Source organism: Mustelus asterias, chromosome 13, assembly GCF_964213995.1.
Source record: "Mustelus asterias chromosome 13, sMusAst1.hap1.1, whole genome shotgun sequence".
Taxonomy (NCBI): Eukaryota; Metazoa; Chordata; class Chondrichthyes; order Carcharhiniformes; family Triakidae; genus Mustelus; species Mustelus asterias.
In genome coordinates, this window is record NC_135813.1 from 96,230,746 (window position 1) to 96,283,113 (window position 52,368).

General features: G+C 42.7%; 1 protein-coding gene across 1 annotated transcript; it reads left to right on the top strand.

Annotated features, from left to right (window-relative positions):
- The first annotated feature begins 4,641 nt into the window (after positions 1–4,641).
- Positions 4,642–42,757, top strand: LOC144502915 (aldehyde dehydrogenase, mitochondrial-like). Its single transcript, XM_078227332.1, has 13 exons — positions 4,642–5,312; positions 10,984–11,088; positions 16,360–16,500; positions 21,172–21,251; positions 30,982–31,093; positions 32,616–32,744; positions 33,299–33,412; positions 34,031–34,133; positions 34,831–35,015; positions 36,579–36,743; positions 38,436–38,593; positions 41,249–41,363; positions 42,087–42,757. Exons 1-13 carry the CDS (start codon positions 5,187–5,189, stop codon positions 42,117–42,119), a joined length of 1,566 nt encoding a protein of 521 aa, XP_078083458.1. The 5' UTR covers positions 4,642–5,186; the 3' UTR covers positions 42,120–42,757.
- Positions 42,758–52,368: the final 9,611 nt, after the last annotated feature.

The window sequence follows — 52,368 nt, forward strand, 5'->3', positions numbered from 1 at the left end:
TCAACGAGGTAGCCTCCACCACTTCAGTGGGCAGAGAATTCCAGAGATTCACCACCCTCTGAGAGAAGAAGTTCCTCCTCAACTCTGTCCTAAACTGACCCCCCTTTATTTTGAGGCTGTGCCCTCTAGTTCTGGTTTCCTTTCTAAGTGGAAAGAATCTCTCCACTTCTACCCTATCCAGCCCCTTCATTATCTTATATGCCTCTATAAGATCCCCCCTCAGCCTTCTAAACTCCAACGAGTACAAACCTAATCTGCTCAATCTCTCCTCATAATCTACACTCCTCATCTCCGGTATCAACCTGGTGAACCTTCTCTGCACTCCCTCCAAGGCCAATATATCCTTTCGCAAGGGGACCAAAACTGCACACAGTATTCCAGCTGTGGCCTCACCAATGCCTTGTACAGATGCAGCAAGGCTTCTCTGCTTTTATATTCTATCCCCCTCGCGATAAATGCCAACATCCCATTTGCCTGTTCATACTCTGTTCATCCACGTTTTCTAAAAAAAATGCTACAGCCTTTTGAGCCATAGTTCCATTCTCGGACCTACCCGTCCAGTTGTAATATCAACTGGGTTTGTAACACCTTCCTAATAGCTTGCTGCACCTGCATGTTAGCCTTTAGTTACTTATGGACATTAACATCTAGATCCCTTTGTGCATTTACACTTTGTAATTTCTTACCATTTACTCTGTGCATCTGTTCCTTTTATCGAAGTGGATTACCTCACATTTTTCCACATTATATTCCATGTGCCATGTTCTTGCCCAAGTCTGTCCAAATCCTCCTGCAGCCACTTTACATCTTCTCACACATTCCCACCTAGCATTGTATCATCTGTGAACTTGGAAATTAAAAAAAAATACTTTTCCAATTCAATCAAATTAAGTCCAATTCAGAGTCTCAACAAGTTGAGACATTTCCGATCCAAGCTGACAAGACAGGGCCTTCACACCTGTCTTGGGCCTGATCTACATGAGCCAAGCTGATTGGAGGAGGGGGAGGTTTCCTCCTCCAAGGCTTGATCTCATTTGCATCTTAGCCAAAAGGCCGAGACGCCGCTTTTAAAAATTGCTTCATATGAATATGAAGCTTAAATGCAACCCAATGACCTCGACCAAGCGCAGCATCCAATCCATACTACACTTGATCTTAGCCAAAAGGCCGAGAACTTTGAATTGGAAAAGTACAAAAAAAAATTCCATCAAATCAAGTCCAGTTCAGAGTCTCAACAAGTTGAGACATTTCCGATCCAGGCTGACAAGACAGGGCATGCAATCCTCTACCCTGTCTTGGGCCTGATCTACATGAACCAAGCTGATTGGAGTAGGCGGAGGTTTCCTCCTCCAAGGCTTGATTTCATTTGCATCTTAGCCAAAAAGCCGAGATGCCGCTTTTAAAAATTGCTTCAAATGAAAATGAAGCTTAATTGCAACCCAATGACCTCAATCAAGTGCAGCATCCACATAGCTACACTTGATCTTAGCCAAAAGGCCGAGAACTTGGAAAAATTTTTTCAAAAATATACTTTATTAAAAAAAAAACTCTCAAATAAAACATTGCAAAACTACAGATCCAAAAGTTATAAACAGTGCAAAAAAAGAATCATTTTTACAGTAGAATACAGTACTTATTTACAAAACATTACATTCATTACATTTCATTACTTTAAAACTATATACATACATCAGAGTTTACTGTGTGCCGTTATTTTTCAGATTGGCACACAGTTACGCAGGCCGAGGGTATTCTGCAGTTACCCGGCCCTTGGTCTGCCTCGGTTAAGACGCTTTACACGGTGGCCTTTCCCCATTGTGCCTTTGCGGCGGCTGCCCCAAGCTTGAGCGCGTCCCTGAGCACGTAGTCCTGGACCTTTGAATGTGCCAGTCTACAACACTCGGTCGAGGACAATTCTTTCAGCTGGAAGATCAGCAAGTTTCGGGCGGACCAAAGCGCGTCCTTCACCGAGTTGATGACCCTCCAGCAGCAGTTGATGTTTGTCTCGGTGTGCGTCCCCGGAAACAGCCCGTAGAGCACAGAGTCCTGCGTCACCGAGCTGCTCGGGACGAACCGCGACAAATACCACTGCATCTCACTCCAGACCTTCTTTGCAAAGGCACATTCCACATGGAGGTGTGCGACCATCTCATCACCCCCGCAGCCGCTTCGAGGGCAGCGTGCGGTGAGGTTGAGCCCTCGGGCGTGCATAAAGGATCTGACGGGGAGTGCCCTTCTCACCACCAGCCAAGCCAGGTCTTGGTGCTTGTTTGTGAGTTCTGGTGATGAGGCATTCTGCCAAATGACATTGACAGTCCGCTCAGGGAACCATCCGACAGGATCCGCCGTCTCCTTTTCTCTCAGGGCCTCAAGGACATTACGTGCTGACCACTGCTTGAGAACTTGGAAATATTACATTTGGTCCCCACATCCAAATCATTGAGATATATTGTGAACAGCTGGGGCCCAAGTACTGATCCTTGCAGTAACTCACTAGCCTCAGCCTGCCCCGGAGAGAATGACCCATTTATTCCTACTATTTTCTGTCCGTTAGCCAATCCCTAATCCATGCCAGTATATTGTCTCCTATCCCCTTGTGCTTTTATTTTGTGAATCAACCTCCTGTGGCAAATTTTATCAAACCTTTTCTGAAAATCCAAATATACTACATCCATCAATTCTACTTTATCAATTTTGTTAGTAACATCCTCAAAAAGCTCCAACACGTTCGTCAAACATGATTTCCCATTGGTAAATCCATGCCCAATCAGATCATGTGTCCATTTATCACATAGATTCAAACTTTTTCCATACTACTGATGTAAGGCTGACAAGTCATTTGCTACCTTCCAATCTTCGGGAATCATTCCAGAATCCATAGAATTTTGGAAGATGTTCACCAATGCATCCACTATCTTTATAGCAATCTTTTTCAACACACTGGGATGCACAATATCAGGTACTGGGGATGACTCATTCTCCTCAGGTCCAGGGGACGACTCATTCTCCCCGATCCCTTGAGCATCTAAATCTGGGAGATTTCCTGTATTTTCCTTCGTGAAAACAGATACAAAGTAATAATTTAGCTTCTCTGCCATTTCTCTATTCCTCACTATGAATTCTCTTGATTCTGCCTGTAATAGACTCATATTTGTCTTAGCCCAATGTTTCTTTTTTACTCAAACATAAAAGCAAAATACTGTAGATGCTGGAATCTGAAAAAAAAAAGACAATACTGAAAAATCTCAGCAGGTCAGACAGCATCTGTGGAGGGAGAATAGGGCTAACGTTTTGAGTCTTGATGACCTTTGACAGAGCTGAAGACAAACAAAATAGAACGTGATTTATACTGTAAGGGTGAGGGGAGGGATGTAAATGGCAAAGATGTCATGGACAAAAATTCAAAGTGGTGATAAAGGCTAGAAATGGTGCAAATAGCGATCATTAAGAGATCAGATGTGTAAATAGTAGAACAAAGATGCAGAATGTCAAATGACATCCTGAGGCATGTGTCAGATGGTCCTAGTGAGGTGGAGGAGGGGGGAAAACAAGATGAAAAGTGAGATTTTAGAAGTGGATAAATGAAACGATGGAAGAAATGAAAATTTAAAAAAATTATATAAGGTAATAAAAATGAATTAATAACATTCATGCTGGTTCACACCAGCAGGATTCCCTGGTCCCGCTGCAGTGAATGGAGCTTTGGCTGAGTGCCAATTCTCCTTTCTCACTTGCAATGACGGCAGAGTGTGAATGGCTGGAAAATTCCAGCCAACATCTCCAACAGTGCTTCACGCCCTCAGTACTGCACTGATTTTTGTGTTCAATTCCTAGATTGGGACTGGAACCAGCAACCATGCCACTCAGAAGCACTAACTAAGCCACATCTAACTTAGAATCATAGAATCCTTACAGTGCAGAAGGAAGCCATTCAGCCTATCAAGATTGAACCAACTCTCCAACAACAATCCCACCCAGGCCCTATCCCCCTAACCCTGCTAATCCCCTCACACTAAAGGGGCAATTTAGCATGGCCAATCAGCCTAACCCACACATCTTTGGACTGTGGGAGGAAACCAGAGTACCCAGAGGAAACCCACGCAGACACAGGGAGAACATGCAAACTCCACAGTCACCCAAAGCCAGAATTGAACCCAGGTTCTGTGAGGCAACAGTGCTCACCACTATGCCACCATGCCATAACTTGTTGGGGTATTCTGCATTTTATGTTTTAATTTCAGATTCCCAGCATTTACACTTCCTCTGGACTCACTTTGTTTCTCTGCTGATCTCTTAACCACTCCCTTTGGCTTTGCAGCGCCAACTATTTTATCTCTCTCTCTAGTCTCCCGCCTTCTCACAGACCTTCTTTCCCTCCGGTTAAAATCGTTTTAAAACATCTCTGACCTTTCCCAGTTCCACCTAAAACGTTAACTCTGTTTCCCTCTCCACCGATTGACCTGCTGGGAAAACGTTTGCTGTTTCTTCTTTAAAAAATTCTCCAGTGTTGTGCTTAGTTTTGATGTTCTGGTTTTGTTGATTCTACGTGTTTGAAGCCAAGGGGAACTATAAACTCCGCGTTCCCCTCCCAGCTTCCTGCTATTAATGACAGCCATAAATAGTTACCCTAAACTGACCTTTGCTTTGGCTCCTAAAGAGATTTGTTGAAGATCAATGTACCAATCTTTCTTGGCAGAAGATCAATGTACCATGGGCATGGCAGCCAAATAGGAGAGTCTAACACCATCGGCTGATAAAGTGCTGTCCGAAGAGACTTCCCTTCACAATTGATTGGTGGACTATGAAAGGAGTTGAACCGAAATCAGTATTTTTCTTCTCTCTGCGAGGAGCTAATGTCATTTCTTTAATCACCCGAAGTTCCTCGTGATCTTCCGATAAACAAAACGCGGGATTTGTAGGGGGGGGAAAGGGGGTAACAGACACTGTCACGTGATGCGTCGGGCGCCATCTTGTGGAGTGCGCTTCGACGGTTGATTTGGGCCGTTAACGGCCAGAACTGACAGAGGGGGCGGGGCCGGGGCCGCTAGCCGTGATTGGCGTTCGATGGACTGGTTTGGGGGCGGCTGGGCAACGATTAATTAGCTGTTTGTTTGAGACCGAGGAGGAAGCGTTCGTGGTAGCTTTATTTTAAGCGCAAGTGAAGCGTGTGCCACCACCCCTAGAAAATGTTGTGGTCAGTTGTCCGCCGGTTGCCCAGGGTTTCCCTAGTCAATGTCCCTGGAGTCAGGAGATATACTGAGGCTGCGACACTTCCAGCCCCAACGACCCAGCCGGACGTTCACTATGATAAGGTAACATGAAGGGAGTGCTGTACGTAATAATAATCCATGGCTACAAATCAAATAATGATTTGGCTTTCAAAAGTAGAATCATTTGATAGTTCAAATGTTTCTGGAACATCAAAAAATTCACAACCAGGAGAGAATTTCACAGCCAAAAGTAAAATGCAAATTGACTGATTTAATAATAGTGATCTGAAGGTTCTTGAAGAAAATCGCAAGAGTAATTTGTTCAAGGCTTTTTTAACAATGAAGGGACCAGATTGTTCAACCGAATAGATTTAAGGATAAGTGAGAGTAGAACTAGTTTGAAAGTTATGTTGATCTTTTCTAAGAACTTATGTGTACCTGTGGAACAAGATGGATTATGTCCAGAGGGTTGATTTGCAAACTACTTAAAGACTTGTGTTCCAGAATTAGTCATGCCTTTTAACAGGCGGTTCCACACACTGGAGTCGATCTAATAAAAGTGTAAAATGAGTTTGTTTTGTTCACAAAAGCAGAATCAGCCTAATCTAGCCATTTCACAAAATCTCAGAATTGTTATAGTGCAGGAGGCCATTTGGCTCTTCGTATCTGCACCAGCTTACTAAAACAGCATTACAGCTTAGTGCCAATCCCTTGCCTTTTCCTTGTACCCCTGCATATTGTTTCTAGTCAGGTAATGATCTAATGCCCTCTTGAGTATCTCAATTGAACCTGCTTCCACCACTTCAAGACAGTGCATTCCAGACCCAACATACTCATTGCAAATCATCTCAAATCTGTCCCCTCTTATTCTTGATCCATTTACGAACAGGAACTATTTCTCCCTATCTACTGTGTTGAACCCTTACATGATTTTGAACATCTCTATCAAATTTCCTCTCGTGCTGCATTGAACTTCACCTGCCACCTATCTGCCTACTCCACCAACCTCTCTATGTCCTTTCGAAGTTCAACACGTTGTCTTAACAGTTTTCAACACTTCCAAGTTTTGTATCATCTGCAAACTTTGAAACTGTCCCCTGCACACCAAGATCTAGATTATTAACATATATCAGGAAGAGCAAAGATCCCTAGGGAAACACCACTACATACCTTCCTCCAGCCTGTAAAATATCCATTGATCATTACTCTCTGCTTCCTATTATTGAGCTAATTTTGTATCTACGTTGCTACTATCCTTTTTATTCATCTCGGCCTCCACCGGAGGTCCGCAGCCTCGCATATATCAGTCTCCAGTTAATTCGATTCACTCCTTGTGATAACAAGAAACCTCTGAAGGTACTGGATACTGCTAAGGGTATAGGCCTTGACAATATTCCAGCAATAGTACTGAAGACGTGTGCTCCAGAACTTGCCATACCCCCTAGCCAAGCTGTTCCAGTACAGCTAAAACACTGGCATCTACCCAGCAATATGAAAAATTGCCCAGTTATGTCAAGAAAAAGGACAAATCCAACCTTACCAATTACCTGTTAGTCTACTCTTGATCATCAGTAAAATGATGGAAGGGGGTCATCAACGCTGCTATCAAGTGGCACTTACTCAGCAATAACCTGCTCATGGATGCTGAGTTTGTGTTCCGCTCCTGACCTCATTACAGCCTAGGTTCAAACATGGACAAATAAGCTGAACTCCAGTTGTGAGGTGAGAGTGCCTACCTTTGTCACCAAGGCCGTATTTAACCAGGTATGGCATCAAGAAGCCCTAGAAAAATGGAGTCAATGGGAGGGGGAGGTTGATCATTGTTGAAGTTGTACCTGGCACAAAGAAAGCAGGTTGTGGTGGTTGGTGATCAATCATCTCAGCTCCAGGACATCACTGCAGGAATTCTGCACGGTAGTGTCTTTGGCCCAACCATCTTCCTTCTCTCATAAGCTCAGAAGTGGGAATGTTCAATGATGACTGCATAATGTTCAGTATCATTGTATCATTTGCCTCACCTCAGGTACTGAAGCAGCCTATGTCCAAATGCATCAAGACCTGGACAATATCCAGGCTTGGCCTGACAAGTGGCAAGCAACATTTATGCCACAAGAGCCAGAATTGACCATCTCCAACAAGATCTAACTATCCCCCTTGGCCTTCAATGTCATTACCATTGCTGTATTCCCCACTGTCAACATCCTGGGGATTGCCATTGACAAAAAACTGAACTGGACTATCCACCATGTGGCTACCAGAGCAGGTCAAAGGCTAGGAATCCTATGGCAAGTAACTTGCCTCCTGATTCCCCAAAGCCTGTCCACCATCTACAAGGCACATGTCAGGTGCATAATGGAATACTCTCCACTTGCCTGGATGGGTGCAGCTCCAACAGCACTCGAGGAGTTTGACACCATCCAGGACAGAGCAACCCTGGACTGCTACCCCTTCCACAAACATTCAATCCCTCTACCACTGACAAACAGTTGCAGCCATGTGTACCATCTAAAAAGATGTACTGCAGGAACTCACCAAGGTTCCTTAAGCAACACTTTCCAAACCCTTGACCACTACCATCCAGAAGGACAAGAGCAACAGATACCCGGGAATGACAACACCTGGAGGTTCCCCTCCAAGTCACTAAACATCCTTACTTGCGTGTGTCGTTGGGTCAGAATCCTGGAACTCCCTCCCTAACAGCACTGTGGGTTTACCTACGCCTCCAGGACTGCTACGGTTCAAGAAGGTAGCTTACCATCACCACCTCGACGGCAACTAGGGATGAGTAATAAATGCTGGTCGAGCCAATGGTGCCCACATCCCATCAATCTCATCTAGTCCCAGTGCCTTTTCAAATTTTGGTACCGATCATCCATTCAACACTTCCTCCTTATCAATTTTGAACCCTCTATGGACAGGATTTCCTTGACTGTCACCATGTCCTGAGTGGCATCTATCTCTTTGGTAAAAATTGATGCAAAGTATTAATTTAATGCCCCAGCCTGCTTCCTGCCTCCATGTATCAACCCCCTTCTATGTCCCTAATCAGCTCTACTTTTAAAACCCTTTTACTATTTATGTGCCAATAGAAGACTTTGGGATTCACCTTTTATGTTGGCTGCCAGTCTTTTCTCATTAATCCCTCTTGGCTTCTCTAACCTGTTTTGTCACCTCCTGTCTGAACCATATTCCTCTTGGTTCTCAACTGTATTTTCTATCTGACATCTGTCAAACATACTTTTACTTTCTTATCTTAATTTCTATCTCCCTTTTCATCCAGGGAGCTTTGGATTTGTTTACCATACTTTTCCCTTTTAAGGGAATATACCTTGACTTTGGTAGTCCATTGTTCAGCTACAGTTTTTCCCATCAATCTTTTGTTCCAATCTCACTGGCCAAGCTCTGTTCTTGCCCCATTGAAGGCTGCTCTCCCTAATGAATTATTTTACACTGGATTGCCTCCTTTCTTTTTCTATCATCATCTTAAACCGTACAATACAATGGACGCTGTCATCTCTTAAATGTTCCCCCACTGATACTTGATTTACTTGGCCGCCCTCATTTCCAAGAGCCAGTCCAAAAGTGTATCCTTTCTTGTTGGACTGGACACATACTGCTGTAGAAAGTTTTCCTGGACACAATCTAGGAACATTTGTCCCTCTCCATGCATTTATAATACATGCACAGTTGTCCTGATATAGACGTCATTACTTTCTCCCTTACTCCGACTTCACTTATTAACTTAATTTTTTCTGTAAGGGGATCAGGGGTTATGGGGAAAAGGCAGGAGAATGGGGATGAGAAAAAAATCAGCCATGACTGAATGGCAGAGCAGACTCGATGGGCCGAGTGGCCTAATTCTGCTCTTATGTCTTATGGTCTTATGCTTTCTGTCCCACCCAATATTTTGTGCATCCTCTCTAATATTTCCTCTTGGTTTCCACACCCCTGCCCAGTTAGTTTAAAGCCTTCCCAACAGCATTAGCAAAACGCCTCGTAAGGAACTCAGTCCCAGCTCTGTTCAGATGCAACCTGCCTGGCTTGTACAGGTGCCATCTCCCCAGAGCCTGTTCCAAGAACCTAAAACCCTTCCTCCTGCACCATCTTTTCAACCACACATTCATCTGCCTTATCCTCCGATTTCTGTACTCACTTACACTTGGCATCCCATCAAATAGTTGAAGGTAGACTTGGTTCTGGCTGTTGGAGACCAGTCATCTCAGCCTGGCAACATCGCTACGCAAGTTCAGTGGCAGTTTCCTAGGCCCAACCATCTTCAATTGCTTGATTAATAACCGTCCTTCCATAAGGTCAAAGGTGGAAATGGTCTATCCACAGTTTTTGTTCCACTCTCAACTTCTCAGATGATGAAGCAATTTGTGTCCGCATGCAGCAAGACCTGGACAATATTCGGGCGTAGGCTGATATGTGGCAAGTAATATTCACACCTCCACAAGTGCCAGGTATTGATCATCTTCAACAAAAGAGAGACCACAATTTCCCCTCAACCTCCACGAGATTACCATTGGCATCAAAATCACTATTGACCAGAAACTTAATTGACCAAGCACACAAATACTGTGACTTCAAGAGCAGGCCAAAGGCTGAGTATTCTGCAGGGAACATAATAAATAAGAGCAGGAGTTGGCCCTATGGCCTTCGAGCAGTTCAACTATATCAAGCAGAATGACCACAACCCCATTATCTCACACTTAACATCTTTAATATCTAGAACCCTATCAATCTCTGAGTAACTCACCTCCTTGCCAAAGGTGCAAGTAAGGAGTGTGATAGAATATTCACCTGGATGAATGCAGCTCCAGCTACACTCTAAGCATCCCAGTTGATTATCACTCCATCTACCACTTTAAACAATCACACTCTGTACCACTGGTGTGTCATGCCTACACTGTGTACCTCCTCCAGGATATTAAAGCATTTTCCACTACCCCTTCTGCCTCGAAGAACGAAGGCACCAAGCACATGGGAACAGTGCCACATGCAAGTCACTTACAAATCTTACACCATTTTGACTTAAAAATAAATCGCTGTTCCTTTGTCATCGCTGGGTCAAAATCCTGGAACTCTCTATCTAACAATGTCCAGGGTATACCTATATCACTATCTGCTGAAGGACAATTAGCAATCAGCAATAAATGCTAGCCTTACCAGTTCCACCATTGCTGAAACTAATTAAATAAAAACCTGCAGTAACTTGTACTGTGATCCATTGAGCAAGGTTTTTTGAGTCATTAATGAAGTAAAGTATTTGAATTAGTAACTAACTACATGATATGGTTTCATTCCAAATTGAACCTTGGTATGACTATTTTCCCCCAGTTTTGTTTAGATGTATGTGGGATAGTTTAGTTACAAGGATGTGAAGAAGATTCAAAGCCCACAGCTAGCTGATAATGCAATTAACTGGTCACTAATATATCCTTTTGGTTGCCTGAACTTTGTTAACTTAACTCGATGTTAAACTTCTTGTAACATTAGGCCTGAATTTTCTGAGGATTAGCAGTCACCGTCAGAAAGACACTCTGCCCCGTTTACATTCACGATGAGCTAGTATTCCACATTGCATGCTTGCTTATATTTATGTGCATCATAATAGTGGCGCTGCTACAATTCCAGTTATATATTTTCATGCTACTCTTTGAGCACGTACCCAGTGTCAATTGGATACTGTAGTGATGGCGATTTGGCTGTTTTCTCAATCACCATTGAAATGAAATGGCGAATGTATCTATCATTTTTTTTCCTTTTTCAGATCTTCATCAACAATGAATGGCATGACGCAGTCAGTAAGAAAACATTCCCAACCATCAATCCCTCCACAGGGGAAATCATTTGCCAAGTTGCCAAAGGAGATAAGGTAATCTGTGCTATTTTCCCTTTATCTGCTGCTCATAAATCACAATCCTTACATTTGAGCCAACTGTTTCATATGTATCCCTAGTTTGTGTGTTGTGACGAATTTCTAGTTCATGTTACTATTTCAAGAAGTAACATTTAGTGCTGGGCAGATTGTTGTTGTGAAGGTAAGGTAACTAAAATGTTGAGCTTTTGAGATTGTCAGGACATCTAAAACAAAAGGGCAGCTCAGAAGGTTACCCATATTTGTTCACTAGAGTCAGAATAGAAGAGATGGAGCCATTAAACAGCGGGTGGGCTTACTTGGTTGGAGAATTGGAGACGTGATGTCTACAGTAATCGCACAGAAGTGCAGTCCAGAGATCTATTTTGTTTTGGGGGTTAGAGCTAACTTAGTTTAAAAGCATTCAATTAACCCAGAAAGACTGTTGTCATGGTGGAGCTTAGAAGGTTATCTGAGTTCAAATTATGTGTGTGTTTGCTGAGAGAGAGGGGATTGGTTGCAAATTGGATCTCCTGTCGTTTGCAGCTCACAGAAAAGCCATAGGAGCTGTTAGCAGGCTTAGGGCAGTTAGGAGCCAGAGAAGTCCTGGGGAGAGGAGAAAGGTGACAGTCCACTAGTTTCTACCACTTAAAGCACAGGGCAGCCAGGAGATGGGAGGTCAGAGAAGCCCAGAGCAGTACCATTATAGTGAAGCTAAAAGTCTGCGAAAGAGTTGGAATTATACCAGTAGTCAGAAGTGGGAGTGCAGCTTTAGGAATCCCATGGGATGTAGTCTCAGGAGAATCGATTGAACCATCGGGGAATGAGCAGTTATTGAGGCTGTTGGGGTGGCTTTTGAGGAAATTGAGGCTAGATTTTGAAAGTGATGATTTGAAATCCCTTTTGAGGAAGACAGTTTTAACAAGGTTTTGTGACTCAGTGTCACCAATGCCTGGATAGGTGCTGAGAAATCAGTGGGATCTTTCTTATTCATGTCTGCCATTTAATGTGCGGTGTGGTGTGCCCAACCACAGTTTGCCTGTTAATTTATATTTACCTCATGTTAATTCTGAATGTTAGAATATTAGATCAATATTGTAAATTGTTTACTTTTCTGACTTATCTTGTAAAGTTTATTTTGGTTGCTTAAAACTGTGGAATAATGTGGCTTTATTCTTAGTGGATAATTGGGATTTCAAACTTTGTCTACTTTTAACAAAAGTAGCTCTTCCCTAGACAGATCAAACAGTGTTGGAATTCCATTAAGCAGGTACAAATTTATGGAAAATTGGTTCTTCATTAATCAGGCATTCATAGTAAATACTGGTAAGATTGTGAAAACAGAAAAATCTCTCTGGTGCCCCGAATTGTAATGGAAGTTAATTTGTTTGAAACCAGAAGTAAGCCCTCCTGGTAGATACAAGTACCAAGTCACGTTGCAGAAGTCATCTGTTGGAGTCCTCCTCTGGGTTGAGTTCAAAGGATCGCAGAATTGTTGCAGTGTAGCAGTAGGCCATTTGATCCATAGTGTACAATTTAACAACTAATGGGAGGACAGGGTGGTTCGTGCAGTCATCCTCTGATGGTGCAGCCCAGCATGAGTGCAAAAAACCAGGCTGAAGAGTTTTTAGCCAGAAATGCTGAATGGGGGTGATTTATCTTAGCCTCTTTTACCATCACAGATCCCAGTCTTCAGCCAATTCAATTCATTCCATGTGATGTCAAGCACACTGGATACAGCAAAAATGATGGATTCTGACCAAACAGGCGGTTCCACACACTGGAATCTACCTGACAAAAGTGTAAAATTGGCTTGTCCTGTTCACAAAAAAGGAACCAGACAAATCTAGCCAATTCACAGAATCGTTATGGCACAGAAGGATGCCATTTGCCCATTATATCTGCACCGACACTAAAAACCAGCATTACAGATTAGTGCCAATCCCCTGCTTATTCCTCATACCCCTTCATATTGTTTCTATTCAAGTAATGATCCAATGGCCTCTTGAATATCTCAATTAAATCTGCCTCTACCACACTTCCAGCCAGTGCACTCCAGACCCGAACCACTCACTTGTGTGAAAAATATTTTTCTCACATCACATTTGTTTCTTTTGTAAGTCATCTTAAATCTGTATCCTCTTGTACTTGATCCATTTACAAGCAGGAATAATTTATTCCTATCTACTCTGTCAAGCTCCTACATGATTTTGAACATCTATATCAAATCTCCTCTTGTGCCGCATTGAACTTTATCTGCCCACTCCACCAACCTCTCTATGCCCTTTTGAAGTTCAACACTGTTCTCTTCACAGTTTTCAATAGAAATCAAGTTTTGTATCAACTGCAAACTTTGAAACTGTCCCCTGCACACCAAGATTTAGATTATTAACATATACCAGGAAAAGCAAAGGTCCCTGGGGAACCCCACTACAAACCTTCCTCCAACCTGAAAAATATCCACTGACCATTACTCTCTGCTTCCTATTATTCAACTAATTTTGTATCCATGTTGCTACTGTCCCTTTTATTCCATGAGCTATCACTTTTCTCTCAAGTGTGTTGTGTGGCACTGTATCAGATGCCTTCTGAAAGTACCCCACATTAAAAGTATTACCCTCATCAACTGTTTCAGTTAACTCCTCAAAAAACTTCAAAGTTATTTAAATACAATTTTCTCTTTAGAAACCCATGCTGGCTCTTCCTAATCATCCTACGTATTTCCATGTGATTACTGGTTTTATCCTAAATAATTGTTTCTAGAAACTTGCCCACTACTGATTATAAACCTGGCTGTAATTGCTGGGACTATCCTTACAACCTTTTTTGAACAAGGGCATGACATTTGTAATTCTCCAGTTCTCAGGTATCTTCCCTGAGTCTAAAGACTGGAAATTGATGGCTGGTGCCCCCCAAATTTTATACTCACTTCCTTCAATATCCTTGTCATCCATCTCATCCTGTCCCAGTGCCTTGTCAGCTTTCAGTACCAACAGTCTAGTCAACACTTCCTCATTCTTAATTTTGAACCCTCTGGGGACTGAATTTCGACTGTCACTATGTCCTGGGTATCATCTACCTCCTTGAATAAGATGTAAAGTATTTATTCAGTACTCAGCCATGCCCCCTGCCTCCATGTGTAAATCCCTATTGGGTCCCTAATCACCCTAGTCCTTCTTTTACTACACTTTTGCTATTTATTTGCCTATGGAAGACTTTGGGTTTCCTCTTTATATTGGCTGCCAGCCTTTTCTTATAAATTCCTCTTTGATTGTCTGATGTGCTTTTTCACCCCTCTTCTGAACCTTCTGCATTCCTCTTGGGTCTCGACTGTATTTTCTTCCTTATCTTGATTTCTATCTCCTTTTTCATTGAGAACTCTGGATTTGTTTGACATACTTTTCCCTTTTAAGGGAATATCTCTCAACTTTGGCTACAGCTTTGCCCAGCAACCTTTTGTTCCAGTCTAACTGGTCCAGCTCTGTTCTTGCCCCATTGAAGTCAGTTCTACCCCATCTTTACTCTGAACTGTCTGTTTTCCTTCTCAGTCATCATTCTAAACCCTACAGTATAATGGACACTGTCTCTCAAATGTTCCCCCGCTGACATTTGATCTACTTGGACCACCTAATTTCTACCTTGCGCTGCCTTCACTTATTAACTTAATATTTTCTAAGCTCTAGCTCTGTTCACATACTACCCATTTGGCTTGTACAGATCCAGAGGGGAGTGGCATTAGGTCAGTTGTTCTTGCAGAGTCAACATTGTGACTCATTGTGCTGCTAGACTGCCTTGAGTGCTGCAACCAATGATTCTATGACTGTTTATTCAGTGTCAACACTGGAAATACCTAAAGGGTGAATACTCAAGTCTTTGAATGTAGCTAGTCAAGTTGAAAAAGCTTGAAAAGACATAAAGGATCCTTAGCTTTGTTTATAAAGGCATAGAATACAAAAGCAAATACGTTAGGCTAAATAAAAGACTGATTTTAGCTGGACTAGATCCCAGCTGGAGTATTTTGGCCAAATCTGGACACCACACTTAAGGAAGGAAGTGAAGGCATTTGAGAGTGCAGAGGAGATTACTGGAATGATACCATAATGAAAGCCTCAGTAATCGTAGAACCCCTACAGTGCATTTAGCCCATTGAGTCTGCACCGACCACAATCCCATCCAGGCCCTATCCCCGTAACCCCAAATACTTGCCCTGCTAATCCCCTGACGCTAGGGTCAATTAAATCAACCTAACCTGCACATCTTTGGACTGTGGGAGGAAACTGGAGCACCCGGAGAAAACCCATGCAGACATGGGGATAACGTGCAAACTCCACACGGACTGTGATCTGAGGCCGGAATTGAACCCAGGTCCCTGGCACTGTGAGGCAGCAGTGCTAACCACTGTGCCACCCAGTTATGTGGAGAGATTGGAGAAAGTATACTGGTTCTCCTTTGGAAGAGAGAAGGTTAAAGGCATGTTTGATAAAAATATTCAAAATCATGAAGGGCTTTGATAGAGTAAATAAGGAGAACCTTTGTTTAAATTCTTTCATGTGAGCATCACTGGCTGGGTCAGTATTTATTACCCACCCCAAATTGCCCTTGAACTGGGTGACTGGCTGTGCCATTTCATGGCGTAGTTAAGGTTCAACCACATTGTGGGTCTGGAGTTACATATAGGCCAGACCAGATAAGGATAATCATTTAATTCTAGATTTTTATTGAATTCAAATTTCACCATCTGCCATGGTGGGATTCAAACCCAGGCCCCAGTGCATTTTTCTGGGTCTTTGGATTATTAGTCCAGTGACAATGCTACTATACCACCTGCCACTGAAAACAGGTTGGGGAGGTGAAGGGTTGATAACTAGGGGACACCAATTTAAGGCAATTAGCAAAAGAACCAGAGGTGAGACAAGGGAAAATATTATGCACCTCGTTGTGGTCTGGAATGCACTGCCTGACAGGGTGTTTACCAATTCAGTCTTGGATAAATAATTGAAGTGGAAAGATTTGCATGGGAAAAAGCTGGGGAACAGAGACTATTTGGATAGCCTTTCAAAGAGATGCACAATGGACCAAATGGTTTCCTCCTACACTATGAAGTGTGTTCAGTTAGAACACAAGTGGTTAAAATGTGTCAGTAAATGTACTTGAACATTGTTTTGGATATTAGTTTTTGGTAACTGGCATAGTCACTTAAATGAATATATTTCCTTGAATATTGTAAGATGTTCTTTTGTTCTATCAGTGCTGCGTGTGGCTCATGTGCTGTGTTTAATCTGTTCACAGGATGACGTGAATAAAGCGGTAAAGGCAGCAAAAGAAGCATTTAGATTTGGATCGCCATGGCGCACAATGGATGCATCAGAACGAGGGGTCCTTCTAAACCGTCTAGCCAATCTCATTGAGCGTGATAGAGCATATTTGGCAGTAAGTTCTCTGTGTAAGAAATTAGTTTTGTTGAACTCGGGAGTCCTCTTTACTTTGTCTCTGCTGTAATGTTTTGCAGAAGCTTTGTCAAAACTCATATCAGGGTGTTCCCAAATTCTGTCCTAAAGTTCCTTTGGTATATTGACCTCTTTTTTTTAAATGTCAGAGTGGGTTTTCTGCACCCCACACTCAAAGGATAGACAGGGAACCTGTCCTACTGATGTCAGCTGCCCAGCAGCCGTTTAACGGTCGACGGGGCATGTACTGGCTAATGGCAAGATTTCCTGCCAGCCAAACTGATTAGGGCAGCAGCACTAATTCAGCAGTGACCGGTTTAAGCAGTGGCCACTGCTGGGACTGCAGGTAGTTCCCGAAGAAGAGGAGCTAATAGAGGCCGGACTTAAGGTAAGTCCAGAGTATTGGTGGGCCAAGCTGACAGGCCCCACTGATGCACTATCAATCAAGCAAAGACTAGTTTGTATGCTAGAACAAATAGGCTTTTATTAGCAAAAGACTTTGAGCACACCCATGCCGATGAACTGGTCCAGAGACTGAGGCAGGGAGTGGGGAGCAGTCACCTTTATACCTGGACCAGGGGGGAGGAGTCCCAGGCCGAGCTGGCAGGGGCATGTCCAGGCATGTCACACACACACACAGGCAATAAGCTAACAGTGGTTTACCACATTCACCCCCTGCTTTTTAAAAAAGAGTCCGGCGGGGGTGAGGTGGGTGGAACGATATTTACAGAATTACAAATTTACAAATTTAGTGTCTCTGGGAGCTTGATCTGCCGCTGTGACCGCCGTAGTGCCGGTTGTGGTGTCGGTTCCGGTGGCCGCGGTGTTGGTTCAGGCGCCAGGCCGTAGTCGCGCGAGTCGTCTGTAGTTCCTTCTGATAGTTGGGTGCGTGGTGGCGGCTCCTGGGGCTCAGGCGTGCTGTATACGGGGGGTGGGGGTGTGGGGTTGTGGGTCGTCGTGGTCCCTGGGGCACCTGCGGGTGCCAGGTCTCGAATGGAGACCGTGTCCTCCCGCCCGTCGGGGTACGCCACATAGGCGTATTGGGGGTTGGCGTGGAGGAGTTGGACCCTTTCGACCAGGGGGTCCGACTTATGGGTCCTCACGTGCTTCCGGAGCAGGACAGGGCCTGGGGACATCAGCCACGACGGTAGTGAGGTCCCCGAAGAGGACTTTCTAGGGAAAACAAACATTCTTTCGTGAGGGGTAGCATTGGTAGCTGTGCAAAGGAGTGATCTAATTGAGTGTAGTGCATCAGGGAGGACGTCTTGCCAGCGGGTGACTGGAAGACCTTTAGACCTCATAGCTAGTAAAACGGCCTTCCAGACTGTCGCGTTCTCCCTCTCTACCTGTCCGTTCCCCCTGGGGTTGTAGCTGGTGGTCCTACTTGAGGCTATGCCTTTGGAGAGCAGGTACTGTCGCAGTGCATCACTCATAAAGGAGGATCCCCAGTTGCTATGGATATAGCTAGGGAAACCGAACAGGGTGAAGAGGCTGTGAAGAGGCTGTGCAGGGCCCTGACGACCGTGGCCGAGGTCATATCCAGGCAGGGAATAGCGAAGGGGAAACGTGAATATTCATCAATGACGTTGAGGAAGTATATGTTGCGGTCAGAAGAGGGGAGGGGGCCTTTGAAGTCGACGCTTAGGCGTTCGAAAGGGCGGGTGGCCTTTATGAGGTGTGCTCTGTCTGGCCAATAGAAGTGCGGCTTGCACTCTGCGCAGACCTGGCAGTGTCTGGTTATAGACCTGACTTCCTCAATGGAGTAGGGCAGGTTACGGGCTTTAATGAAGTGAAAAAACCTGGTGACCTTTGGGTGGCAGAGGTCATTGTGGAGAGTTTGCAATTGGCCTATTTGTGCGCTGGCACATATTCCCCGGGACAGGGCGTCTGGGGGCTCATTGAGCTTCCCGGGCCGGTATAAGATGTCGTAATTGTAGGTGGAAAGCTCGATTCTCCACCTCAATATTTTATCATTTTTGATCTTGCCCCGCTGCGTGTCATTAAACATGAATGCAACTGACCGTTGGTCCGTGAGTAGGGTGAATCATTTACCAGCTAAGTAGTGGCGCCAGTGCCGTACAGCTTCCACTATGGCTTGGGCCTCCTTTTCAACAGAGGAGTGTCGAATTTCAGGGTCTTGGAGGGTTTGTGAGAAGAAGGCCACGGGTCTGCCCGCCTGGTTAAGCGTGGCGGCTAGGGTGAAGTCAGACGCATCGCTCTCCACCTGGAACGGGATGGATTCGTCTACAGCATGCATCGTGGCCTTCGCGATGTCTGCTTTGATGCGGTCGAAGGCCAGGCGGGCCTCTGCAGTCAGGGGAAAAGAGGTGGATTTGATGAGCGGACGGGCTTTATCCGCATAATTGGGGACCCACTGGGCGTAATACGAGAAGGAGCCCAGGCATCTCCTCAGTGCTTTGAGGCTGGTGGGGAGGGGGAGTTCCAGGAGGGGACGCATGCAGTCGGGATCAGGACCGATGACCCCGTTTTCCACAACACAACCAAGGATGGCAAGGCAGCGTGTGCGGAATACGCACTTCTCCTTATTATAGGTGAGATTTAGGAATTTGTGGAGGTTGGCGTCGTGGTCCTGCTGATCATGGCTGCAGATGGTGATGTTATCCAGGTACGGGAAGGTGGCCCGCAGCCCGTTCTGGTCTACCATTCGGTCCATCTCACGCTGGAAAACCGAGACTCCGTTGGTGACGCCGAAGGGGACCCTAAGGAAGTGATAGAGGTGGCCATCCGCCTCGAAGGCAGTATATTGGCGGTCTTCTGGGTTGATAGGGAGCTGGTGGTATGCAGATTTTAAGTCGACAGTGGAGAACACCCGATATTGCGCAATCTGATTAACCATGTCAGATATGCGGGGAAGGGGGTACGCGTCCAGCTGCGTGTAGCGGTTAATGGTCTGACTGTAGTCAATGACCATGCGATGTTTCTCCCCAGTCTTAACAACTACTACTTGGGCTCTCCAGGGGCTGGTACTGGCTCTATGATCCCCTCCCCCAGGAGCCGTTGTACTTCGGATCTGATAAAAGCTCTGTCTCCAGCACTGTACCGTCTGCTCTTGGTGGCGATGAGCTTGCAGTCGGGGGTGCGATTTTCAAACAGTGAGGGAGGGGCGACTTTAAGGGTCGAGAGACTACAGGTGGTGCGCGATGGGCGATCTAAGAACTGCTGATTGCAAACAGAGAGCGGGGAAAAAGGCCCATTATACTCCATGGTGATGCTCTTAAGGTGACACAGGAAATCTAGCCCCAGGAGTACGGCAGCGCAGAGTTGTGGCAGCACGAGGAGCCTGAAATTTTTGTACACTGTGTCCCGTACAGTCAGGGTCGCCACGCAGTACCCGAGGACATCCACCGAGTGGGACTTTGAAGCCATGGAGATTGTTTGCTTCAATGGCAGTACTGAAAGGGCGTAGCGGCTCACTGTGTTCAGGTGAATAAAGCTCTCCGCAGCGGTCGGGTCATTGGTGGGACGTGGCATGGCGTAGGCCTGCGGCCCTCCCAAGTACAGAGGTGGCGGCGACTGCGATGTCCACGATGCACCCCTGTGGTCGGGGGTGTAGGCCTCGAGATTACGGAAGGCCACCTCTAACGAGTCGGCAAGCACCACAGTCTTTTGTAGGTCCAGCCCACCCTGTTCCAGCAGTCGTTGTCGGATATAGTTTGACCTGATACCCGTGACATAGGCATCTCTGATTAAGTCCTCAGTGTTTTGGGCGGCTGTTACGGCCTTGCAGTTGCAGGCCCTGCCAAGTGCTCGCAACGCACGCAGGAATTGATCACCTGATGCTCCTGGCTGTTGTCTGCGAGTAGCCAGAAGATGTCTGGCGTAGATTTCATTAGACTGTTTGTTGTACGGGCCTTTTACAAGTTCGATCGTGTCCTTGTAAGTTTCAGCGTCTCTAATCATCGAGAATACTTGATCGCTTACCCGGGTGTGGAGCACATGTAGCTTGTCGGTTTCGGTCCGGACGATGGAGGCGGTGAGGAAAGTTTCTAAACATCGCAGCCAGTGATCGAAGCTGTTAGAGGCTCCTACAGCTTGAGGATCCAATTCCAGTCTATCAGGTTTTAGTATCTGCTCCATCCCAAAACTTTTGCTAATAAAATTGATGCACTATCAATCAAGCAAAGACTAGTTTGTATGCTAGAACAAATAGGCTTTTATTCGCAAAAGACTTGGAGCATACCCATGCTGATGAACTGGTCCAGAGACTGAGGCAGGGGGTGGGGAGCAGTCACCTTTATACCTGGACCAGGGGGGAGGAGTCCCAGGCCGGGCCGGCAGGGGCATGTCCAGGCATGTCACACACACACACACACACACAGGCAATAAGCTAACAGTGGTTTACCACGCCCACCGAGGATGGGTGAAGAGGTTGAGGTATAGGGATAGATGGGTTAAAGGAGAGAGGTATGTGTGGTGGGGGGAGGTGCCTCTGATAGGCCCAGGGGACCCCCAAAGCAGGTTCCAGCTCACCTAGTAAAAGTTGCTGGGTGATTTGTATGTTAATTGAAAACATGCTGGGGTGTAGCCCTTGGGGTCAGACAGGAGGCTAATTTTAGGAGGGACTGATGTGTTTGCCAGCAACTATGATCTGATGATAGCCACTTCTTAATTGTAATTCCATTCTGTTTTTCAGTCACTGGAGACATTGGACAATGGAAAACCATACCACGTAGCTTACATGGCAGACCTAAATTTGGTTATCAAATGTCTCAGGTACATGTATCACCACGTTGTTCCTTTTTGTTAAGTTTAAAGCGCTCCCTTTTGCCTCATAAGTACTGGACTGTCTTACTAAGTGATTCATCCCTGATCTGTTTTTTTAAAAAAAGGTCCTGTTTACGCTAAGCTTTCTTTGGATTTTTTAAAAATCAGTTTCTGAGTTACTTTTCAAAATATTGGACAGCATCTTCTCAGCTTAAAAGATGCTTGGATATCAGGACTATAAGCAGGCCCCGACCCTGATGATTTCTGAGTCCTGCCTACTTGTATAATTTTCTTGAGGTAGCCAGTTAAGCTGCCTCCAGGAATCCTGTCCAGTTAGGGATGACGGACAGGCTATGCAGGTGAGAGGGGCAACCAGAGTGCTCGAAGCTGTGGGTGGCCGGCAACTCCTCTGGGAGAGGTTGGCACTACCAATTTAGGTGGAAGGTTGTAACGGCGCCTTAAGATGGATATCTGACCCCACCTACAGCAAGATTGCTGGGAGGTGGGAACTCGTTAGATAGATCTAATAAACAACTTGCCAAACCTTTCCCACTTCAAAGCTGCCTCCAAGCAGATTTCACCAAAAGTGCCTAAAAACATTGAAGAACGGTTCTAAGAAATTTCATAATTGTATTTGTGACCTTTTGGGGATAAATGGATACTTGGGAAATATATATAAAATGGTTCTGTTGCTGTATCACAAATCACTGATTATTACTGTGTGTTTTTGAAGGTCATAGCTTTTCTAGTATCAGAGTTTGACCAGGGAAAGATGACTGTTTCAAATTTGAACTGCAATTTTTTTTTGACACGTTGAGGTCTGAGTTAATTGTGTCCAGTTCCATATTTGCTATGTGTAGGCTTACATTGATGTAGGTACTTTCTGGATTTGAATGCAGTCAGAAACTGTTACAGGAGGTGATGATGCTGAACTAGTGACTCTTTTAACATATTGTTACTTAGAGGGTAGCTGGGCACCACACTTTATAAGAGATGTCAAGACCGAGAGGTTGCAGAAGAGATTTACTACAATGGTATTAGTGATGAACAACTTCAGGTTATGTGGCGAGATGACACAATCTAGGATTGTTCACTTTGTAAACAGAGAAAGCTAAGAGATTTGGTAGATTTGTTCAAAATCATAGAGTTTCAATTTAATAAATAAGAAACTGTTTCCAGTGGCAGAAAGGTCAGTAATCAGGACCACAGATATATATGGTGATTGAGAAAATTCCAGAGGCAAAATGAAGAAACATCTATTTTACTCAGCAAATTATGGTGATCTGCAATGCACTGCATAAAAGAGTGATGGAAGCAGATTCGAAAGGGAATTGGGTAAACAGATGAATGGAAGAAATTTGCATGGGTATGGTTTCCCACGCCAGATGGACTGCAGCAGTTCAAGAAGGGAACTCATCACCCTCTTCTCGAAGATTATTAGGGCAAACAAATGCTAGCCTTGCCAGCAGTGCTCACACATCTCTTCTTTTTTTTCACAGGCAGGGGCATGAGATTAATTGGATAGCTATACCAAAGAGCTGGCAAAAACAGGATAGGCCAAAGGGCCTCATTCTGTATTCTATCATTCATTCAATGATTTTATATACAGTAAAGTCCTGCCATTCACAACTTTGTCTTTCGCGAATTAGTTTATTGATGCAAAAGTCTTTGTACACCAGATTGGTCATTGGAGGCCTAAAGGGTTAGTTTATCTGCGATTTTAAAAATAACACATACTGTAGAATCCAATTTTAGAAAATACAGTTACAAAAAAGCCGCAACAGCAAGCGCATACTATATCTGCATCATCTGTCTGTTTGCACACGAGTATTTCTCGTTGCTGTGAATTAATGCCTGATCACAGCACAGTATCTGGGCAGTCTTTAAGCCCGTACAGTACTATATTTGAAAATAAGTAAGTCAGAATATCCTAGAAAAATGATGACACTTGCCCATAAAGTGACAATAGTAAACTGGAAAACAATGCAAGTGCTACCAAGCTGGCCAGGGAATATAGTGTCAATATTTGTATGACAAATTTTACATTGTTCTTGTTTTATTGCTTTGTTTAACAATTTTTCCAGTAAATTGATGTTTAATTTATTTAAAAATTTGTTTTGCCTTCAACCCTTGTGTGTCAAATTTTAGGATACTGAAACCTATCTAATTGACTCCAATACAAAATATGTTCGTCATTTGCCAAGCTGTTCCAATACAACTACAACACTGGCATCTACTCAGCAATATGGAAAATTGTCCAGGTATGTCCTGCACACAAGAATCAGGACAAATCCAACCCAACCAATTACTGCTGCTTCAATCTATTCTTGATCATCAATAAAGTGATGGAAGGGGGTCATCATCAGTACTATCAAGTAGCACTTAGTCAGCACCTGTTTGCTGATGCTCAGTTTTTATTCTGCCGAAATTGCTCAGCTCCTGACCTCATTATAACCTTGGTTCAGACATGGACAAATGAGCTGAACTCCAAGGGTGAGATGAGAGTGACTGCACTTGATATCAAGGCAGCATTTGACCAGGTATGGCATCAAGGACCCCAAGCAAAACTGGAGTCCGTGGGAATCGGGAATACCTTCCATTGGTTGAAGTTGTGTTGGCACATGGGTAGATGACTGGAGGTCAACTCAACTCATGGATACACTGCAGGAGTTCCTCAGGGTAATGTCCTAAGCCCAAACATCTTCAGCTGCTTCATCAATGACTTTCCTTCCATCATAAGGTCAGAAGTGAGGATCTTTGCTGATAACTGCAGTGTTCAGTACCATTCCCAATCCTCGTTACTGAAGCAGTCCATGTCCAAATGTCGCAAGACCTGAACAATATCGAGGCTTGGGCTGACTAGTGGAAAGAAACATTTGTGCCTCAAGTGCCAGGCAATAACCATCACCTACAAAAGAGGATCTAACCAACGCCCTTTTATATTCATTGGCATTACCATCACTGAATCCCCAACTATCAACATCCTGAGAGGTGTACAAGATTAAGAAGGGGATAGATAGGGTGAACGGTGGGAAGCTTTTTCCCAGATCAGAAGTGACGTTCACGAGGGGTCACGGGCTCAAGGTGAGAGGGGCGAAGTATAACTCCGATATTAGAGGGATGTTTTTTACACAGAGGGTGGTGGGGGCCTGGAATGCGCTGCCAAATAGGGTGGTGGAGGCAGGCACGCGGACATCATTTAAGACTTACCTGGATAGTCACATGAGCAGCCTGGGAATGGAGGGATACAAACGATTGGTCTAGTTGGACCAAGGAGCGGCACAGGCTTGGAGGGCCGAAGGGCCTGTTTCCTGTGCTGTACTGTTCTTTGTTCTTACCATTGACCAGAAGCTGAATTGGACTAACCATGCAAATACTGTGGCTACCAGAGCATGTCAGAGCCTAGGAGTCTTGCAGTAAGTGACACACCTCCTGCCTCCGCAAAGCCAGTCTACCATCTACAAGGCACAAGTCAGGAGTGTGATGGAATATTCTCCACTTGGATGAGCGCAGCGCCAACAACGATTAAAAAAACTTGACACCATCCAAGACAAAGCAGCCTGCTGTGATTGCTACCCCTCCCACAAACATTCAATTCCTCCACCACCAACACACAGTGGCAGCAGTATATACCATCTACAAGGTGCACTACAGGAACCCACCAATGCTCCTTAGAAGCATCACCCAAACCCACAATCTCTACCATCTAGAAGGACAAGGACAGCAGATACTGAGAACACCGTCATCTGGAGGTTCATTCACCATCCTGACTTGGAAATGTATTGCCTCTCCTTCACTGTTGCTGGATCAAAATCCTAGAATTACCTCCCTAACAGCACTGGGATTACCCAGTGGAGGCAATGGCCTAGTGGTATTAATGCTAGATTATTAATCCAAAAACTCAGCTAATGTTCTGGGGACAGGGTTCGAATCCCGCCACGGCAGATGGTGGAATTTGAATTCAATAAAAATATCTGGAATTAAGAATCTATTGATGACCATGAGAAACCATTGTCAGGAAAACCCCATCTGGTTCACTAATGTCCTTTTAGGGAAGGAAATCTGCTGGTCTGGCCTACATGCTGTGGCTCTGGAGTCACAATGTGGTTGGTTCTCAACTGCCCTCGGGCAACTGGGGATGGGCAATAAATGCTGGCCAGCCAGTGACACCCATGTCCCATGAATGAATAATTTTTTAAAAAATACGCCTCCAGGGACTGTAGCCGTTTAAGAAAGGAACTCACCACCACCTTCTCAGACAACCAGAGGTGGGCAATAAATGCAATGCCCACATCCTGTATGAATTTTAAAATGTACTTCCCCGGAGCGGAGAAGCTACGGCATCTCCTCCGGAGCCTTCAACAAGTCATTGATGAAGATGAACATCTCACCAAGGCCATCCCCACACCCCCACTTCTTGCCTTCAAACAACAGATGGAGCCAGATCACTCCATCTGATGACGGAGCAGCGCTCCGAAAGCTAGTGGCGTTTGCTACCAGATAAACCTGTTGGACTTTAACCAGTTACCCAAACCTGTTGTTAGATTCCTTACTGTATTTACCCCAGTCCAACGCCGGCATTTCCACATCGAAACAAGGAAATGGCAGAGACCTTGATCAAGTATTTTTTATTAGTCTTTACAACAGAAGACACAAAAAACATCCTGTGCAAAGCAGGGGCGAAAATGAAAGGAGGAATTAAAAACAGTCAGTCACTTGAGGAAAAAGTACTGAGAAAACTAATGGGACTAAAGGCTGAAAAGTCCCCTGGAGCTGATGGCCTGTATCCTAGGATCTTAATTTAAAAAAAATATTGGATGGTTGTAATCTTCCAAAATTCTCTAGATTCTGGAACGGTCTCACCTGATAGGCAAATGTTAATACCTCTGTTCAAGAAAGTTGGAAGACAGGAAACTATAAACCAGTTAGTGTAATCTGTAATTGGGGAAAATGCTATAATCCATTATTAAGGAAGTAGTTGCAGCATTTGGTATCTAGAATATAATAATACCATAGGGCTGAGTCAGCATGGTTTTGTAAAAGTGAAATAGTGTTTGGTAATGTTTCAGCATACATTCACCATTTCCAACTCCTCAGATACTGAAGCAGTCCACGTCCAAATGCAGCAAGCCCTGGATTGAACCCAGGCTTGGGTAACTGACAAGTAACATTTGTACCATGCAAGCACCAACCAATGACCATATTGAACAAGAGAGAATCTAACCATCAGACCTTTACTATTTAATGGCGTTACTATCACTGAATTCCCCACTATCCATATTCTGGGGGATTACCATTGACCAGAAACTGAACTGGACTAGCCATATAAATACTGTGGCTGCAGTAGCAGATCAGAGGTTGGGAATTCTTTGGAGAGTAAATTACCACCTGACTCCCTAAAGGCTGTCCACCATCTACCAGGCACAAGTCAGGAGTGTGATAGAATACTTTCCTGCATGAATGCTGTTCCAACAGCAATCGAGTACCATCCAGGACAAAATCTGCTTGATTGGCACCCCATCTACAAACATGCACTTGGCAACAGTTTGTACCATCTACAAGATGCACGGCAGGAACTGACAAAGGCTCCTTAAACAGCCCCTTCCAAACTGTTGCCATCTGGAAGAACAAGGGCAGCAGATGCATGGCAACAGCCCCACCACCTAAAAGTTCCCACACCATCCTGACGTCAAACTATCATCGTCATTCCTTCACTGTCACTGGATCAATATCCTAGAACTCCCTCCTAACGGCACTGTGGGTGTACCTACACCATGTGGACTACAGTGATTCAGGAAGACAGCTCACCAACACCTTGAGGGCAAGAAATGCTGGCCTAGCCAGCAAAGCCCATATCCTACGAGTGGAATACAAATTAATAAACTTATTATAACTTCTTGAGGATGTAACGAGCAGGGTGACTAAAGGAGAACAAATGGGAAGGGGGATTTGCATTCCCTTGTTTTTTGGCGGGGGGGAAAAGGGGAGAATCTGGAGTCCCAAAACTGTGCACCAGTGGAATTTTACTGCTCAATTGTCCCCAATTGAGTGAAATAACGGTGGGAACCCAATTTGAATACATTTTAATATATTAAGTGGGCCTCCCCATTGTCTCACACGCACACCTCCCCACGTCCTACTGGGGGCTCACAGGTAAATACAGCCCCCAGGGGAGTGCTGTGGGGGATGTGCCTAGGGTCCCGTGTCTGTGGGGTGAGGTTCCTCCTTTCTATTTTTATCTTTTTTATATCAGGGTGCCCTGATATAATCAGGAGCCAAGATTGCTGGCCCCTTCACTTTTTTTTGTCCATGTTTTAAAATATGGCGGGAATAGCTGGCAGTGCAGCCACCAGTATATACTCTGCTTTTTCTGCCCGAGTTGACACTTAGACAAAAAAGTGAGAAAATTCTGCCCAGTGTTTTTGGATTTCTTAAGGCATTTGATAAGATGCCACCTAACAGGTTACTGTGCAAGATATGAACTCATGGTGTTGGGGGTGATATACTAGCGTAGAGAGACGAGGAAAATCAGCTAACTAACAGGATTTAGAGTCAAAATAAATGGCACATTTTCATCTTAGCAAAACTGTAACTTGTGTGGAGTACACGGATCAGTCCTGGGGCCTCAGCTATTTATGATTCATATTAATGATTTGTATGATGGGGGCAATTGTTGCAGGGTTTTCCAAACTTTTGAGTTGGGACCCCTCCATGTGTATCATGGAACTTCAAACATTCTCTTAACGTTAATATCCTTTATTTTTGCAAAATAGGTGCGAACACAGAAATCAAATGCAAGCTGGGCTTTTCTAGCTACATCTGTGCATATATTAGGAATTGGGAAGAGGCACACAGTCACAAATACATTCACCAGCTAAATGGCTCCCTAACACTAACCACTGGCCAAGCCATCCTCCAGTGGCCCCTTAACATTAATCCCTAGAAGTAGTACTTTAGAACTAGGTAAACTAAAAGGTTATCTTTTTTTTAAAAAGTCTTACCTTTTTTGTTCTCGTGCTCACTCACCATACTCTCCCTTCTTTCTTGAGGTCTGCTTAGGCCCACCCACCATGAGGCCTGCACTCTATGCCCTGACCCCGCAACCCTCTGGTGCTCACTCGAGTTCCATTCTGAGGCCCCTCTTCCTATAACTTTGCTGTCCAAACTCATCCAATCACACTGGCTTTTCCAGAAGCTCGGACAAGCAGCTCTCTGCAGCATTTTTCAAATGTGCCAGTCTTGCCATGCACCCCTGGTGGGAAGCTCCCATGGAGTTTAGGATTATTCTATTCAGTGATTACACAGATACAAAGGGTAGGTAAGAAATCAAGTTATGTGTAGGATGCAAAGGCAAACAGATAGTTGGAAAGGATGGGCTCCAAGCTCTGTGCAAAACCTGTGCTAAATTATAAGACCATAAGACATAGCAGAATTAGGCCACTCGGCCCATCGAGTCTGCTCCGCCATTCAATCATAGCTGATATTTTTCTCATCCCCAATCGCCTGCCTTTTCCCTATAACCCCTGACCCCCTTATTGATTAAGAACCTATCTATTTCTGTCTTAAAGACACTCAATAACCTGACCTCCACAGCCTTCTGCGGCAAAGAGTTCCACAGATTCACCACTCTCTGGCTGAAGAAATTCCTCCTCATCTCTGTTTTAAAGTATCATCCCTTTAGCCTGAGATTGTGCCCTCTGGTTCTAGTTTTCCCTACCAGTGGAAACATCCTCTCCACACCCAATCTATCCAGGCCTCGCAATATCCTGTAAGTTTCAGTAAGATCTCCCCTCATCCTTCTAAACTCCAATGAGTACAGACCCAGAGTCCTCAACCGTTCCTCATATGAAAAGCTCTTCATTCCAGGGATCATTCTTGTGAACCTTCTCTGGACCCTTTTCAAGGCCAGCACATCCTTCCTTCGATACAGGGCCCAAAATTGCTCACAGTACTCCAAATGGGGTTTGACCTGAGCCTTCTACGGCCTCAAAAGTACATTCCCTGCTCTTTTTCTTGTATTCTAACCCTCTGGACATGAATGCTAACATTGCATTTGCCTTCCTAACTGCCGACTGAACCTGCACGTTAAGAGAATCTTGAGCAAGGACTCCCTTTGTGTTTCTGATTTCCTAAGCATTTTCCCATTTAGAAAATAGTCTATGTCTCCATTCCTCCTTCCAAAGTGCATAACCTCACACTTTTTCCACATTGTATTCCATCTGCCATTTCTTTGCCCACTCTCCCAACCTGTCCAAGTACTTCTGCAGCCCCCTGCTTCCTCAATACTACCTGTCCCTCTACATATCTTTGTATCATCTGCAAACTTAGCACCAACTGAAGGCACTGTTGCTAAACTCTATTCTCCTTGATATTAACCATTCTGGAAGCCTTTCCCATTCAAGCATTTCTTGTGCTTGCCCCCCTGTGTTCTTGCAGGTTGCTTCATCAAAATCCTTAGCTGAGGCCCCTACAGCAGAACCTATGTGCAACCTTCCCCTTTGGCATCTGCCCTTCCCATGTTCCCTGAACTGGCTGCAGCTCACCTGTGTCCAGTGTCTCACCATGTGCAGATTCTGCCTCTAAGTGTTAGCATTTGAGTTGGTAGCTGTAAATGTGGAACAATTGAAGGTACTGTTTCTTCTTCACAATCTTCTTGATGTTCCATCACTCCCTGGGTATCTGAAACATAAAGGCATAAGGGTAAGCTTGTGATGCATGAAGGACAGAAAGTAAGAGAGTATGAGATGAGGGGGAAGCGACATGGGAGAAGGATGATTAGGTTTGAGGATACTGTCATCTTTAATATTTTCAGTCCCGTTGCTGGTCACTGCCTCAGCAGTGGATGTCCCAGTAATGGCCAGCACCATTACATTTATTGGGGGTTAGGATATATGTGTGCCTGTCCCACTTCGGTTAGCCCCTGTTGCTCCTACTTCTATGCCACCTTTTCCTCAGAGTTGGGAGTCTGTCATTGACTTGCAATCTTTTTAGCTGATATGGCTGTCATGATGTGCACAAGCTGAGATGTAGGTCTGAGACTTGTAGCAGTGCTAAATGTGAGGGTGAGGTGAATGTTAGGTACAAGGTCTGATTGATTGATTGAAGTTGATGGTATTGAACACCTTCTCCTTTCCATTTGCTCCAACAAGACCTCCAGCGTACATTCTGAAAACCTTGCAGCCTACAATCTCCCATTGTGCCATTCTTCATTCTTTTTCCTGGGTCAAATTCTCTTCAGCCACAATTTTGAGCAACGGCTGCAACCAGGAAGCACCTCCCATTTTATAGGGTGTGGTCTAGCTTTGAGTGGTGCTAGCCAGTCATGATATTGGCCCCTTGCGAATGTGTTTAGCCAATGGTTACTTGTGCTGCACAATCATCGTGGCTGTTTTTGGCACCTGTCCAATTTGGGGCCCCTTTTTTCTTTAGGAGAACGCCATCGCACAAAATAGGGGAAAATTTGTTCACAGAAGTAGTGTTAGGCACATTTATGTCAATTTCCTGGGGACAGATAGTGTCATAGGATGTGATCTGCATAACCCTCTTAGTGCTCCTCATTGATACCATTGAAGGACACATTGGAGACTGTGCTGTGTCGGTATCACCTTGCAGCGATGTCAGCCCAATGGCGATTGTCATAGTCTGTGTTTTGCTATGCAATGTGAACACATTTTTCCCACGACTTATTTAATTACATGAGTTGAAAATATCTCTTAACCCTTTGCTGAATTTTTCATAGATACTATGCTGGCTGGGCTGATAAATGTCATGGTAAGACCATTCCCATAGATGGAAACTACTTCTGCTGTACACGTCATGAGCCAGTTGGTGTGTGTGGGCAAATCATCCCGGTGAGTGAAAAGTGAAGAAAATCAATGGAGGAGGTTGAGGGACTGATGTAAAGGAAAGATTGACTTCAATTAGGTTCTCAAAATTATTTGGTTGAAGAATACCCTTTCAAATGGATTAGTTATCATCAAACACCGCACCCCCTCACCTATCTAAATTGTGTACAATAGCTTTATTGTGCATTTACATTCTGAAAGTAAACTTCATTAAGTGTTGTGCTAGAAATTTTTATTGGGCTGTCCAATTTAATGTGATTGGTGATGGTGAAAACTTTATCTTCCCTTCATCTGAAATGCATCCTCACTGGTTTAGCTACATGTCTATTGGATACTTCACTGCATGACAGCTCCTTGCACTATCTAGAGTGGATTAAGGCTCAATGCTCTTGTTGAGTACACTGAACTGTTTTGGGTGTAATCCTTTACTGTTGTATTATTCACTGCATAGCTACTTATTGACCTCTTGGCACTCAAATATCATTTGCATGCTTTCCATTATGCGGCATTCCTACTATTGAGATACCACCAGTAATTGCAACAGCTAACTGCAGGAGCCCAGCCCACGCCATTGTAGCAACGGACCCGTTTACATTATTACATGAACCTACTGGACAGGCTCAACAGACCACAGTTTTGAGAACCACTATGAGAGGATAGTTTACTAACAATGTGCCATAAACTGCCTTGCCGTTGTGTAACTTTAAACTTTTTAAACCACTAGCCACTCATTTTAATTGTTTAAACGGAAATGTAGAAGTGGCGGCACACTTGGTAATTAATTAGAAGCTACAATTTGTGCTCACCCAGTTTTCAAATTGCCGAGTGTCATTTTTCTCATTCTTAGAACATTAAATGTCAGATTTTAAACATAATTGTGAATATTTGGGAAGGAGGACACAACAATTATCAAATTAAGGCAAAGGAAATGCACCTGCCAAGAACCTTGTTGAGTTGGCAATAGTTTCTCTGAGCAACTAACACAGCATGTCAGTGCAATTTAGCAAATGGAAATAAGAATGTGGTAAACCTTGGAGGTTGGATGGAGGAATAAGTTGGGGCAGTTGCAGATTTACTATCTGTTGGCCAATCCTTTGTTTAAATTAATTGGAAAAAAGTCAAATTTATTTCAAACCAGACAACTGTAAATGTAATTATTCAAAATTACTTTTTGCTTTTTAAAGCTTTGTACGTTAACTGGTTCATCTATCATTTAATATTAAAGATATTACTGCCATAAACACATCTGTACCTTGTACTCAGATTTTAACCTAACAGCCAGGGTAATTACCTTGTCTGAAACTTGAGAAGCATGTCAACTAGTACAAGGTCTGATTTAATCCCAAACCTGCACGATTGCTGGTTTTTCTCCAGTGAGGCAACAATTAGTTCTTGAAACTAACATCAGTAATTTAGTTGCAAATGGCCACCAAAAATTGTAATGTAAATCCATGCATGTGTGTTTGAATTATTAATGTAAAAACTGTTTGTGTATTTTAAAAGTAACATACCATTTTCTCTCTTTCAGTGGAACTTTCCACTATTAATGCAGGCCTGGAAGCTTGGACCAGCACTAGCAACTGGAAATGTGGTGGTGATGAAGGTGGCAGAGCAGACCCCACTAACAGCGCTCTATGTAGCAAATTTAATCAAGGAGGTTGGACTAAGCTTTGAGTATTAAAGTTAAAAATGTGATATTGTGCCAAAAAATTGCAATTCCCTGTATCATTCATTGGGCTTGTGTCTTTACAATCTGGTTCATTCATATTATTCAGGGTAGGAAATCTGCCATCCTTAATCGGACAGATTACACCTGACTCCAGATCCACTGCAGTGAGATTGACTACTAACTTCCCTCAAATGGCATAGCCAGCCACTTGAGTTGTATCAAACTGCTATCGAAAAAGCTTTGTGGATGTACCAACACCACATGGACCACAGTGGAAGGTGGCTCACCACCAATTTGTCAGGGCAGTTGGGGATAGGCAATAAATGCTGGCCTTGCCTACAATGCTCTGATCCTAATAATTTTAAAATTATTTTGATTTTGCTGACAATGGAAAGGTGGTGTGACCGCACCTTGATTACTGGTGAAGGATAGAAAATTATAAGCTACTCATCAATGTATGTATGTTGTTATTAGACCTGGGTGGAAAGGTTTTCTGTTAATTTCTTTTAATATTAGTGCCACATTTCTCTTTTGTTTAACAGGCAGGATTCCCACCAGGGGTTGTGAATATTGTTCCTGGTTTTGGAGAAACAGCAGGAGCAGCCATTGCCTCACATATGGATATTGACAAAGTTGCTTTCACAGGATCCACAGAGGTCAGTTTGGAAACTGAAACCCAAACTCTGGGATTTTCTTGCAGATTAATAGCTCATTTGTGAATAGATGCATCACAAAGTATAAATACTGGAAGTGTAATCCACAATTGAACTAGATAAATTAGTGCAATAGGTTTAAAGGCTATCAAGTAGCAGCTTTTAGTTGAAATGTTTGAGTGCATACACCATGCAGTCAGCCCTGTTACAAAGTAGTTTATCACTTCAGTTTCTGACCAACCCAAATACTTCTAACATTTTCCTGAATTATTATGAAAGATTGCTTCAAGCAATGCACGTTATGTGCAGACAGTTATGCAATTGATACTCTCTTGTTGATACTTCTGAGCTCTGAAATTAGGTTATGCATGGTGAAGATCTTCTGTGGCTTAATAACCAAGTTTGAGTTTTATAACTTTGACTTGACATGTTAGAGGAATAAAGTCTGACTTTGGAGATTACTTAGCTAATGATTTTTGAAAAATTTTATTTTGAGTTCTTAAATTATGTCTCCTTACCACATCCTGATTATTTATTCTATTTTACTGCTGCTTGTTGACAGTTCTGCTTTTACATGATGCTTGTTTTTTGCAAAAGCATATTCTTGCCTTACATTCACAGGTTGGTCACCTGATCCAGCAGGCTGCAGGGCAAAGTAATTTGAAGAAGGTGACACTGGAACTGGGAGGGAAGAGCCCAAACATCATCCTTTCTGATGCTGATTGTAAGAAATGCTGTTATACTTGTATCTTCAATAGTTAACTTCTCTAAGTGGGGAGGAGAGGACATAAAACTCAATCTTTTATGATTGTTGGGCTGCTGGTGAACATGCATGCATTTAATATACTAAATATATAATGTAATATATAATATGAAAATGTGTGAATATAACATTGGTGTATGAATATAATATTGTGTTTTAAAGTGAGAAATTAAGATAATTCTATTTCACACCAAGATGCTTACCCCCCCCTAAAACTTATGCAACTTGATCCAATCTGATTACATTGCTTGAATTTACATATCCAATTTAATGATCGGATGTATAGGTTCATCTTTTAGGCATTGAACCAATCTTAAAATTCTTTTTGTTTTCAGGCTAGGTTAAGTGGGCATATTGCCTTTGTTATGTATCTTGCAGAAGCGATGGAAAAGAGACTTCAGAGACCTACCGCTTTTTGCTTGCCTTGTCCTTTCCTTTCTCAATCAGAAAAGTAACTTGGACCTGAAAGAACAAGTATTCTGCAGATTGGGCTGGAGCAGGAAATTTGGGCCAGAATGTTAAACTAAAATACTTTTTTCCGTATCAATCTGTAAAAACACTAAAAATGCATTTTGTATTACAATGATTTCTTCTTCTCAATCAAAATTTACTTTTAGAAATGTTGTTATTGATGCTGATTACTCTGTTAATTTTCCAGTGGACCATGCAGTTGAGGAGTCCCATACAGCCCTGTTCTTTAACCAAGGACAATGCTGCTGCGCTGGATCTCGCACCTATGTTCAAGAGTCTATCTATGATCAATTTGTGGAGCAGAGTGTGGAAAGAGCAAAACTTCGTACTGTGGGAGATCCATTTGACTCCAAGAATGAGCAGGGGCCACAGGTAGATGTATAGGGAACTGGAAAATTAGATACAAAAACTTTTCTATTTTCCTTTATTTTTCTTTGCCATTTAATGAATACTACAAAGATCTTGGGGGCGATTCTCCCAAAAAAATTCGAAGTGTCGAATTTGCATGAAACTGGAGTAAATCACGCTGGTATTTTCAGTGGGAGTTCAGCGATGAATCTCCCACACTCTGTGCACTACAGAGTGCACTACCGTGAATCACAACAAATCAGAGGGCGGGGCCTCTTACCACCCAGAAGGCGGCAGCATAGTGCTGAGCGGGCCACTGTGCATGTGCTAATCTGTCAGCGCTGAGATTGGTGCATGCGCAGTAACCCCTGTCTGCCGGCCTTCTGATTGCTGGCCAGCTCAATCGCTAGCCAGCCCCATGTCTGATGGGCAGTGCCAAGATGCCCCTGGGCGTAGGCACTTTGCCCTTTGGGCAGTGCCAGGGGGCCCAGGCTAACACTACCAAGGTGCCACTGCCCAGGGTCGTGTAAAATTGAGCACCATTGCAGCAGCACCTTTACCTGAAGTCTTTACATTATTTAGTCATTAGCATCTTTGAGGCACTGATCACACCCAATAATTCATATCAGTGTCCAGTGTAGAATCAAAACTCAGCTATGTAATTGTGGTGAGATGCCAATGAGAAAGATCACTGCCCATTGCTGTGCTTCAGTGATGCAGAATGTAACTGAAGCAAAGGAAACCAATGGAGTGATTCCATTTTCTCCAAAGATAAATCATTACTACATGTCATTTGATTTTCTGCTTTTACTTGCATTCAGAATGGGCTAATGGTGTTCCATTTTTCAAATAAGTAGATGTCCTTAAATCCAGCAGCTGTGATACCTTCAATGATGGAATTATCTGCCGACACTTGCCATTTAGATTCACAAATGAAGAGTGGACAGTTGTTTGAAAGTAGTTGATGCAAATGGAATTGAACTCCATTAAGAGGTGGCAACCTCCAAGGAGGTGGAGGGGAGGCTGGGGTCCAAAATGATATAAATAAATACCTTTTAAATATATAAACAGAAATTATTAACCTAATTGGGATCTAAGTTCCATGGGGATTGTTATTTATAGAAAGAAAATAAATATTTTCATTTATACAGCATCTTTTGTGGCCACAAGAGGTCCTAAAGAACTTTACAGCCAATGAAATTTAGGAAATGCGGCAGCCAAGTTGCACACAGCAAAAGTCCCAAAAACAGCAATGTGGTATTGAGTAAATGATCTGTTTTTGTGATGTTGATTGAGGGATTAATATTTTGGCAGGACACAGGGGATAACTTCCCCTGTTCCTCTTCAAAATAGTACCATGAGATCTTTTACATCCACCAGAGAGAGCAGGCAAGTTTCACATCTCATCCGATGCACTGCACTGGAGTGTCAGCCTTGATTTTCTTTTTGTGCTCAAACCCCGGGCAGTCCCACTAACTGAGCAATGGTTGAATAATTGTTCAATATTCTTATTACTATTTAGTTACTGGCTATTGGAGCAGTTTTTTGTGAATTTAACAACTGATTGGTTATGCATACTTCTTATAGGTGGATGAGGAACAATTCAATAAGATTCTGGGATACATTAGTAGTGGAAAAAAAGAAGGAGCCAAACTACTCTGTGGGGGAGGAGTGGCAGCAGATCGCGGGTACTTCATCCAGCCAACTGTGTTTGGAGATGTGAAGGATGAAATGATTATCGCTAGAGAGGAGGTAAATCCACACCATTTATATGATCGTGACTATGGGTAACAATCTGTTTCCTTATCTGGTGCTCAGGAAATTTTGTTGAAAATACGAAGTTGTTGGTTTTACTTAGTTCATAGCAGGCTTTGTGTTTTGGCAGAAGCTTGGGGCTTCAAGTCATGGATATAAAATTCAACTTTAAAAGTCATAATATGGCAAATAGAACTGTACACAGTGCTCCAAGTGTGGTCAACCAATTTTGATTCAAGTTTAGTATAACTTAACTACTTTTTAATCCCTCCCAATTTGATGTCTCCACAAATCCCTCCACAAGTTTAGAATTGTTGATTCCAAAGTCTAAATGGTTAATATATTTTATGAATAACCGTGGTTCCATCACTGATCCCTGTGGAACAATACTGCCCACCTTCTGGCATTCTGGCCACCTTTTACCTGTACACGATGCTTCTGTCTTTCAGCCAACTATTTTCATTCATTCTGCTATTTGTCTCTCGGCTCCACACATTCTGACCTTTATTTGTCTGTTATGTAGTGCTTTATCTAAGGCCTTTTATAAATCCGGTTGCATTACGTTTGCTATATTATCCTTGTCAATTCTCCCTATTACTTCAAATAATTCAAAGAGCTTGGTGAAGCAAGACTTTTCCATTTGAAATCCATGTTGATTATTTTTATATTTTTAATTTCTAGATATTTTTCTATTTTCCTGTTTAGTAGGCATTTCATTATTTTTCCTATCTCCAATATTAAACTGACTGGTCTATAGTTACTAGGTGTGTTCTAACCCCTTAAATATAAGTATAAAGTTAGCTATCTGCTAGTCCTGTGATACTAATTTTTCTTATGAATTATTAAAAATGTCATCATGCCTCTGCTTTCTATGTCTTAGGTTCTTTAAGATGGCTGGTTGCAATCCATCCAGACCAAAGATTTATCCTTTTTGAGTTTGATTAGTTAATTTAATATTTCTCCAAAAAAAGAACACTTAAATTCTGCTCGGCTGTGATCTTGTTTCTCCTTTCAGGTGCTTGAGTATCCTGTTCAAACTCAGTCAAGGTGCATAAATACATATTGGCTATTTGTGGATGATGCACCAGCAGGAGACCCGCATCCATCAAATTGTACCCACATCTCTGTATTTAGTAAATGAAGGGAGAGAAAAATATTTCATTTCTCTATAAATTGATGGTAATTTTGCCATGGTTGTTGACCCTTCGCTATTCAGGTTAGAAAAGTGGACTTGATTGCCCTGCTGACAACTTTCTGGTACAAAACACCCTTAAAAGCTAATGAGAGACAGATAACATGATAACAAACAGCAACTTAAATTTATGTAGTGCCCTTAACATAATTAAATGTCTCAAAGTACTTCACAGGAGAATTTTAAAACATTGTAGGTTACAGGATTTGATAAGGGTGTAATCTAATTTTAGGATTCAGGTTGCTGTTCATGCATCACTCTGATGGTTTGGCTTTACCTGAACTTGTCCAGTTCATATATAGCCTGTAGCCCAAATCTAGCTCACATTCGTTAACAGAAAATATCATGGAAACATCACTATCTTGCTCTGTCGATTATTGGGACTTAGTTCCTCTTGCTCAAAAACAGAGCTTGCTAGAAATCTAGGAGACTGTTGGAAGGAAGTGCTCCTAAATAAAGCAGAATTAAAATGCATTCTCATTTTTGTCGTCTTGTAGATCTTTGGACCAGTAATGCAGATTCTGAAGTTTAAAACAATGGAGGAGGTGATTGAGCGAGCAAATGATACCATGTATGGACTTGCAGCAGCCGTGTTCACCAATGACATCAACAAGGCTAACTACGTGTCTCAGGGGCTGCGTGCTGGAACTGTCTGGTTAGTTTCCCTATATAGTCATAGTTTGAGATTGTTAAATTTGTCTCATCTTTCATCTTTTTTGTACTAAGAGTTGGCCGCACTATGAACAATCTTTCTTTTATTTCTATTCTCTGTTGCTCTCAACATCTGTTCCAGAGGTCAATACAGATATTTATCCATTATATCTTGGGCCTTGCATTATCTCTTCTTCCAAACACTCCACGTCTGTTTGCATCACATGTCCAAAATATGTGAACTTCCATGATATCATTGCCTCAAATAAGTTCCTCTCAACACCAGTTTTCTTTAGTACTCACTCAATCATCTGCTTGACCATCTGTGACAAGCATAATATCCGTTTGAGTCCTTTAATTTCAAATGCTCTTTTTTGAGCCTCGTCACTCTTTGGTGCAGTTTACTTAGACAGGCTTTGTCACCAGTCATACAAGGTCTTTCACAAAACATATTTTTGTTATAATAGAGATGATGTGGTTGGTCCATTCTCTTTAAGTAAGTTCACAACACCATGACTGTTGTTAAGTCTAGCCAAAATTTCTTTGGTAGACTCTGCATCTTCCATGATGAGTGATCCAAGATAACGGATTAGCGGGTAGGGCCTGGGTGGGATTGTGGTCGGTGCAGACTCGATGGGCCGAATGGCCTCCTTCTGCACTGTAGTGTTTCTATGTATTAATCTGTTCAAGCTGAGCTCCATTAATCGGAATCTTGCAGGTCTTTCTACCCATCTCCTTTGTTTTGTCTATATTAATCAGGAGAATATATTTCTGGTAACTTGATCAAGATGATCCGCCACCTCCTGTAGCTCCTCCACTGAGTTAGCAAGCAGAATAATGTCATCAACATAGTGAAGATTCGAAACCTATCACCTGCCAATCAGTATCCATTAAGTGTTTCTCTCATAACCATTTCTGTTAAGATGTTGAATAACTATGGTGAGAGGACAGACCCCTATCCAACACCCTATTTTAACTCTGAAGGTGCCGATAACTCTGACCGTAGCTTGTTGCTTAAAATAAAGCTTGGCTAGCAAGTTGATTAATTGTGGTGGTTATCCTATGTCTAACAATGTCAACCAGAGTTTCTCAGGAGACCAAATCGAATGCTTTCTCAAAATCAATAAAGCATTTGTATATTGGATGCTGATATTCTCGGACTTTGCTCATTATGATTCTAAGATTAGTGGCTTCCTCTTCCACTTCAAAATCCAGCTTGCTCATCAGCATTCTCGCTCTGTCTTTTGCTGATCCATTCCAGGATGATCCTGAGCAAAATTGTACAATGTTTATTTATAATGAAGTGTGGGAGATCAAAGCAATTGATGTATAATTTGTGCACTGTTTCAGTTCAACTTTCTTCCAAGGAGAGTTAAAGATAGAATCAGCCCAGTCCTCCTGGCCAGTGACTGGTCTGCCAGAGTACCCTACACATTCTATACATCCTGTTCACTACCGTTTTTCCTCCCACCTTAAGTAATTCTGCCAGTATGTTGTCTGGCCTGTGGCCTTCTGGCTGATGACTGGCTCGCTGTGCCTAAGCTTGAAATGTATTGGTCTGGCCTACATGTGACTCCAGATCCACAGCAATGTGGTTGACACTTAAATACTGCCTCAAAGACAAATAGGGATGTCTTTGGTGGCCCAGTAAGAAATCTCACAACACCAGGTTAAAGTCCAACAGGCTTATTTGGTAGCAAAAGCCACTAGCTTTCGGAGCGCTTGCTGCTCCTTCGTCAGGTGAGTGGGAGTTCTGTTCACAAACAGGGCATGTGAAGACACAAACTCAATTTACAAAATAATGGTTGGAATGCGAGTCTTTACAGATCATAGAAACCCTACAGTGCAGAAAGAGGCCATTCGGCCCATCGAGTCTGCACCGACCACAATCCCACCCAGGCCCTATCCCCATATCCCCACATATTTACCCGCTAATCCCTCTAACCTACGCATCCCAGGACACTAAGGGGCAATTTAGCATGGCCAACTAATCTAACCCGCACATCTTTGGACTGTGGGAGGAAACCTGGGCACCCGGAGGAAACCCACGCAGACACAGGAAGAATGTGCAAACTCCACACAGACAGTGACCCATGCCGGTAATCGAACCCAGGTCCCTGGAGCTGTGAAGCAGCAGTGCTAACCACTGCTACCGTGCCGTACCTTTGAGGTAATCAAGTCTCAAAGGTACAGACAATGTGAGTGGAGAGAGGGTTAAGCACAGGTTAAAGAGATGTGTATTGTCTCCAGACAGGATAGTTAGTGAGATTTTGCAAGCCCAGGCAAGTTGCAGGGGTTACAGATAGTGTGACAGCCCAGCCAGTGATGCTCACTTCCCATGAAATAATTTTTTTAGATTGCTCCACAGCTGTTTGGGGGGGAAGAAATCACAGTCAGCTATTTGATGAATTCACTCCTTTCTTAAAGGAGTTGCACACCATTTCCATGCATAAATATGTAGTCATCGGATACTGAAATAAAAATCCACAGAATAATTAGAGGATGTTCAAGCTGATCTCAATTGATTTGTATTTGAGAATTACCAGTGATGGATGGCTGCTGTTTCGGGCACCATTAGACAAGTATTGATGGAGTTTTTGAGCTAGCTTCTAAACTTGTACCTCACTTGTAACTTCATGTTTTCCTCCTTCCCATACAGGGTAAACTGTTATGATGTGTTTGGGGCTCAAGCTCCATTTGGTGGATACAAAGCATCAGGCACTGGGCGGGAGCTTGGAGAATACGGATTAGAAGCATACACAGAAGTAAAGACTGTGAGTAATGAGTGGTAGCACTGTAAACTGAGTTTGGAATGTGATCATTGTACTAGTCCGTGCAGGATTTGGATTATTTTTACAGTTGTGGCCAAAATCATTTCCAACAATACACAGGAATAACTTTTCTCTTTCCTTTTCATTTTCGACCAGTGTCACCTGTAGTCCTCCGCTACCTCAACCAAGTGGTCATTTCTCAAGAGTGTGCATAGACACTGGGGTTTAGCAGGTTACTTGTGGCCAATCGTGATATTGTCCTTGTCTTGTGTCAACAACTACACACTTAGCCAATAAGGATCACTGAGAGCACAACCTCCACTCTTAGTTTTTCCCCACTACTTCAGGCAATTCCAGCCAATTAAAATGCTTTAATATTGCTGGAATTGAGATCAATTTTCTCTGCATAGAACAGAAATAAAACCTGGCATCTTTGCTAACTACATAATTTGGATCATTTATCTCAAACATCAGTGGTGCCTTCTAAATGACTTTCTAATTTATCCATTTTCTGCTAGAAGTGGGGAAATAGGAGAAAACAGATAGGAGGGTAGGTACACTTGTGTACTCGCGAAAGAAAACTTTCTACCTATCAGTCCTAGTAGCAGCCGCATAGAAAGCTATGTGGCAGTCATTTCTGGCAGGCAGCTGATGTACGGATGAATGCTGATGGCTGGAACTTTATTTTTGCAGCAAAATAACTTATCTATTTCCTTTTCCATTCAGGTGACTGTCAAGATTTTCCAGAAGAACTCTTAAACCAGCCACTATCCTCACATGCATTTATAAATGTGGAATTGTGAACGTGAAGACATGTAAACTGACTACAGCAGTCATTAAAACGTGTGTAATGAAAAGTCTGACTGCATAATTAATAGAATTAACGAACCTGATGATGAATGTAATAATGACATTTATTTCTTTTAACTAAAAAATGTAATTGCTGAAAGCAAACATATTCCCTCAAGTATGTGCCAATAAGCTTTGATAGAATTTACAGTTTTTCATATCAGTAAATTAAGGATTTAGTGACTGACTGACAAATGAGTCAAAATCTTCATCACGCTTTTTTTTGTAACTGGTTTGGGTAGGGGTTTAATACGGTTGCTTTCTTGGACATTGCAAAGTAAATACTTGACTGGTTAAGCATTATAAAGATTCTGGTGGTTTCTAAGGGTTTTTTCCCTCTCTTTTCAAATATTTGAAAATAAATGCAAGGATTCCATCCATATTTTACATTGGTAGAAAATTTCCTGTTGTCTAAAGTGACAGTTCAGATAGAACTCTTTTTTGGACTAATTTTCTATGCTGAATTAACAATGAATTTGCTGTTGAATTCTATACTAGCAAATCACAATGTATGATCATTAAATAAAGAAGCAAATTTGATGACTAAATGTATTGTGCTTTCACTCTGAGCTAAGGTGCTTCAGTGAAGTATCTTTATTTCATGATTCTGCCCCACTGCAGATAGTTTAATAAAGGACAAATGAATCATTGGGATACTTCATATCTAGGTCACCATTGCTGGTCTGTGTTCAACCTATAAAAACAAATTTGGCACAGAAGGAAAAATGTGCATCTGAGTCATTTATTAATTTATTACACACAAGACTTCTTAACTCATATTTGAACTCAAACAATAATTAAGATGGAGCCACCAGTAACATATCAGTAAACATGCTACCAATTTGCAGCCAGCAATACTTGGGTGCAGTTGAGAGTTTGTTTGCTGCAGCAGAAATGTCTGCTTTCTCAAAGCAGCAGACCCTTTCAAAATGTTTGAAATGTAGTTTGACTCTGTACTGGTATTGTCACTGGATTTGACACCAAGTGGAATGCATGAGGGCAATTGCGGATGGGCAACAAATGTTGGCTGCCTTCTCTAGGGATTTTTTTGCAATAAGATGTTGAGCCAGGATCTGACTCAATATTATGTTTATTTATTAGTGTCACAAGTAGGCTTATATTAACACTGCAATGGAGTTACTGTGAAAATCCCCTAGTCACCACACTCCGCCATCTGTTCGGGATGTATTCACAATCTTGCATTGTTGCAAAATGGAAATTGCTTCACGGCATGCAAAAGTGGCAGTATAACTGCATCCTAAATTGTCATGGTATCCAAAAAAGGTTTTTTAAAAAAGTAATCATGCTAGTAGTAGATTACCCTGTGGAACACTCATTGAACTTGAACTTTCCCTAGAAAATGTTCCATGTAACTTGAAATATTTCCATAAGCAGAGGACAACTATTCCAACCTGCAATGAGATAACTGTACTAGTCATTATTGTTCAATCAATTGATAAAAATATATTCTGTGCTGTTCATAAATGGGAAAAGTGACCATTGATTTATCTTGCCCCACTTGAGGGAATAGGCAGGCAATCTCTTCCCAGTCAGAGTTATAAAACTATGCTATAAAGCATAGAAAGAAACTCTTCAGCCCATGTCTGTGACAACCATCAAGCACCTATCCATTCTAATTCCATTTCCAGCACTTGGTCTAAATGCTTCTTAAATGTTGAGGGCTCCCGCCTCTATGACCTTTTCAGGCAGTGATTTCCAGATTCCCAAAGTTTTCCCTCAATCGCCTGTCCTTTACCTTAAATCTATGACCCCTGGTTATTGACCCTTTTCTAAGGGGAAATGTTCCTTCCTATATATGTCCCTCATAATTTTGTACACTCATTCAGATCCCCCCTCAGCCATCTCTGCTCTAAGGATAACAACCCCAACTTAGCTAGCCTCTCTTCATTGCTGACACACCTGTGAATTTTTATTTTTTTTAAATTAGCTACTAGCTGATGCATGAAACAACTCCACATTCTTCCCTCACATATTCCCTCTGTGATATAATATCAGGTATGCCCTGTGACAAATCATAAATGAAGGCGGTATCACTTGATAAGGGAGGAGTTAAAATGGGAGGTGCTTGAACTCATTGTGCAAGACAAGTTGAAGTGAGTTTAGGAAGAGAATTCGAGTGCATGACCATGAAGGCTCTGCTACCTAGAGTTAAATGGAAGGTCCAAGGAGCTGCACTAGACTAGACTTGGCTGTTGCCAAGGAGGGTGAAGAGAATTTTCATTGAGGATAATGGTTATCAAATCAATACATTGGAGGTTGGGAGCCAAAGAATGTTGGCAAAATCAGGAGTGAGAGGTGTGTAGGATGTGGGCAGAAGAAGAATTCAGTATCTGGGGCTTGGTCTAGAACCAAATTAAGGAATCCGATATTGTCATAAACCATACTGCTGTTACCTGCGAGGATGTCCCAACTTGAAACACCAATTCATGGTGGTGTATAGTTTTGTTTTTGGAATGATGTGAGGAGTCACATGAAACCCCAGTGAGAATAACCAGCCCAGTTGTCATATAACAATTATTAAACACTAATGACAAATACACATGAACAGGACTACAATATTCTAAGACAATTAAGTATATGATTTAGTAAAAACAGTATGTTGAATTTACCTCTTTGATCCAAAATATATCTACAACCCTGAACTTCTTAAGACTTCCCTTGCCCAAGCAACAGTATGTCAAATCCAGCTTATAGTTACCACACAATACAAGGCTGAGACTCGAGTCTGGGAAACTTCTTTTCCTGGTCCAGCGAAGATATTTAAACTGCCTTGATGAAGGCTTCTGCACTGCCTCATCTTTAAAACTTTAGATGCAGGCTTAGCTTCCTGGCTGTGACTAATAAACTGGCCTGTTTACTTTGGAGGATGCTGGGAATTATACTATTTTTCCTCTTTAATTCCTCATTCTGTTTCTTTGGCTGTCTGTCTCTCTCAAATTCAGTAACTCTAGACATTAGCATGTGTACACCTCCACTGATCCCGCAGTTGTCCAGGTAAGCTGTTTCCTCCTAATATGCTGATTTTAACCTAGTTCTGTATAGATGCCTGCTAATCTCATTATTAGGAAAATCACATGTTTTGAATTCCTTTTGGAATGCTGGCTGCTGTTGTCACTAGGCAGACTTTTACCTGCTGGGCAGATCGCATCACATCAGGCCTCGTTAAAGTCTTGTTACTGCTGTTATTAGGCTTATCCATGAATACAAGACAAAGAGCGTAATAATGATAATGTTAAAGACTAAGGCAGGTGTTAATAGTGGCATAAAGGTCAGTTAGCAGTGTGTGTTAATAGTAGAACAAAGATCAGTGCCTTCTGAACGCAAAACAGGAAGAACAAGAACAGCCTGGCCCTCATGGAGGGAAGGGGGTTGATGAAAAAAATCAAAATAGAGGATAGACTACATAGTCTGACACTATGGAATTCATTGTTAAGGCATTTTACAACCTTCTGGACTTATCAAAAGATGAAATGCTGTTCCTCTAGTTTGTATTGGACTTAATGGAACATTGTAGCACGCCAAGGACAGAAATTTGGACATGACAGCTAGATGGTAAATTAAAATGACAAGTGACAGGAGTATCGGGGTTATGCTTGCGGACTGAGCAAAGGTGTTCCGCAGAGCGGTCACCCAGTCTGTATTTATCTCCCCAATGTGGAGAAGATAATGTGAGCAGCGAATGCAGTAGACCAAACAAAGTACAAGTGAACCACTGAAAGGGTCTTGGACCGTGAGGAGAAGGGAGGTAAGGGGGCAGGTATTCCACCTTCTGCGTGGGAAGGGCATGAGGTATTGGGGGTGACAGAGGAGTGGACCAGGGTATCTGGCACTGAGTGTTCCCTACACTCAGGGGGTGTGAGGAGAAGAAACGTTCAGAAGGTTAGGCGGCATCTGAGGAGAGAAAAAAAAGTTAAAATTTCAGCTCCAGATCTCAAGTTTATTTATTGGTCACAAGTAGGCTTACATTAACACTGCAATGAAGTTACTGTGACAATCCCCTAGATCTGGTGAAAAGTCGTCATCAACTTAGAAGGTGAACTGTTTTCACATGCTGTGACCTGCTGATTTTTTCCAAGATTTTTCCCACTTCACATTTCCAGCATTCTCAGTGCTGTTGGCATTTTTGTTCAAATAAGAGTAATCGTATTTTTTTATTGAGTGAATAGGCGTGTCAGATTTTCAAACCTGTTCGACTGAGACTGGCAGATTTTGCAAGGTGAGCCCGTCCAATTTAAATTTCTCAACCTGGGTTTACAGAGCAACCAGGGCTCCCCGGTCCTAGCCGGCGCTGTGCCCCAGTGACGGGCGCCCATTCTCCGACCATGGACCATCCATCTCCGTCTCTTCTAGATCAGGAATTAGCTGAATTTGGAAAATGAAATAACAATCTCTGAAAACCGCTGGGTGAGAGCGGGATCAGACTGAGGCAGCAATCGGATCCTGAAGGCAAATGGATGGACCAAAAAAGCAATGGAATAAATAAGGAATGTTCTTTTTTGTTACAAAATCATGCTGGCTACTCATGTTTGAAAAAAACAATGGACGAATAAGAATCGATTTGTAGAGAAAAAAAACGACGGAGAATAAAATGACTTCCTGGATCCCTTAACCGGCATAAAGAAGATCGGGAAAAATCCTCGGGATAGCCAAGGAGGGAAAGGATTATCCAATTTTAAGGATTAACCAGAGGGGAAAGGAGCTTTCCCGGGATACATACAAGAACCACAGGAATAGCCAGGCAATTAGCAGCAAAGCCCGGGGGAGGGGTTGCCTGGGATTCCAAAACCAGAGGGAAAGAAAATTGGAATACTTCCAGGATAAACTGCCTGAGATCAAAGAGATTATTCCGGGGCAAGTGGGAAATCAATTACTCCAACATAAACAGAAGGAGATATGTACCGGATTAACCAGACAACGAAGGATTGGGAGAAGCAACTAGAGAGGGAAGGGAATGGGAAGCAAAAAAAACATACTTGACCGTTCAGAGAAAGATGGAAAATTGGAGTTCGAAAACTGGAATCCTACCAATCACGTTTGAACAGAAGGAGTAAGGACACACGGTTCAAAAACCCCAGTGACTAAGGCGAGAAGACGGGAAATAATTCCAATTCATTCAAAAACAGATAAATATAAATTATCAGGATTTGCGATCCCTGAGGAAGCGGGTTCCTTTTGTATGTTTCGAACCAAAGAGGGGAGAATGCCGTTGGGGAAACATCGATATGGGGTAGCGTGATATTTAACATTTTACTTTATTAAACTTGAAATATATAACCCAGAATAAGTCTTTTTATATACCATTTGGACAGGAGCACTTTGCCTTTGCTGGCCTCCAATCAACGAGAAACGAATTCAGGATTTGAAAAAAAAATATCCACTGGAATTTGACCAACTGATTGTAAATAGTCCCAGAAAAATCCAGGAGATACTCGCCTGAGTTAAACTGCCCTGTGGCTTGACCCTAAACTGCACTGGAGAAAAGACCCCAAATCCAATCCTGTCTCCAATGGGCTGCACTTCCTCCATTACCACCGTCCAATTTGCACAGCAGCACCCGGACATCCAAATCAATGGTAAGATTGACTTGTTGAAGCTTTGTGTAATGGTTGAGTGCTCACGGAGCACATATAGAATCATTGACAGAATAGGAGGCTCTCCAGGTCATGGTGGACGCGAACTCTACAACTAAAACTGTCTACAATAATCCCATTGTCCAATTCCTAATATTTTCCAATTATTCGTCCAGTTCCCTTTAAAATTGTTACCTTTCATTCGATAGCAATTCGTGGTAAAGGACCTCATGTTTTCATAACCCTAATAACCTGTCTGTGCGGAGTCTGCACATTCTCCCCGTGTCTGCCTGGGGTTTGCTCCAGTTTCCTCCCACAGTCCAAAGATGTGCAGGTTGGGTTGATTGGCCATGATAAATTGACCCTAGTGTCAGGGGTATGGGAATAGGACCTGGGTGGGATTGTGGTCGGTGCCGAATGGCCTCCTTCTGCACTGTAGGGATTCTATGATTCTAAAACAATTCTAACATTCCTATTTGTTTCCCTGGTGATACTCCTGCTTTGTCATTCGTTCAACGATCAATAAAAATAATCTTTCAGTTCCTAGCCTCTCAAAACCCTCCAAAATTATTAGACACTCCACCTTCAACCTACTCCATTATTTTTTTAACCATTACTTACTTTTCTTGATACCCATCCCTTGAAGCTTTACTCTATATTTGTCAGGGCTGTAACATCTTTCCTGTAATGGGGTGCCCATAACTGCAATTGTGGTTCCACTGTGTGTCATGTAACACAGCATAACTTAATGATTTTTAGTCAACTCCTTTGTGAGTAAACCCCAGCATGCCGCAAGCCTTTTATATCTGTACTCCCATCTTTGGAGGAAATCTTATTTGGAACTCATGAATCCTGCAGTAGGAAAAGTGCTTCTTTTTGCTTCCTTTTTTTTTCAAAAATATACTTCATTTACATCCCTTTGCATCCACCTGTATTTGCCATCTATCCACTTTGCTAAGCTGTCTATATATATTCTTGCAATCACCTGCATTAATTTTCACAGTTTACCATGCATCCTATTTTTTGTTTGGCTACATCCTTCTTAATTCTATGGGCAGGATTTTTCAGATGGTGAGATTTCCTGCCCTGCCACTCAAAGAATCAGCTGGAAATGGATCACTGCCTATCATGGTAGCCCTACAACCATATCATGTTCTGAGAAGGAGGCGGGATTTCTGTTCCTCACTCAGGAGGAAGTCCAGCCTCAGAGAACTGCTGGCCAGTCTCATTGGCTCCCTAATCCTTTAGGCACCATTCTGAGTGGTGCCCACTGCTGGCACTACAAGCAGTTCTACCAGTCAAAGTGTTGGAGCCCCTGAGAAGCAGGGCCTCGTGGTGAGAACAGGAGGGGAAGCCAGGACGGTGGGAAGAGAGAGTTGGGGGTGATGCTGACAAGGCCAGACTTGCCTGGGCTTGCAAAATCTCACTAGCTGTCCTGGCTGGAGACAATACACACCTATTTAACCTGTGCTTAACCCTCTCTCCACTCACATTGTCTGTACCTTTAAGACTTGATTACCTGTAAAGACTCGCATTCCAACCATTATCTTTTAAATTGAGTTTGTGTCTATGTATGCCCTGTTTGTGAACACAACTCCTCACTCACCTGAAGAAGGAGTGACGCTCCAAAAGCTTGTGCTGTTGGACTTTAACCTGGTGTGTGAGACTACTTACAAGACCAGTCAGGGGCAGATGGAAAGACAGCAGGAAGTCCACTTGGGAAACTTTACGAGACTCATTGCCTGCAAACCTGTTGGCAGGAACTGTAAAATTCTGCCCTATGTATATTAATTCTCATAATATTTTGTAACACCTTATCAATTGTTTTCTGAAAATTAATTTATCATTTACTGCATTTTAAAAAATTTATGCACTCAGTAATTGCCTCAAACATTTAACTAAATTAACTTAATCATGATGCCTTTTATTATTTGATGATACTGTCCCTTCTAAGTGTTCACTAATTCCATTCTGCAATATGAGCTCTCGCTTTCTCCACAATAAAAGTAAGATTAGCTGGTCTGTAATTTCCTGGTGTATTCTTTGCTCCTCCTTTGTACAGAGATCTTACATTTGCCAATCTCCAACCTTTCAGTCTCATTCCCCAGATGCAATGGTAATAATTCTACATGAACTCTAGGCAGAATTGAGTTCCCTAATCCCAAAATGTGCCTCAACATCAATCTCAGAAGAAACCCTCCCCACTCTAGTGTGAGATTGTGAGAGATTTTTCATTTCCCACACCAGTAATCCTATAAATTCCCTGAATGCAATTGCCAGTTTGATGTCAGCTTAGTGCTGTCTGAGTCCATGGCAACTAGGTACTTGATTAATTCTGCTCAAATTAATTTCACATGGAATTTCTACAGCTAGCACTTGGGTCCCAGAATGAAAGGCTAATGTTTAACCCACTGTATACAATTTCATGGAATATTTCTCAATGCAGTGAAATCATTTTAAAAAGTGTGTGCTGACCTTGTCAATCCATTCAGTTCTCTGTACAGTGCCTTGTCATGGATCCTGATTCCATTCCTTCAATGGATGAGTGTTCAGCAAGGAGACCTATTGTTCACCATCTAGGTTGATGCCCTATACAATCCATTAATTACACCCTATTCTGTACCTATAGCTCCTCATGCGGGATGCCATTTTAATCTTAAATTTCTCTTTGAGTCCCTGTTCCTTTGAATTATTTTTCAGTGATCGAGCCCAGCACTGTTACTGCTGTGCATAGTGACACACCGTCTTCTGTTATCTCAGTAACACAACTTTCAAGATGCAAAACATCTGATGCTCTTCAGGTCACAGACATTGAAAAGTATGGACAGTGTCATTCAGCAATCAGCCGCCTTGGGGAACCGAACCGAATGTTTAATGACACATGGCAGCTGGCTTCGGGTTGTGGTAAAGATGAAATAAGCCTGCCCAAGAGGAGCCAATCTGCCAAAGGTAGCAATTCAGAACATGGATACTGTTCGTATTCCAGGAGAACAACCACTTGGGCAATTGGCATAGAACCCAAACAGGATGAAAAGGTGATGGAAGTTGGACCACTCCTCCAGTCAGGTACGGCTTTAGTCACTTAATGCAATAGAAAATGTAATAGGTATAGCAAGACATGACAAGAATAGGCATTAATATACTGTGAATTTTGGTATTTTAGATATATTTGCCTTCTGTTTTCCTTCAATGGTCCTCTTTAGCTTTCCCTTCCTCAAATGAAGGTGGTTGTTCATGCTGGGAAACAACTTCCCAGTGCCAGCAGACCTCTAATACATTGGTCAGGTAGCTCTTATTCATATCATCCAAGCCCATGAGTGTGAACAGACTGCTAAATAATGGAGATATTGCTGCTGAACACAAACTTCCTTCTGTCTAACATTCACATCTAATATGCATTTCCAATAGGAGTCACTGAATAATGATAAGGAATAGAAATGCTGGTTGATTTCCATACTCCCAAAACATTGAATATTGAGGCCAATTATACCACTTCCAACACCATTTTGGCTGCAATCAGCTAACCTAGTTCAGGTTTGAGGCTGAACCTCAGATTTTCAGGTTTATGTAGTTCAGTATCTCAGCAGTGTACTTACCCACTTGCTTTTCCTATTCCTGCTCTAAATCTGTTAATATTTAAATGTAAGTGTGTCTCATTTAGTTTAAGGAGACTATTTACACAAAGGTGTAAAGGGATAGCACAGTGGTTAGCACTGCTGCCTCACAGCACCAGGGACCCAGGTTCAATTCTGGCCTTGGGTCACTATCTGTGTGGAATTTGTATATTCTCCCCATGTCTGTGTGGATGTGCTCCGGTTTCTTCCCACATTCAAAAGATTATGCCCCGTTGGGCACCGCAGGGGCTGGGGATCATTATAGACCCCGATAATCACATTATGATTTGATGTTTTAAGTTTCCTTTGTACTTCTGTTCGGGCTGTTCCCCCTCCTTTGTCCCTGAGTTCATTTGAGTTGGTTTATTTGGTTTGCCCTAAAAGACAAAAAAAAAGATTTGCGGGTTATGTTGATTGGCTATGCTAAATTGTCGCTTAATAGGTTAAATACATCAGGTTACGGGGATAGGGCCTGGGTGAGATTGTTGTTGGTGCAGGTTCAATGGGCTGAAGGGTTTTCTCTTGCACTGTAGGGATTCTATGATTAAATACTGCTGTGAGTTATGGACAATCTTATGTTGTCAGCTCCTCTCCACTAGTAATTGAGTTGTGTTCATCTAAAACACATCTTATGAAGAGTCCTTACTACCATCAGATAAAAGAGGCTTCTACCATTTCATTCTGGGTTCAATTTGAATCCCAGAGGCAAAAAGGGAACATTTTGGTTCACGGCGCCATTTAGTCACCAACCCCAGTATGTGCCAACAACTATATTAAAACAAGCCAATAATAGGGATTCTAAGCACTGGCACAATTTGCCCAAAACATTGACTAAAGTGAGAGGATGGTTCAGCCACCAAATCTCTTCACTTCTTTCTTGAAAGTAAGTGATTGAAGGTGGAGTTATAACTAGAAATAAACCTTGTGAAAAGAAGAATATTTGGAAAGAATTGC

Bases quoted from the DNA above. Each gene is read 5' to 3' on its own strand.
- LOC144502915 (XM_078227332.1), top strand. From the start codon at position 5,187: ATGTTGTGGTCAGTTGTCCGCCGGTTGCCCAGGGTTTCCCTAGTCAAT. The intron at 32,745-33,298 runs GTTGGACTAAGC...TTTGTTTAACAG, and splicing joins TAGCAAATTTAATCAAGGAG to GCAGGATTCCCACCAGGGGT. The intron at 38,594-41,248 runs GTTAGTTTCCCT...CTTCCCATACAG, and splicing joins CTGCGTGCTGGAACTGTCTG to GGTAAACTGTTATGATGTGT.